Genomic DNA, 72,089 nt, shown 5'->3' with positions numbered 1-72,089 from the left:
AGGCTTCATCAGATGTCTCTGGGACAGCAGGTGACTTCGGGAGGTGGCCGGTGGAGGAGCGCTGCATATGCTCAGTGACCACCCCGCCTGCTTCTCAGGGGGGCCGGCAAGTTCTTCAGACAAAGTCAGCAACGGAGCGGACTGGACCGGTGTTGGCAGAGATTGCCGTGGCAACACCCGACTGCTCCAAAACTGTAGGCGGTTGCGGTTTGTTGTGGTGCGGCCGGTGGTCCATCGGTACGGCTGTAGGCCTAGCTGGTTGTGTTGAGGGCACTACTAGTGGACGAGCTACAGGTAGTACTTGCCTGTGTGAGACTGTGATGGTGGTGCTCGAGGAGGTCGGGTTGACGAGGGGCTACGAGGCTGGGCTGTGTATTCTGAAAAGGGGTACTGGGTAACCCGGAGAGGACAGGTGGCGGGCGCTCTGACGCTGGTTGCTGTCGCCGTACGGCAGACTGGACCGTCTGTGGTCGCTTTTGGACAGTTTCTTTTGACAGAGTAGTTACCGCGGACTGGACCATTACAGTCGACAGGACAGTTGATGTAGACTGGATAGTGCCTGGTAATTGAGGAGATGCTGTCAGTGTAATGTTGATGGAGACTCTGCCACTGGCATTACCAGTGACTGCCGTTCTGCTCCAGGGGCTTGGTCCTCCCTGCACTGCCCCTGCTAACCCCTCTGGTCCTGGGCTGGGATGGGCTGAGAGCCTGGGGGGCCTCCGGATCTCCCCTGGAGGAGGGCCGGGCCCTGCGGTAGTCTGGGTGGTGGGAGGTTTGGGTGTAACGGTTGACCAGGGCCCTGGACGGCTCCAGGAGGGACCAGGGCTACAGAGAGAGAGGGAGATTGAGAGGACGGAGAAAGGTGGAGGGGATAGTGGAAAGAGGGAGACGTGGAGAGAGACAGAGAAAGAACAAAAGACAGAGAGAATAACAGTGGAGAGATTAGAGATATTAGAGTTTGTTTCTCTTCCCAATACTTTTAATACATTGTAATAACGTGTGATTAAGCAGGTCTATTCCACCTCTGCCTGGTAATTTGAGAGGTTGTCTGACGGACCAGTGTCGGGCTTCCTCCTCCTGTTCAGCAGTATGTACCAGGGAGTAATCACTCAGAATAGTCTGCCTCCTGGGGGGATGGGCACAATGGCAACAACAACAGTTTGAGTGCAAAGAAGTGGATGGACAGTTTAATAGGGTCAACAAAAACTCAGACGATGGCTGTGAGGTCAATATGTATGCTTAAATACACAAGTGATCCTAGGGAGCGTAGTGTGAAGGTTTTTATTTTCTCTGGGGGTTGAAGGTTTTTCTTTCTGGGGTCTACAACAACAGGTTGAGTATAGAGGTAGGTTAATTGGCAAGACCGCACACACAGATCTGGGACTCAGGCCAGAAGCCCAGTCTTACCCAGTCCACCTCCTGTTTGATCAGCACAAAGGCCATCTGTGGGTTGCCCTCCTCATCATAGGCCCCATGGTGCAGCCCTGTCCCCTGGTCCTCTGAGCGCAGGTGCTGCTCCCCAGCCCGCGGCAAAGCTTGCACTGTCAGAACTGGAAATACCAAATTAGCAGAGACAGTGGTTAGGAGATAGGCAACCCAGAAATTTAGAGTTTAAGATTACAAACCAGCTGATGACATGACAGAACAACATCCCGTGTGCTGCAACGTGCTTAGCATTATTAAGGTTATCAGTAATTTGAATTCATAATATAGGCTACACCTCTCAAACATGTTATGTTTAATATTGTAGTCTATACAAACTGTGAGTCTTCATATGTTCAGCTAAATAGCTAGCTATCAGAATGTGTGATCACTTTAACGTAGCTTAGCTAGCTTGTCCAGGGGTGTATTCATTCCACCGATTCTGTTGCAAAACGTTTCTTAAAAGGGAGCAAACGAAACGGGAGGGACCTACCTGAATTTGTACAATAGAAACTCATTTTAAACTCAAAATGAAAACTGTTTGGTGGAACGAATAAAACCGTTTTCTACTCACCACATTGAACGCCAATGTCACGTTTGCCGATATGTGGGGTTGTTTGACTAGAACCAGTCTCCGCGGTTTGGCTTTCACTTTCACCAGTCGATTTCTTCGCATTTTCAGGGGATCGAAGACCCGATTTGAGGTCCTCGTTCTCTTCTTTTATTCTGGATATTTCAGCTCGCAGTTCCTCAATAGCTGTTTCGAAAAAGTGTCGCTGTCTCAATGACTGCTGTCTTCAGCACCTTCTCCATAACAGAGGCGAACTGGGTTTGAAAACCGCCTTTCGCCATGTTAGCGGCGGCCATCTTCAACTCTCGACACACACATAAAAATGTATTCTTCTTCTATGGTAAATTAGTGATCGCACAATTTATTGTGCATCCCTGCCACCTACTGTGCGGGATGGAAACAGGATTCCCAAAAAGCGTAACAAACTACTAAACATAAAAAATTATAATAAAGATGTGAAACCTTAAGCCAAAAAAACTTTCCTGCAGCAGCCACAATAATGTCCAGTTTCTTAGACTTCTCTGAGACTTTAGGGTACGGTTTATAACTGGCAATGAAGCCACAAAATCAACCTTTTTAACACAGTATCTTTTGACTGGCAGCAAACATTTACTATGTGCTGTGGGGCATCCACTACCATATCTCCACTAGCATCAGTTGTTCTCAATTATTTTAATCGCCTTCTGTACAGGAGATTCGATTGATTGCTCTAACTTTTGCCACCTCAACTCCTCACCCTTACCACAATTGCAACACCGTCGCCCTTTTACACACCGTTGAAACATGGCCAAATCCTTTACAATTCGTAGACTGCAGTGGTTTGGGCACGAAAGCTCTTACAGCGCATCTTACATAACCAAGCTTCACATGTGTAGGTGTAGGTGCTCTTTATCAAAAAACAACAGACCGACAGACTTTATAATTTTTCTCTATTCACCCAGCAGGTCAGATGCTGGGCACCAACCACACCAGGAATTCTATTCAGCCTGAACATCTGTCGTCATCGCTGAGATGACTCCTTTGGGGGGTGGTCTACTCCGAAGGTTAAAGCACAAAATGTATGTTGTCCGGGATTCATTTGAGGCCCACTGCAAGCGCCTTCTGTACTTCATAAATACAGTTAGTCAAAAAAAGACCACTCCTGGTCACTCTGACAGACTCCACTTTTCCCAGCGCACAGGCCTACTTCACCATTTTTTAACACCAAACGGGTCTCCCACATATGCATCCTTACTCAACACACACATCTCAACAAGAAGCTAGTTACCACAGCCACACTCAGAAACCCCGCCTATTTCTACTATTTATCTTATTAACATTTTATTTTAAACCTAACCTTAACCCTAACCTCAACCACACTGCTTACATTATGCCTAACCTAACCTTAAATTAACAAAAACTAATTTTTTGTTTTATGAATTTCCAATTCTGTTAACTAGTGAAAACCGAAGCCATTTTGATCAATCCTGTTCATTATATTCGAAATAATATTATAGTTACCACAGCCACAAAGTCAGAAGGCCCGCCTACTCAAACCCACCAATCAGATGGGGGTGATGACGCGTATTCTGGTTGCGGGAAAACGACTATTTTCGAAATAGAAAATCTAGTTCAAGTTTGAGGACCAAATAATAACTAAATACATTCGGGAACAAGAATCGGCAACATTTGCTACTCTCATCTAAAATGAGCTAGCTAGCTAGCATAAGGGATTCCATTCCATGCACAGAGGAGTTATTCTATTTGATAGAGCAACGTTGTTAGTTTCATTCTTATAGCAAAATATCATATCTTGACCTTCAACAGATGCACAGACCTTTGGCAGGGGGAAAAAAACTCAGTTGGGAGTATAAAAGTCTCCCATTCAATGGTGTTCCGTTTCAAGATGTGTCCACAAAAGACGTCTGAATGGCACCAGGTGAAAGAGACAGACAAACTAAAGCCAAAGAGAAATTGCTGCGAAATGGCAGTAAGTTCAAAGACAGATCATTGTAATTTATACTATACACTTTTACAACATGCATTTCATTTTAATAATGTTGAATTACTAACTAGCAATGGAATGTTCCTCAATAAAATTGAAGATGGGACTTTAAACGGGTGTCCTAACTCTGTGGTCGCTAAAGATCCAATGGTACTTATTGCAAGGGTACGTCATGATGAGTACCATTGTAGGTGTAATGTGTTTATCAAACTTATTCTTATAGACCATGTATGTAAAGTGTATGAATAATGTATATTTAACAAAAATATCTGTAAAAAAACTCAAATAAAAACCGAATGTAAAGTAGTTAATTTTGTCCTCCGAAGAGGGAGGTGGATGGGCCAATAAAATAAATAAAATTACAAGTATGTAGGTTAGGATGGTGAGTTTCCCTTAAACTGTAAAAGAGCTTTGTGTGTCTAGAAAAGTGCTATGTAAGCCCAATCAATTATTATTATAATTAAATGTTTTACCATCTTCGGTAGCTTGAAGACCATGCCTTTCTCAAAAGATGTAAACCGGTAACAAAATATCAAAAAAAGGTGGACTGCAAGGCTGTGATACGTAAATAAAGAAATTACATAGTAAGTGCCTATGAGCCAAATACAGTAACAGGGTTAAAGTGTTCATCTTAAAACTGCCATAAATCTGCCAATTTCAAACATTTACATTTATTGAGCATTTCGGTGAAACTGTGTACGTTTTACTTGTGGATTACGTGGGGCTAAAAAAAGATGTGTCCATTTGTTTGTCTACATGCCATTTTAAAAACAATGCAGATAATGCAGTAACCCTATTTTGGTTAAAAACACGCCACTATGAGTTAGGCGAACGTTATGAGCTTGCTTGCAAACTGAGCTTGAATAAGATATCCAATTACCACGTTGCAGTTAGAAAGGTTGGTTTTATTATAGCTAATAAATAACAAAATCATTGATGGATCGATAGTGATGACACAGGCCGGTTCGCATGTGTCATCACACTCCTCATCTGATTGGTCGAGTAGGCGGGCCTTCTGACTTCGTGGCTGTGGTAACTAGTGACAACCAAAAGTATTCATCCTCCTTGGCTTTTTCCTACTTTGTTGTATTACAACCTGTAATTTAAATGGACTTTTATTGGATTTCATGTAATGGACATACACAAAATAGTCCATATTGGTGAAGTGAAATGAAAACATAACTTGTTTCAAAAAAATTCTAAAAAAATAAATAACGGAAAAGTGGTGCATGCATATGTATTCACCCCTTTGCTATGAAGCCCCTAAATAAGATCTGGTACAACCAATTACCTTCAGAAGTCACATAATTAGTTAGATTGCACACAGGTGGACTTTATTTAAGTGTCACATGATCTCAGTATATATACACCTGTCTGAAAAGCCCCAGAGTCGCAACACCAAGGGGCACCACCAGCAAGCGGCACCATGAAGACCAAGGAGCGCCCAAACAGGTCAGGGACAAAGTTGTGGTGAAGTACAGATCGGGGTTGGGCTATAAAAAAATATCAGAAACTTTGAACATCCCACGGAGCACCATTAAATCCATTATTAAAAAATGGAAAGAATATGGCATCACAACAAACCTGCCAAGAGAGGGCCGCCCACCAAAACTTACGGACCAGGCATGGAGGGCATTAATCAGAGAGGCAACAAAGAGACCAAAGATAACCCTGAAAGAGCTGCAAAGCTCCACAGCGGAGATTGGAGTATCTGTCCATAGGACCACATTAAACAGTACACTCCACAGAGCTGGGCTTTACAGAAGAGTGGCCAGAAAAAAGCCATCGCTTAAAGTAAAAAAGAAGCAAACATGTTTAGTGTTCGCTAAAAAGGCATGTGGGAGACTCAAACATATGGAAGAAGGTACTGGTCAGATGTGACTAAAATTGAGCTTTTTGGCCATCAAGGAAATCACCATGTCTGGCGCAAAACCCAACACCTCTCATCACCCCGAGAACACCATCCCCATACTGAAGCATGGTGGTGGCAGCATCATGCTGTGGGGATGTTTTTCATCGGCAGGGACTGGGAAACTGGTCAGAATTGAAGGAATGATGGATGGCGCTAAATACAGGGAAATTCTTGCCTTTTCATCTTCCAGAGATTTGAGACTGGGATGGAGGTTCACCTTCCAGCAGGACGATGACCCCTAAGCATACTTCTAAAGCAACACTGAGTGGTTTAAGGGGAAACATTTAAATGTCTTGAATGGCCTAATCAAAGCCCAGACCTCAATCCAATTGAGAATCTGTGATATGACTTAAAGATTGCTGTACACCAGCGGAACCCATCCAACTTGAAGGAGCTGGAGCAGTTTTGCCTTGAAGAATGTGCAAAAATCCCAGTGGCTAGATGTGCCAAGCTTATAGAAAGATACCTCTGTAGTCCTCTGTAGCTCAGCTGGTAGAGCACGGCGCTTGTAACGCCAAGGTAGTGGGTTCGATCCCCGGACCACCCATACACAAAAATGTTGCCCACGATGTAAGTCGCTTGGATAAAAGGTCTGCTAAATGGCATATTATATTATTATACCCCAAGAAACTTGTAGCTGTAATTGCTGCAAAAGGTGACTCTACAAAGTATTGACTTTGGGGGGTTGAATAGTTATGCACGCCAAGTTGTTTTTTTGTCTTATTTCCTGTTTGTTTCTCAAAAAAATTATTTAGCATCTTCAAAGTGGTAGGCATGTTGTGTAAATCAAATGATACAACCCCCAAACAAATCCATTTGAATTCCAGGTTGTAAGGCAACAAAATAGAAAAAATGCCAAGGGGGGTGAATACCGCAAGCCACTGTATGTCACGGTTGTGCTGTATGGATTGGTGGCCCTGTGAGATCAACGTGCATGGTGAGGAAATGTTTCAGAAAGGTGTTTGCTAGTTAAATCAAATGTTTTTTGTAAAATCTAATCAAATTGTATTCCTCACATGCATGGTAAACAACAGGTGTAGCCTACAGTCACTTGCATTCTTACGGGCCCTTCCCAACAACACAGAGAGAAAGAAAATAGAGAAATAATAGAAAAGTAAAACATGTAATAATAAAAGTAATAATAGATACACAATGAGTAACGATAACTTGGCTATAAACAGGGGGTACCATTCCAGTACCAAGTTGATGTGCAGGTATATGAAGTAGTTGAGGCAGATATGTACAGGAATAAAGTGATTTAACAGGACAGAAAATAAAACAGTAGCAGCGTATGTGATGAGTCAAAGTTAGTGCAAAAAGGGTCAATGCAGATAGTCTGGGTAGCTATTTGGTTAACTTAACTATAACACTTTTATGGCTTGGGGGGTAGAAGCTGATGCATCGGTACAGCTTGCCATGCTGTAGCAGAAAGTACAGTCTAAATGACTTGGGTGGCTGGAGCCTTTAACAATGTTTAGGGCCTTCCTTGACACTGCCTGGTATGATGTATTGATGGCAGGGAACCGCCCCAGTGACATACTGGGAAGTACACACTACCCGCTGTAGCGCTTTGTGGTTGGATGTCAAGCAGTTGCCATACCAAGTGGCGATGCTGCCAGTCAAGGTGCTCTCAATGGTGCAGCTGTGAGAACGTCCTGAGGGGGAAGAGATGTTGTCATGCGCTCTTCACGACTGTGTTGGTGTGTGTGGACCATGAAACATCCTTAGTGATGTGGACACCGAAGAACTTGAAGCTCTCGACACGGTCAACTACAGCCCCGTCGATGTGGATGGGGGCATGCTCGGCCCTCCATTTCCTGTAGTCCACGATCAGCTCCTTTGTCTTGCTGAGATGTTGTTTTATGGGACCACACTGCCAGGTCTCTGACCTCCTCCCTATACGCTGTCTCCTCCCGTCGTAGAGTCGGGTCTGCGGCCACACAGCCGTGGGTGAACAGGAGTACAGGGACTACGCACGCACCCCCTGAGGAGCCCCCTTGTTGTAGGTCAGTGTGGTAGATGTTGTTGCCTATCCTCACCACCTGGGGCGCCCCGCCAGGAACTCCAGGATCCAGTTTCAGAGGGAGGTTTTCAGTCCCAGGGTCCCTAATTTAGGTGATGACCTTGGAGGGCACTATGGTGTTGAACGCTGAACTGTAGTCACTGAACAGCATTCTCACATAGGTGTTCCTCTTGTCCAGGTGGGACAGGGCAGTGTGGAGTGCAATAGAGATTGCGTCATCTGTGGATCTGTTGGGGCGGTATGCAAATTGGAGTGGGTCCAGGGTGTCTGGGATGATGGTGTTGATGTGAGCCATGGCAGGCCTTTCAAAGCAGTTCATGGCTACAGATGCGTGCATACGGGGCAATAGTCATTTATACAGGTTACCTTGGCGTTCTAGTACAAGTGAAACCCTTTGTTTGCGCCAAATCCTACAGAAGTGTGGGAGAGAGAATTATTACTTCACCTCATCTAAGGTAAAAAAGATAGTTGTAAGCTATAAAAATTGTTAAAAACCTTTTTACCAATGGAATTAAGGAATTATATATTAACTGAATATGTGGGGGAGCAAAATATTTATTGTACAAAAAGACCAACCATAAAATTATGGCAATTCAGGTAACATTTTCCATTCAGGTAACATAAGATATTATATACAGGAATAACATGTATGGTTACAGTATGGTGAGTGACTGGGGGAGAAGGCAAGCTGGATGAACAGAAAATATTACACTTACAAAGGTTGGCTTTAGTCTGACTACCCAGCCACATGACTCCGGCCAAAAGACACGCCACTAACCTTTCTTCTGGAGCGATTGATAGAGGCCGTCAGCTAGGTTGGCATGATCATTATGACGGACAATTCAGATAGTCCATCATGTAAGGAATACATTCTCATTCATCACATGGTTAGATTTCCAACAGTTCATATTTTCAATGTCCTTATTAAAAACAAAATTAAAAATATTCTAATAAAATGTGATATATATACACTGAATATATATATTTTTAACAGATTCAGTCCACTTAGATCCGGCCTGTGTTTGCGTGGTGTGACTTCAAATGGTCCAACTGTTTGAAGCGGAGTCCACAGACAGCACAGCAGTGCGGTCTCTCCCCAGTGTGGATGCGCTGGTGCACCTTCAAATTGTCCGCCCGAGCAAAGCTCTTGTCACACATAGTGCAGCGGTGGGGTTTCTCCTGCGTGTGAATGCGCCTGATGCAGCTTGAGGTTCCAGAGCCGACTGAACTTGTTGCCGCAGATGGAGCAGCAGTAAGGCTTGTCTGTCGCCTGGCTGCACTTGTGCCTCTTCGGGTCGGAGAAGGAGGTAAGCCCTTGCCACAGTGGCTGCAGAGGTGGAGTCCCTCGGCCTGGTGGACCTTGAGGTTGCATGCCTGGGTGAAGGTCTTACCGCACTGGGTGCGGGAGTATGGATGCCCAGACCCTGACCCTGCACTCAACCCTCTTCCCGTTTCGTGTTTCTGCTTGTGGGATTGATTGCAGGCGTGACGCCTCCCCCCTCCTCCTCCTCCTTTTACCTGCTCTTGTGAACGATCTCTGAAGTTTAGAGTGTCCAAAGTCGTCAGCGGCGCCATCAGGCTCTCTGTGTTGTTGTTGTGTTCTGAGCTTCCAGAGTGGATGGAGGTTAGCACCCTGTGGCCGGCTCTGCTACCCGCCTCCTGGCATACCGTGTTTGGGGTACAAGACACTGGAGTCCTGCAGGTACCCTCCTCGTTGATCAACAGGCAGTTCAGGGTCTCCCTACCTCCGGGTGGGAGGATGGCGTGCGATCCTACCTGCTCCCTCCGGCCCCGGTGTGGGTCAGTCATGTGGGAGTGATGGTGATGGTCTACCCCCTCAGACCCCCCCAGGTTCACCTGGTAGTGACCCACAGCTCCATAGCTCAGCGCCCCCAGACGAGTCGGAGAACCAGGAAGCCTATCCAGCCCTTCTATGTCTAGAAGATGGCCGCCACCACCACCACCGTCGCAACCAGACTTCTCAAAGCCGCCCCAGTTCCTTCATGCTGTAACAAGGGCGGTAGAGAGGGCTGGTGGGGTCCCCGGGTCTCCCTCTGGGCCCGGAGGTTTAGGCCCTGGTCTAGAACAGACCCCCAGTCATCCTGGCACTGCTGCAGCTTTTGCTCACTGAAACTCTTCCTGGGCCCCAAGACGTCCGAACTGGCCGGCCCCTGAAGAACACAGGAGACATGAGGTGTTAGAAGCATTTGCATTAGAGGCATTGGCAATAGTTCTCATCATCATAGAAATGGTCTGTTATGTTTGTTGTAAACTCCTGAACTCACCGTCCAGGCAGACACCCCATCTCTCCCGTAGCTCAGTGTTGTGGAGAGCCTCCTCTTTCAGCAGGCTATCCAGCTTCTGATCTCCGACCTCTGTGGACTGGAAGAGGAAATTAATGAGTTGATTCTGACTAAATGATGGATAAACTGACAGTGAATGAATAGAGCAGACATGACGGTCTCCTATTCCTCCTGACAGACAATCAGTTCTAATCTGTTCTGGACAATATAGTTCTAAACTAACTTTCTGTAACACAGGTGTTTAGTCAGTCCCTTACCTACCTCAGAGGTTCTCCTAGGACTGGTGGACTCTGCCTCCTTCACATCATGGAAGGCTGTTTCCCCGGCCACGCTCCCACAGCTGCTCCACTCCTCCCCGGTACCTTCTCCTGCTTCAGGCCACACCCCCTCTCCGCATCTAGCCACAGGTAAACAAAGAGAAGATTTTATTTGGAGTAAAAGAAAAAAGGGCCAAGATTGAAACGACAGACTGAGCAGATCACAGTCGAAAAATGGCATCAGGTACAGACCTCACGTCTCCTGAATACAAACCCATTCAAATTACCTATAAATGTAATTGGTCTTTCGAGAACCTTGAGCCGGTTAGCAGTATTGAGCGCTTAGTGGCCAGACCAGGGAAGTACCGCGTGAGCCAGACCAGGTGAAATACCGCGAAGTTGCAACGGGTGAAGTACCGCTCTGAAGTTGAGCCAACCAGGGGAAATACCGCCTCCAGACAGGGTGAAGCCGCCTGAAGTTGAGCCAGACCAGGAGAAGTACGCTCTGAAGCACCAGGGAAGTACCGCTCGAAGTTGAGCCACCAGGGTGAAATCCGCCCTGAAGTTGAGCCAGACCAGGGTGAAGTACCGCTCTGAAGTTGAGCCAGACCAGGGAGAAGTACCGAATTGCAACAGGTGAAGTACCGCTCTGAAGTTGGGCCAAACCAGGAAGAAGTACCTGTGGCGACAGGTGTGGTACACACTTCCAGTGGTTGCCATGGGAGTCCTTTTAGAGATGATTTTGGACCAGTAGGAGCGAGATTTTTACAAAAAGTGGATTCCTGCTTTTTGGCCAACCCGTGTGTTGTTTCAGGTTGGGTAAAGGACAAACTGGGAGCGGTTACATCTGTGAAAGTTTTGAGAAGTGGAATTGTTTTGAGTTTTTGTGCATCCTCCACCCAAAGGCAGGGGACGCTGCGCATCACACGTCTCGGGGCTCAACTTGTGTCACACTTTACTCTCCGGAGCAGGGCACCGCTCAAAGGAGTGATCAGTGGGGTCGCGTTGAGTGTAGAGGTGGATCAGATGAAAAGGAATACTCCTAGTGTTTGTGACGCCGGCCGTTTGGTGAGTCGTAGACCCGGTGGCAATGGCGAGACTGATAATACCCTGTCTGTCTTGTTGAGCTTTGAAACAGAGTTTCTACCTGATAAGGTCAGGTTAGGTTATATTTTATATTCTGTGAGGGCCTATGTTCCGAACACACTACGGTGCTTTAAGTGTCAAGGATCTGGACATGTTGCAGCAGTGTGTAGAAGGGAGATGCCACGATGTGGAAGTGTGCAGGAGGGTATAGCCAGAGTACAGAAAGGACAGAGAAAGCACTGTGTTAACTGTGGGGGGGGGGCATGCAGCTGGGGATCCCAAGTGCCCTGTAAGAGAGAGACAGGTTGAGATTGCCAGAGTTCGAGTGGGGCAGAATGTTTCCTATACTGAGGCAGTGAAGAGAGTAGAGGATAGCCCAAGGGTTAGTGATTCGACTGGGAGCCCCCCAGTGAGTAAGCTTGAAGAGAGAGATCCAGAGAGGATGAGTTTTAGTACGGTGGAATTTCTTGCATTTATAGCCATGATGATCAACTGACGTGTACATTTTAGTCATTTAGCAGACGCTCTTATCCAGAGCGATTTACAGTTAGTGAGTGCATACATTTTCATACTGCCCCCCCGTGGGAAACGAACCCACAACCCTGGCGTTGCAAGCACCATGCTCTACCAACTGAGCTACACAGGGCCCAAGGTGTAGGATCTTTTAGGGCCAAAGTAGTGGGATTGGTGGTGGGTTTCTGGAGATGGTGTATAGGTTAGATTTAACGTAAGATATTCCCCTTCCTCTTGTCCCTTGTTTTGTGATCAAAATGTGCTGCGAAAGGCAGTAATCTAGTCTGCCGGAAAAACACACGAAGAAGATGAAAAGGAACAGAAAGCAACATTGTTCATTATGCAGTCTCCTCGCATCAGTGCAGATGAAGGAAATAAATCATCTTATTCAAATGCCACCACCAATTCAACTGTCTGATCAGTGATCACCAAAGTATGGAAGGACAGTTACAGCAGCCCCACTAGAGAGTTATTCCTTCATATATACACTGAGTGTACAAAACATTAGGAACACCTGATCCTTCCATGACCAGGTGAAATTTTCCATACGCACAAAAAGCTTATTTCTCTCAAATTTTGTGCACAACTTTGTTTACATCCCTGTTAGTGAGCATATATTTTTTGCCAAGATAATCCATCCAACTGACAGGTGTGGCATATCAAGAAGCTGATTAAACAGTATGATCATTACACAGGTGCACCTTGTGTTGGGGACAATAAAAGGCCAGTCTAAAATGTGCAGTTTTGTCACACAACACAATGCCACAGATGTCTCAAGTTTTGAGGGAGTGTGCAATTGAAATTCTGACTGCAGGAATGTCCACCAGAGCTATTGCCAGATAATGTTATGTTCATTTCTCTACCATAAGCCACCTTCAATGTTGTTTTAGAGAATGTGGCAGTAAGTCCAACCGGCCTCACAACCGCAGACCATGTGTCACCACGCTAGCCCAGGACCTCCGCATCCGGCTTCTTCACCTGCAGAATCATCTGAGACCAGCCACCCTGACAGCTGATGAAACTGTGGGTTTGCACAACCGAAGGATTTCTGCACAAACTGTCAGAAACTGTCTCAGGGAAGCTCATCTGCGTGCTCGCGGTGGGGTTATGGTATGGGCAGGCATAAGCTACGGATAACGAACACAATTGCATTTTATCGATGGCAATTTGAATGCACAGAGATACTGTGACGAGATCCTGAGGCCCATTGTTGTGCCATTCATCTGCCGCCATCACCTCATGTTACAGCATGATAATGAACAGCCCCATGTCGCAAGGATCTGTACACAATTACTGGAAGCTGAAAATGTCCCAGTTCTTCCATGGCCTGCATACTCACCATGCATGTCACCCATTGAGCATGTTTGAGATGCTCTGGATCGACGTGTACAACAGTGTTCCTGTTCCTGCCAATATCCAGCAAATTCGCGCACAGCCATTGAAGAGGAGTGGGACAACATTCCACAGGCAACAATCAACAGCCTGATCAACTTTATGAGAAGGTGGTGTGTCGCACTGCATGAGGTAAATGGTGGTCACACCAGATACTGACTGGTTTTCTGATCCACGCCCCTACCATTTTTTAAATGGTATCTGTGACCAAAAGATGCATATCTGTATTCCCGGTCATTTGAAATACATAGATTAGGGCCTAATGAATTTATTTAAATTGACTGATTTCCTTATATGAACTGTAACTCAGTAAAATCTTTGAAATTGTTACATGTTGCGTTTATATTTTGTTCAGTGTAGATATATTGTCTTTAGAGGTCTCTCTCTCTCCTCACCTGTCTGTGAGGTTCCAGAGCTTCTCTCCTCGGCTTCCTCGCCAGCTCTCCCACAGTCCGCACATTTCCCCCTCCGGTCTCCCTTGCCGTCCCTCTCCCTGCGTCTGTTCTCCGACCACTGCAGACGCTTCTTCAGCGACTCGACCTGCTCCCGGCTGCGGGACACCTCCTCCAGGAAACTATCCTCTACCAGCCTGGTGATCTCATATATGGCTGACTTTAGGACCGTCTCCATGACTCCCGAGAGCTGGGCCTGGAAGGTTACGATGGCTTCGGACATCATGGCAAACTGTCTGAGTAGCTAGCTACAGTTAAGAGTTCGTAAAGTTTACCTACTTTTTTTCAGGTGGGTCAGTGTTACGATCCAGTCTATCAAAAGGATAGAAAGCTAGCTAATTAGCTAACGTTAGCAGCAAAGATACTAGTAACTAAACCTCTTTTGTCTCTATCAATAACTGTCCTATTGCAATTTTTAATCATTTTGAGATATAAGCTGTAGCATTTACTGTATATGAGGCTATTCGAACAAATATAAATACCAGGGTATTGAGAGAAATTAAGGATATGGTAGTTGGCTTGTTACTTAGCTAGCCAGGCAACACAAAGAAAATCCACAAAAACTTCCCGTAAACAAACCAACGGGTCGGGTAGTGGGACAATCTACATTGGAAAGCTCCTCACTGGAGTCTTCGATGAGGTTTAACGGCGGTTGGCATCCAATAAATGTTGCATTACCGCCACCTACTAGACTGGAGTATAACTCCCTTATACTTTGCTTTTAAAAAATACAACAAATACCCTACCATCTAACACTACACTCACAATTTGTTTTTTATATATATATAATAATAACTACAATACTCCACTATTTAAAATAATGTATTCCTACTTCAGGCCAACAGCCTGAAAGGATGGGACACCACCACTTAACACACCCTGTAACTCTTCTGATGTCAAGTCTCGCGACACCCAAATACCTCTCTGCAGCTGCCACCACAACCTCTATTTTCTGCAACTTACGTTCCATCCCTGCAGTACAGTTGATAACCATTGCTATGAATGCTAAAATCCAATCTTACTAAAACATACAGTTGAAGTCGGAAGTTTACATACACTTAGGTTGGAGTCATTAAAACTTGTTTTTCAACCACTCCACATATTTCTTGTTAACAAACTATAGTTTTGGCAAGTCTAACCGACTTGACACATGTAAATGTTCCAACAATTGTTTACAGACAGATTATTTCACTTATAATTCACTGTATCACAATTCCAGTGGGTCAGAAGTTTACATACACTAAGTTGACTGTGCCTTTAAACAGCTTGGAAAATTCCAGAAAATGATGTCATGGCTTTAGAAGCTAATTGACATCATTTGAGTCAATTGGAGGTGTACCTGTGGATGTATTTCAAGGCCTACCTTCAAACTCAGTGCCTCTTTGCTGACATCATGGGAAAATCAAAAGAAATCAGCCAAGACCTCAGAAAATAATTGTAGACCTCCACAAGTCTGGTTCATCCTGGGAGCAATTTCCAAATGCCTGAAGTTACCACTTCATCTGTTCAAACAATAGTATGCAAGTATAAACACCATGGGACCAAGTAGCCGCATATCGCTCAGGAAGGAGACACGTTTCTGTCTCCTAGAGATGAACGTACTTTGGTGCAAATCAATCCCAGAACAACAGCAAAGGACCTTGTGAAGATGCTGGAGGAAACAGGTACAAAATGATCTATATCCACAGTAAAATGACTCCTATATCGACAACCTGAAAGGCTGCTCAGCAAGGAAAAAGCCACTACTCCAAAACTGCCATAAAAAAGACTTTTTGGAGAAATGTCCCCTGGTCTGATAAAACAAAAATAGAACTGTTTGGCCAAGGGGGTGGCTTGCAAGCTGAAGAACACCATCCCAACTGTGAAGCACAGTGGTGGCAGTATCATGCTGTGGGGGTGCTTTGCTGCAGGAGGGACTGGTGCACTTCACAAAATACATGGCATCATGAGGAAGGAAAATTATGTCGATATATTGAAGCAACATCTCAAGACATCAGTCAGGAAGTTATAGCTTGGTCGCAAATGGGTCTTCCAAATGGACAATGACCCCAAGCATACTTCCAAAGTTGTGGCAAAATGGCTTAAGGACAACAAAGTCAAGGTATTGGAGTGGCCATCACAAAGCCCTGACCTCAACCCTATAGAAAATGTGTGGGCAGAACTGAAAAAGCGTGTGCGAGCAAGGAGGCCTACAAATCTGACTCAGTTACACCAGCTCTGTCAGGAGGAACGGCCAAAATTCACCCAACTTATTGTGGGAAGCTTGTGGAAGGCTACCCAAAACGTTTGACCCAAGTTAAACAATTTAAAGGTAATGCTACCAAATACTAATTGACTGTATGTAAACTTCGACCCACTGGGAATGTGATGAAATAAATAAAAGCTGAAATCAATCATTCTCTCTACTATTATTCGGACATTTCACAATCTTAAAATAAAGTGGTGATCCTAACTGACCTAAGATAGGGAATGTTTACTAGGATTAAATGTCAGGAATTGTGAACAACTGAGTTTAAATGTATTTGGCTAAGGTGTATGTAAACTTCCGACTTCAACTGTATATCACTTGTTGGTTTATCCCTCTGTACTGGTACAGATCTACTACTCACACCATTCCTCTCCAGGATCCCTCCCCTTGACCCATCTTCCTCTATTGTATTCCCTGCCTCAGCATATGACAACTTCTGCACTACTCTAACCCTGGAAACCTCAACCTGCCTCTCTCGCACCGGACATTTCGGATCCCCAGCCCCATGGGCACCCCTACAATTAACACATATGCTCCACACTTTCCCCCAATGCTACACATTCCTTTGTCTCATGCCCTTCTGCACACTTCTCACACCTAGGAACCTCCCTCCTACACACTGCTGCCACATGCCCATAAGCATGTATGTGGATTATGTGAAATGGGAACTGGAAAAATGGGAGGTAAATCATGACGTCAGTGATCTTCAGGTTGGAGCTCTAGAAAGAGGACCGAGTTGAATTCCGAGTTGGATGACCGTTCAAATCGATTTTTCCCATTTATATTTTCGTCATTTAGCAGACGCCCTATCCAGAGCGATTTTACAGTTAGTGAGTGCGTACATTTTTCATACTGGCCCCCGTGGGAACCGAACCCACAATCCTGGCGCTGTAAGCGCCATGCTCTACCAACTGAGCTACAGGAGGCCAGTCGGAGCTCGCTTATTTCGAGTTCCCAGTTGTTTTGAACGCGACAATAGTCCACGCACTTTGAAAAATGTATTAATTTCTACACTATCACTGTAATGTAGTGCATGTAACGAAAAAGCTAGATCGATCTTCAGTAAATGAACAGGAAATCTACACGGAAGCAGTTTACCTGGCTAACACTCAGTGCGTCACACAAAGCACTGTGCGCAGAGTTCCATTGCCTTTGTACACAAAAACACCCATTGAATTATTCAAATAATCGTTGCTGAGGACGATTTTTCCCCCAATCACTCACAGACGAAGCATTGGCAGTGTTCGAGAGGATCAAAACAGCAATTTATCATGGCTAAATTGACTGAATGATCTACAAATAATAATTAGTCTGTATTTATGATGCAAGGTGATATGTAGATCAGTCAGCCTGCAGTCGTTTTTATGCTCGCGCTGCTCCCTCGGCGCACTGGAGTGCTAGTGCGCATGTGATGTTGGTCCGTATAAACCGGATGCAACCCGCCAACCCGGATATAAACGGTCAATGAATCGGCGTATGCGAACGTGGGTAGATTACCTCAAACAACGGTCAGACATCTTTGGACGCAGTCTCCAGTTAATATTATACCGCAGCGTTCCATAGCGGAAAGAGGAGCCGTGATGTCACTGACATAGGCCGCCAATTCTGATCAATCCTGTACATTAAATTGGAAATAATAATCGAAAGTGTGGGTTGAAGCTGGTTGCCGCCAACATGTCGAAAGACTGTTTCAAACCCAGTTCGCCTTTGTTATGGAGAGTGTATTGAAGAATGCAGTCACTGAGACAACGAAACTTTTCGAAACAACTATTGAGGAACTGCGAGCCGAAATATCCAGAATAAAAAGAAGAGAACGAGTACCTCAAATCGAGGCTTCTATCCCCGAAAAACGAAGAGATCGACTGGTGAAAGTGAAAGCGAAAGCCAAACCGCAGAGCCCAGACCGAGTCAAAGAACCACACTTATCGGCAAACGTGACATTGGCGTTCAGTGTCGGTGAGTAGAAAACAGGGGTGTATTCATTCCGCCAAACAATTGCAGATGGTTTTGCAACAAACGAGTTTCTATTGGACAAATTCAGGTAGGTCCCTCCCCTGTTTGCTTCCGAAACATTTTGCAACAGAATCGGCGGAATGAAAACACTCCTGGACTAGCTAGCTAAAATACGTTCAGATGATCACACATCCTGATAGCCTAGCTATTTAGCTGAGTATGAAGGCTCAAAGCTGAGAATATTTTCCAAAACTGCTTCATGTATACGTTTTAATTTGTCTAGAATTTGTATTTAATTTGGAACGTAAAACTAATTCAGAATGCGCGGCCCCACTCTACTCAGGCGAACTAGCTTCCTGGAGAACTCAACATGTCAAGTGTATGTTACAAGCAGAAAAGGAAACAAAATTATATTTATAAAGACGGAGAAGCGGCTTACATGTAGCCCAGTCAGTGTATGGAGAAATTGGAGGCGGAGCTAGCCAAACACTACAGAGGATGTGGAATACTTACATTTACATTTTAGCTACGCAAACGTAGAAAAAAAAAAAATTTTAACTCCCCCCGGCGGCACGCCAGCCCAGAGCTACACCCGCCCCATTCCCTCCGGGCTGGGCCACACCGCCCCCGGCCGGTGCGCCGCAGAACAACCAGGAAAGCCCGCGCTCCCGCCGAGTTGTTATTTGCCTGGATACTTGGCGAGAAGCAACAGGGGAGGTGGGACTCCGAGTCGATAATAAGGAATTCCCCTCAACCACGCCCAAAAATAGATGGGGGAAACCAACTTAATTTCCTATTGACCACTGCTGTGTTCTTCAATGTACATGTAGCCAGGTCAAACATCCCGACCATACAATTGATAATGGGCGGCAGGTAGCCTATTGGTTAAGAGCGCTGGGCCAGGAACCGAAAGGTAGTTGGTTCGAACGCCGAACCGGCAAAGTGGTAAAAATCTACCTTCTGCCATTGAGCAAGGGCGCCGCTGACGTGGATGTCGATTTGCCTGCCCCTGCAGCTCTCTGATTCAATGGGGTTGGGGTTAAATGCCGAAGACACATTTCGGTTGGAAAGCATTCTGTTGCGCAACAGACTAGATACCCCCCTTCTGATTCCCTTTCATTTTCTCAATGCTCCCACATAGGGAAATAGAGCTTGCGAGAAAGCCCTGTGGCGTCAGCCTATTCGCCAAGTAGGCTTAACGTAGCTATGTGTGTGTGTGGAAAACATTTAATCAAAGGTGAGACATTTAACTTGTTTAGTACTGTCCGTGTGTAACTCCATTCGCTAATTCTAGCTGTATAGTCCGTTTTTGTGTTGTTGGACTTGGCAAGTTTATTCAAAGATTTTTATAACTTACCCAAGACAGACCTGAGCCTGTCATTTCCAATGGGAGCAAATTAATCATGGTGGGCAGAACAAGCGAGGAGGAGTGCAGAGCCAATCACCAGCTAGTGAGATCCTATAGAGGTGTCATAGTACCCATAAAACCTAGCGGTCAAATAGGGAAATGGTTCCAATCATTTTCCACCATTCATTTTTCCCATAGGAGATTCCATAAAAACTTAAACTAAAGGCTGTGTTTTGTGTAGGCTTACCCTGCCGTGACGTTTTGATAACTATCAGGCCTAGCTTGCTATTATGAAAATCGAATAAAAAAATACAAATAATGTTTTCAATTGGACTTTTGCTTTCAACAGCAGCTCAAACAAAACATGTAACGATGAACTATAGCCATTGAATTACTATGTCAATATACCATGCATTATAGGGAAATAATACAAGCTCTAGAACGCCCTTCAAGCCAATCAGAAATGAGTATTCAACAATGCCATGGTATAAAAGAAATAAGAATGTATGACAGGCAGACAGTCGAACAACGTTTCTGGTTAGGAAGAAATACTTAAGCCTAATTTTTATTTATCCGTTTATAATTTCTGAAATTTGATAGGCCCATGTTTCATATATAAATAAATGTTCCATATGCACAAAAAGTGTGTATTTCTCTCATTTTGTGCACAAATTTGTTTACATCTCTGTTAGTGAGCATTTCTCATTTGCCAAGATAATCCACCCACCTGGCAGGTGTGGCATATCAAGAAACTGATTAAACAGCATGATCATTACACAGGTGCACTTTGTGCTGGGGACAATAAAAGGCCACTCTAAAATGTGCAGTTTTACCCGACCTCAACCCAATTGAGATGGTTTGGGATGAGTTGGATCGCAGAGTGAAGGAAAAGCAGCGAACAAGTGCTCAGCATATGTGGGAACTCCTTCAAGACTGTTGAAAAAGCATTCCAGGTGAAGCTGGTTGAGAGAATGCCAAGTGTGCAAAGCTGTTATCAAGGCAAAGGGTGGCTTTTTTTGAAGAGTCTCAAATATAAAGTATATTTTGACTAGTTTAACACTTTTTTTTTGGTTACTACATGATTCCATGTGTTATTTCATAGTTTGATGTCTTCACTATTATTCTACAATGTTGAAAATAGTAAAAATTCAGAAAAACCCTTGAATGAGTAGGTGTCCAAACTTTTGACTGGTACTGTATATTTCTAAACTACTGGACAGATATGCATGCCACTTTCACCTAGTAGTAGTAGTAGACACATTAGGCTTATGATTATGGGCTGAGATTTCTAGCTAACAGTTCTAGGATTTTCGCCAAAGGTCTATAGACTACAATATTACACAGAAGAATATGTGGTTTTGAGAGGCGTAGTCTATAGCTATGGTGTTTTGGGTTTCCATACTAACCACTTCTCCCCTGATCTGGTATTCCAGTTTGACCGCACGCGCTGCCTTGGGCTGGGGTGCAGCAACAGCGCGAGGAGAACCAGGGAAAGGAGCTGCACCGTGGGGCCCACGACGAGGAGGGAAACCCACAGACGCCCTTAGCACGAAAACAGGAAGTGGACTGCAAGACCGTGCCCACCTACCCTGAGTCCCGATCTGTTTGGGTCAGTGCAACCTCGGATCGCTGGGACGCCCCTACCCTAAACCCCCTACCAAACCATGTAAAATGTCAACTTCAATGAGGTAGGGACGCCCTAAGGAACCTGGATAGCACGGACCGATTTTTGAGCTGTCTTGCCAACTCATCCACCTCTCTATACTCAACCTATTGTTGTTGACCCAAGAGAGAAGAAAACCTGTACACTGCAGTTAAGCTAGCATGCTTTTTTATTTATTTAAACTAAGTACATCGGCCGAACAGCCTTCGTACAGCGCTTTGTTGACCCTATTAACCTGTCCATCCACTTTTTATACTCAAACTGTTGTTGTGGCTGCCTTTTTCCACCACCCAGACCACTCAAGCCGCAGCGGCCCTCCTCCAGGGAGATCCAGACACCCAGGAGGCCCCCAGGCTCTCAGCCCATCCCAGCCCAGGAGGGTTACCAGGGGCAGTGCAGGGCAGGACCAGGCCCCTGGAGCAGAACAGCAGTCACTGGTAACACCAGCAGCAGAGTCTCCATCAACATTACACCTGACAGCATCTCCTCAATCACCAGCCACTATCCAGTCTACATCAACTGTCCTGTCGACTGTAATGGTCCAGTCCACGGTAACTACCTGTCAAAAGAAACTGTCCAAATGACCACAGCGTCCAGTCTACCGTAACGGCGACAGCAGCAGCGCCAGAGCGCCCGCCACCTGTCCTCTCCGGGTTACCCAGTACCCTCTTCAGGATACACAGCCCAGCCTCGCACCCCCTCGTCCAACCCGACCTCCCCGAGCACCACCATCACAGTCTCACAAGACGCACTACCTGTAGCTCGGCCCAATAGTAGTGCCCTCAACACAACCAGCTAGGCCTACAGCCGTACTCCGATGACCACCGGCCGCACCACCAACACAACCGCCACGGTTTTGGAGCAGTCGGGTGTTGGCACGGCAACATCGCTAACACCACCGGTCCAGTCCCCTCCGTTCCGACTGAGTTGACAGAACCTTCCGGCACCCCTGAAAAGCAGGCGCCATTGGTCACTGAGCATGTGCAACGCCCTCCACCGTGCCACCTCCAAGTCACCTGCTGTCCCAGAGACGCCTGATGAAGCCTCTGCACAGCCGCCAGCCCCTGCCGTAACCACACCCTCACCCTTGGCCCTGTCAAATGTCTAAGACACAGTTTTTAGCTCAGTTGTCAGTAGTACCCCTAGTGACGCAACCCCCGCGAGGGTGGAGGAAGATGAGGAGGGGGAGAGGCTTTCCCCTCCCCGCCATTCTACGGAAGCTGCGATAACCAGGTCTGTCGCCACGGAGACAACTCCCGCCAAAGAGACTAAGGAGGAGATTGTTGTCCAGGCAGGCGGCCGCCAAAGTCAAGTCCACGTGAAGCGATCTCTGGTCTCCGCCGCTAAGGCCCCGCTCCCAGGACAGCGCGACATTCCCGTGGTTGCTAAGAAACCCAGAGGAGATAGAACCGCCCTCTAGACCACGACTACTCAAAGGTGATGCAGAACGGAGGAGAAAAGTCCAGTGAATCACACGTTGACCAGATGTAGTAGAGGACACCACTAACGGTGTGACGGCTGACGACAAGTCTACTGGGACAAGGAAGTAGTAACCAAGTCATCAGTGAGGAAGAGGGAGGAGCTAACACTGATGTGACCTCCCCGACTAGACAGTCACCTATTGGTGGAGGAGGAGGCGTGTCCAAATCCAAGAAGAGAAACACGACCTGGGTGCAGGCTCAGAGACTATTGGCCCTAGCCCAGGCTAAGAGAGTAGGTCAGAGGTCACCAAGACCTCCCCAGAGAGGTCTGAGGTCAGGAGCTAAGAGGTCTGGTGACACAGTTTCTGCCTTCCAACCCACAGCGCCGCTGTCATACAGCCCCCAGCCCTCACGCCACCGCCACCTCCAGCCCACGCCGCACCAGTCCTCGCCAGGCTACAAGGGCGGACACAAACCCCTCTCCTGCCACCGCCCTCACTCACAGCCTCACCAGTTCAAAGTTACTTCCACCACCTCTCGCCGCGAAGACCTCGCTCAGGGGCCGGCGGCTTTAAATTTGAAACGGTCTCCCTCCAACCCTCAACCTATCCCCTTCATTGTCAAAGTCAGCCCTCGCTCCGGATTCAAGAAGTCCCCCAGTGCATGCTGACGCTAAAGCAGGGGCGCCGATACCGCCAATCACAACCGATGTGGCCACCGCCGGGACCGTCCAGCACCAACAGTCTCCCCAGTCTCCACGGAAACGCCTCGCCAAGAACCAGTGTGCAGACTGCGGTCGTGTCCTGAGCAGCGGCGCTCTTTAGAGAGCCACGCCTCCCCCACACGGGAAGCGCCTTCGCCTGCTCCGCCTGCGGCAAGGACTTCCCCAACCTCAAGGGCCTCAACCGCCACGCCCGCGGCCCACGGGCGACCAGCGGGGCCACCAGTGTCCGCAGTGTGACAAGACCTTCGCCTACCGCTTCGGCCTGACCAAGCACGAGCAGGTGGTCCACAGCGGCGCGCGGCCCGTCCGCCTGCCCGAACCTGTGACAAACGCTTGATCACCCGGGCGTGACCTGGAGACGCATATCCGCGCTCACACTGGAGAGAAACCATTTGCCTGTTCCTCTGTGTGAAGCGGTTCAAGAGGCGTGTGGAGCTGAATGTTCACCTGATGTGGCACAACGGGGAGAAGAGACACTGGTGCTCATACTGCGGGAAGGGATTTCTGGATTACAATAATCTGAAGAGCCACAAACTGGTCCACACAGGGGAGAAGCCCCACACCTGCTCTGAGGGTGGCAAGTGCTTCAAACAGACTGGCCATCTGAAGAAACACCTGAAGACCATACACAAACACAGATAGGGAGGGGACGAGTTTAAATGGCACCCTATTCCCTATATAGTGCACTACTTTGGACCAGATAGTGTCAGGCCCTTGTAAAGTAGTACACTATCCAGTGAGGGAAAAAAAGTATTTGATCCCCTGCTGATTTTGTACATTTGCCCACTGACAAAGACATGATCAGTCTATAATTTTAATGGTAGGTTTATTTGAACAGTGAGAGACAGAATAACAACAAAAAAATCCAGAAAAACGCATGTCAAAAATGTTATAAATTGATTTGCATTTTAATGAGGGAAATAAGTATTTGACCCCTCTGCAAACCACGACTTAGTGGCAAAAACCCTTGTTGGCAATCACAGAGGTCAGACGCTTTTGTAGTTGGCCACCAGGTTTGCACACATCTCAGGAGGGATTTTGTCCCACTCTCTTGCAGATCTTCTCCAAGTCATTAAGGTTTCGAGCCTGACGCTTTGGCAACCGAACCTTCAGCTACCTCCACAGATTTTCTATGGGGATTAAGGTCTGGAGACTGGCTAGGGCCACTCCAGGACCTTAATGTGCTTCTTCTGAGCCACTCCTTTGTTGCTGTGTGTTTTGGGCCATTGTCATGCTGGAATACCCATCCACAACCCATTTTCAATGCCCTAGCTGAGGGAAGGAGGTTCTCACCAAGATTTGACGGCACATGGCCCCGCCCATTGTCCATTTGATGCGGTGAAGTTGTCCTGTCCTAGCAGAAAAAACACCCCCAAAGCATAATGTTTCCACCTCCATGTTTGACGGTGGGGGATGGTGTTCTTGGGGTCATAGGCAGCATTCCTCCTCCTCCAAACACGGCGAGCTGAGCTGATGCCAAAGAGCTCGATTTTGGTCTCATCTGACCACAACACTTTCACCCAGTTCTCCTCTGAATCATTCAGATGTTCATTGGCAAACTTCAGACATGCCTTATATGTGCTTTCTTGAGCAGGGGGGACCTTGCGGGCGCTGCAGGATTTCAGTCCTTCACGCGTAGTGTGTTACCAATTGTTTTCTTGGTGACTATGGTCCCAGCTGCCTTGAGATCATTGGACAAGATCCTCCCGTGTAGTTCTGGGGCTATTCCTCACCGCTCTCATGATCATTGCAACTCCACGAGGTGAGATCTTGCATGGAGCCCCAGGCCAAGGGAGATTAACAGTTATTTGGTGTTTCTTCCATTTGCGAATAATCTCACCAACTGTTGTCACCTTCTCACCAAGCTGCTTGGCGATGGTCTTGTAGCCCATTCCAGCCTTGTGTAGGTTACAATCTTGTCCCTGACATCCTTGGAGAGCTCTTTGGTCTTGGCCATGGTGGGAGAGTTTGGAATCTATCTGATTGATTGCTTGTGGATAGGTGTCTTTATACAGGGAACAAGCTGAGATTAGTAACACTCCCTTTAAGAGTGTGCTCCTAATCTCAGCTCGTTACCTGTATAAAAGACACCTGGGAGCCAGAAATCTTTCTGATTGGAGATGGGGTCAAATACTTATTTCCCTCATTAAAATGCAAATCAATTTAACATTTTTGACATGCTTTTTCTGGGATTTTGTTGTTGTTATTCTGTCTCTCACTGTTCAAATAAACCTACCATTAAAAATTATAGACTGATAAAACATTTTGTCAGTGGACAAATGTACAAAATCAGCAGGGGATCAAATCCTTATTTCTCACTGTATAGGGAATAGGGTGTATAGAAATAACTATTCCCTTATATCGGCTTTCTATTTGCTGTGAATCAAAACCCAGCCATGTTAGTTTTATCAAGCAGGGATCCCAATCTATTCTCACAGTGCTTTGGAAGGACTTGTTATTTTATGTATTGATTACAAGAGTCAAAGCTTTTGTTGTCTAAACATTTGGGGCTGATTTTGTTGTGTGGAAGAATCATGCTGCAAGAGAATGACGCCGCTAAGTGTAAAAATGTTTTTACAAGTTGTTGACTTGAATTGAGTTGGTTATTTGTATTTAAAACATCAATTCTGGTTATTCGGCATTTGTTATTCATTAGGAAAGTTATAACCTAAACAAGTTTGAATGTAGGTGTACTGTGTTTACGCTCACGCCATGGTTTTTATGTTGCGTTTTGAACTACACTGAACAAAAAATATAAACTCAACATGTATAGTGTTGGTCCCATGTTTCATGAGCTGAAATAAAATAACCAGAAATGTTCCATACGCACAAAAAGCGCATTTCTCATATATTGTGAACAAATTTGTTTACATCCCTGTTAGTGAACATTTCTCCTTTGCCAAGATAATCCATCAACCTGACAGGTGTGGCATATCAAGAAGCTGATTAAATGTGGAGTTTTGTCAAACAGAGTGCCCCATGGTGGGGTTACGGTATGGGCAGGCATAGGCTACAGACAACGAACACATTTGCATTTTATCTAAGGAAATTTGAATGCACAAAAATACCATGAGATCCTGAGGACCATTGTGAGGCCCATTTTTTTTAAGGTATCTGTGACCAACAGATGCATATCTGTATTCCCAGTTGTGAAATCCATATACTAGGGCTTAATTAATTTATATAACTTACCTGATATCTTCATATGAACTAACTCAGTAAAATCAATGAAATTGTTGTTTATTTTTGTTCGGTATAGATGCATTAAAAATGTTTTTATTTTTTATGTAAAAATCTGCGCTTGGACTTGAATGACCCTCCAGGTCGTAATTAGAAGTAGAAAACGCTGAAAAAATATTGTTACCCAAGGTGTGACGTTTACCTTCACCTTTTCAACCAAAAACATGACAAAAAAATCAAATTCTTTACAGAAAAGTCTATCAATTAGGATAATGTAGCTAGTTTGACAATATTGTCAATGTTAAGCAAGCTAACTTTTATTAGCAACGTTAACTAGCTAAATGTTTATTGGTTGAAGAATTGTTCGGACTTCAAAAGCACTTGAACACAATCATGGCAGACTTACGATATCCCATAAGCACATGAATGCCCCATATTCAAATGTTTGTTAGGTTGGCATGGTCATTATGACAGACAATTCATAGACAGTCTATAATTTAAGACATACATTCTTATTCAACACAGGGTTAGATTTCCAACAGTTCATATTTTCAATGTCCTTATTAATAAACAATTGATCACCCAAAAAAATAAATGTTCTCAATGTCAAATTAAAAACTAAACAAAAAATAGTTGTTTTCTAGACCACCACCAGTCCACGAGATTCGGCCTGTGTTTGTGCTGGTGTGACTTCAGATGGTTCAGTTGTTTGAAGCGGAGTCCACACACAGCACAGCAGTACGGTCTCTCCCCAGTGTGGGTGCGCTTGTGCACCTTCAAAATGTCTGCCCGTGTGAAGCTCTTGTCACACATGGTGCAGCGGTGGGGGTTTCTCCTGCGCGTGAATGCGCTGATGCAGCTTGAGGTTCCAGAGCCGACTGAACTTGTTCCCGCAGAGGGAGCAGCAGTAGGGCTTGTCTGTCGTCTGGCTGCATTTGTGCCTCTTCAGGTCGGAGAAGGAGGTGAAGCCCTTGCCGCAATTCTGCAGAGGTGGAGTCCCCGGCATGGTGGACCTTGGAGGTTGCAGGCCTGGGTGAAGGTCTTACCGCACTGCGCCGGGAGCACAGACGCCCTGGCCCTAAACCCGACCATCTCCCAGTTTTGTGTTTCTCCTTGTGGGCCTTAGGGAACCAGAGTCTGGGAAGGTCATTGTGCATTGATTGCAGGCGTGACGCTCCCCCTCCTCCGGTTACCTGCTCTTGTGAACGATCTCTCAGGTTTAGAGAGTGTCCAAAGTCATCAGCGGCACCAACAGGCTCTCTGTTTTGTTGTTGTGGGGCTGAGCTTCCAGAGTGGATGGAGGTTAGACCCCTTTGGCCAGCTCTGCTACCCATGTCCGGAACACCGTGTTCAGGGTACCCCTCCTCGTTGATCAACAGGCAGTTCAGGTCCCACCTCCAGATGGGGGGACCGGTGCTGGACCCCACCCGCCCCCTCATGCTCTGATGGGGGCCGGTCATGTGGGAGCAATGGTGATGGTCTCCCCTCAGACCCCCACCAGGTTCACCTGCCAGTGACCCGCAGCTCCGCAGCTCAGCGCCCCAGACGAGACGAGGAACCAGGAAGCCTATCCAGCCCTTCCATGTCTAGAATATGGTCGCCACCACCACCACCGCCGAACCAGACTTCTCAAAGCCCCCCGTTCCTCCATGCTTAACGAGGGCGGTAGAGAGGGTCAGTGGGGTCCCCTGGGCTCCCCGGGACCCGGTGTTCAGGCCCCTGGTCTAGACCGGATCCCCAGTCATCCGGCACCGCTGCAGCTCCTGCTCACTGAAACTCTTACTGGGCCCCGAGACGTCCAAAACCATCGGCCCCTGAAGAACACAGGAGCCATGAGGTATTAGAAGCATTAGCAATAGAGGCATTGGTAATAGTAGAAACTGTAGTAGAGTAACTAATGCTAAATGTGAACTTAAAGTTTCAAGTTGGATTTGTTATGATACCAATGACAACATATTAGAAGCTACTTTCCTTTTTCATTCTCATCATCATAAAGATGGTCTGTTATGTTTGTTGTAAACTCTCAACTCACCGTCCAGGCAGCCGGCCCATCTCTCCCGTAGTTCAGTGTTGGGGAGAGCCTCCTTTTCAGCAGGCTGTCCTGCTTCTGACCTCTGACCTCTGTGGGACTGCCAGAGGAAATTAATGAGTCGATTCAGACTAAATGATGGATAAACTGACAGTGAATGAATAGAGTGGACATGACGGTCCCCTACTCCTCCTGACAGACAATAAGTTCTAATCTGTTCTACACAATAAATTTTTATCTGAAGGTTCTGTAACACTGGTGTTTAGTCCATCCCCAGCTACCTCAGAGGTACTCCTAGGGCTGGTGGCCTCGGCCTCCTCCAGATCATGCGAGGCTGCTTCCTCTGCCACGGCCCCACAGCTGCTCCACTCCTCCCCTGGAACCTTCTCTGCTTCAGGCCAAGCTCCCTCTCTGCATCTGGCCACAGGTAAACAAAGAGAAAAATGTATCTTAAGGAAAGGTGAAAGCTGAATTGTGAATAATGTAGTCTCCTCGTATCAGTGCAGATGAAGGAAATAAAGCATCTTACCACCAATTCAACTGATCAGTGTTCACCAAAATCTGGAAGGTACACATTACAGCAGCCGCACTTCAGAGTGATTCCTCCATTCGAAAGTATTCAGATCCCTTGACTTTTTCCCACATTTTGCTACGTTACAGCTTTATTCTAAAATAGATTACATCTACACACAACACCCCATAATGACAAAGCAACATCAGGTTTAGAAATGTTTGCAAATGTATTGAAAATAAAAAACTAAAATATCACATTTATAAGTATTCAGACCCTGTACTAAGTACTTTGTTGAAGCACCTTTGGCAGCGATTTCAGCCTAGAGTATTCTTGGGTATGATGCTGCAAGCTTGGTACACCTGTATTTGGGGAGTTTCCCCCATTCTTCTCTACAGATCCCTCAAGTCTGTCAGGTGTGATGGGGAGCGCCGATGCACAGCTATTTTCAGGTCTCTTCGGAGATGTTAGATCGGGTTCAAGTCCGGGCTCTGGCTGGGCCACTCAAGGACATTCAGAGACTTGTCCGGAAGCCACTCCTGCGTTGTCTTGGCTGTGTGCTACGGTCATTGTTCTGTTGGAAGGTGAACCTTCGCCCCAGTCTGAGGTCCTGATCACAGGTTTTCATCAAGGATTCTGTACTTGGCTCCGTTCATCTTTCCCCCGTGACTAGTTCCAGTCCCTGCCGCTGAAAACCATCCCCACAGCATGATATGCCACCACCATGCTTCACCGTAGGGATGGTGCCAGGCTTCCTCCAGACGTGACGCACGGCATTCACTCCAAAGAGTTCAATCTTGGTTTCACTCAGACCAGAGAATCTTGTTTCTCATGGTCAGAGTCCTTTAGGTGCCTTTTGGCAAACTCCAAGCGGGCTGTAATGTGCCTTTTACTGAGAAGTGGCTTCTGTCTGGCCACTACCATAAAGGCCTGATTGGTGGAGTGCTGCAGAGATGGTTGTCCTTCTTGAAGGTTTTCCCATCTTCACAGAGGAACTGGAGCTCTGTCAGAGTGACCATCGGGTTCTTGGTCACCTCCCTGACCAAGCCCTTCTCCCCCGATTGCTCAGTTTGGCCAGGCGGCCAGCTCTAGGAAGAGTCTTGGTGGTTCTAAACTTCTTCCATTTAAGAATGATGGAGGCCACTGTGTTCATGGGGACCTTCAATGCTGCAGAAATATTTTTGGTTCCCTTCCCCAGATCTGTGCCTCGACACACCCTGTCTCGGAGCTCTACAAACAATTCCTTCAACCTCATGGCTAGTTTTTTGCTCTGACATGCACTGTCAACTGTGGGACCTTACATAGACAGGTGTGTGCCTTTCCAAATCATGTCCAATTAATTTAATTTACCACAGGTGGACTCCAATCAAGTTGTAGAAACATCAAGGATGATCAATGGAAACAGGATGCACCGGAGCTCAATTTAGAGTCTCATAGCAAAGGGTCTGAATACTTACACTACCAGTCAAAAATGTGGACACACCTACTCATTCAAGGGTTTTTCAAATTTTTAAAACTATTTTCTACATTGTAGAATAATAGTGAAGACATCAAAACTATGAAATAACACATATGGAATAATGTAGTAACCAAAGGTGTTAAACAAATCAATATATATTTTATATTTGAGATTCTTCAAATAGCCACCCTTTGCCTTGATGACAGCTTTGCACACTCTTGGCATTCTCTCAACCAGCTTCATGGAGGTAGTCACCTGGAATGCATTTCAATTAACAGGTGTGCCTGTTAATTGTTCTTGTGGAATGTCTTTCCTTCTTAATGCGTTTGAGCCAATCAGTTGTGTTGTGACAAGGTAGGGGGGGTGTACAGAAGATAGCCCTATTTGGTAAATGACCAAATCCATATTATGTCAAGAACAGTTCAAATAAGCAAAGAGAAACGACAGTTCATCATTACTTTAAGACATGAAGGTCAGTCAATGCTGAACATTTCAAGAACTTTGAAAGTTTCTTCAATGCAGTCGCAAAAACCATCAAGCGCTATGATAATAATAAATAATATGCCATTTAGCAGACGCTTTTATCCAAAGCGACTTAGTCATGCGTGCATACATTTATTTTTTTGTGTATGGGTGGTCCCGGGGATCGAACCCACTAACTTGCGTACAAGCGCCGTGCTCTACCAGCTGAGCTACAGAGGACCATGATGAAAAATTGGCCCTCATGAGGACCGCCACAGGAATGGAAGACCCAGAGTTACCTCTGCTGCAGAGGATAAGTTCATTAGAGTTACCAGCCTCAGAAATTGCAGCCCAAATAAAATAGCCTCACAGAGTTCAAGTAACAGACACATCTCAGCATCAACTGTTCAGAGGGGACTGTGTGAATCAGGCCTTCATGGTCAAATTGCTGCAAAGAAACCACTACTAAAGGACACCAATAAGAAGAAGAGACCTGCTTGAGCCAAGAAACACGAGCAATGGACATGAGAGAGAGAGAGCGAGAGAGACCCAGAACGTGAGCAGAGCAACAGGCCCAACACTATTATACCCGCCCAATCACCATCCTGCGACCTAAGAGTCAGATGCTCAACATTCTCTTCTCACACCTACTGTGATGGTCCGGGCCTAAACCACACAAAAACAACACTAGACACTATGGAACACAAAGCTTGTACTATCTCATCCTGGAATATACAGTTGAAGTCGGAAGTTTACATACACTTAGGTTGGAGTCATTAAAACCTGTTTTTCAACCACTGAACAAATTTCTTGTTAACAAACTATAGTTTTGGCAAGTCGATTGGGACATTTACTTTGTGCATGACACAAGTCATTTTTCCAACAAATGTTTACAGAGATTATTTCACTTATAATTCACTGTATCACAATTCCAGTGGGTCAGAAGTTTACAATACACTAAGTTGACTGTGCCTTTAAACAGCTTGGAAATTTCCAGAAAATGATGTCATAGCTTTAGAAGCATCTGATAGGCTAATTGACATCATTTGAGTCAATTGGAGGTGTACCTGTGGATGTATTTCAAGGCCTACCTTCAAACTCAGTGCCTCTGCTTGACATCATGAAAATAAATCAGCCAAGACCTCAGAAAAGATTTGTATACCTCCACAAGTCTGGTTCATCCTTGGGAGCAATTTCCAAACACCTGAAGGTACTACGTTCATCTGTACAAACAATAGTACGCAAGTATAAACACCATGGGACCACGAAGCCGTCATACCGCTCAGGAAGGAGACACGTTCTGTCTCCTAGAGACAACAGCAAAGGACCTTGTGAAGATGCTGGAGGAAACAGGTACAAATGTATCTATATCCACAGTAAAACGAGTCCTATATCGACATAATCTGAAAGGCCGCTCAGTTCGGAAGAAGACACTGCTCCAAAACCGCCATAAAAAGGCCAGACTACGGTTTGCAACTGCACATGGGGACAAAAATCTTTCTTTTTGGAGAAATGTTCCCTGGTCTGATGAAACAAAAATAGAACTGTTTGGCCATAATGACCATTGTTATGTTTGGAGGAAAAAGGGGGATGCTTGCAAGCTGAAGAACACTATCCAACCGTGAAGCACGGGGTGGCAGCATCATGCTGTGGGGGGTGCTTTGCTGCAGGAGGGACTGGTGCACTTCACAAAATAGATGGCATCATGAGGAAGGAAAATTATGTGGATATATTGAAGCAACATCTCAAGACATCAGTCAGGAAGTTAAAGCCTGGTCGCAAATGGGTCTTCCAAATGGACAATGACCCCAAGTATACTTCCAAAGTTGTGGCAAAATGGCTTAAGGACAACAAAGTTAAGGTATTGGAGTGGCCATCACAAAGCCCTGACCTCAATCCTATAGAACATTAGTGGGCAGAAATGAAAAAGCGCGTGCGAGCAAGGAGGCCTACAAACCTGACTCAGTTACACCAGCTCTGTCAGGAGGAATGGGCCAAAATTCACCCAACTTATTGTGGGAAGCTTGTGGAAGGCTACCGAAACGCTTGACCCAAGTTAAACAATTTATAGGCAATGCTACCAAATACTAATTGAGTGTATGTAAACTTCTGACCCACTGGGAATGTGATGAAAGAAATAAAAGCTGAAATAAATCCCTCTCTACTATTATTCTGACATTTCACATTCTTAAAATAAAGTGGGTGATCCTAGCTGACCTAAGACAGGGACTTTTACTAGGATTAAATGTCAGGAATTGTGAAAAACTGAGTTTAAATGTATTTGGCTAAGGTGTATGTAAACTTCCGACTTCAACTGTACAAGGTCTGAGGTCATCTGCCTTTGGCCTAAAGAGCAGGAACCCAGACTTCCTCAAAGAAATTGGAAATACAGACTAGGGGGTATGCTAATTTGGTATAGAGCAGACCTAACTCACTCTATTAAATTAGTCAAAACAGGAATATTTTTACATCTGGCTAGAAATGAATAAGGAAATTATTTCAGAGAAAGATGTACTCATGTATGCTACCTATATCCCCCCAATAGAATCCCCATACTTTAACAATGACAGCTTCTCCATCCTAGAAGGGGGAGACCAACAATTTCCAGGCCCAGGGACATGTAATAGTGGGACCTAAATGCCTGAACTGGACAAGAACCCACACAGGGGGATAAACACCTACCTGGAGGTGACAGAGATCCATTTCAGGCCCAGGCCCATTTCCAGACCCAGTGATTCCTAGGTTGTTGATGTAAAGAATATTTGTTGGTCCATGGTGGGTAATGAGGAGCAAACAGACACTGCACTTGGACACATTTATGAAATTGCTTATTCCAGTTACTAAAAAGCATGCACCCAATAAGAAAATGACTGTAAAAACTGTTAAATCCCCGTGGATTGATGAGGAATTGAAAAATTGTATGGTTGAGAGGGATGAGGCAAAAAGGAATGGCAAATAAGTCTGGCTGCACAACCAATTGGCAAACGATTGCAAATTGAGAAATCATGTGATTAAACTGAATAAAAAAAGAAACAACACAAGGATTAATGACAAAGAATGATAGTAAAAAAGCTTTGGAGCATCTTAAATGAACATTTGGGAAAGAAGGCAAACTCAGCTCCATCATTTATTGAATCAGATGTCTCATTCATCACAAAACCAACTGATATTGCCAACTACTTTAATAATTGTTTAATTGGCAAGATTAGCAAACTTAGGCATGACATGCCAGCAACAATTGCTGACACTACAACATCCAAGTATATCTGACCAAATTATGAAAGATAAGCATTGTAATTTTGAATTCCTTAAAGAAATTGACAACAAACTTTCAGCATGCTTATAGAGAAGGACATTCAACAAGCACAGCACTTACACAAATGACTGATGATTGGCTGAGAGAAATTGATGATACAAATATTGTGGGGGCTGTTTTGTTAGACTTCAGTGCGGCTTTTGACATTACCAATCATAGTCTGCTGCTGGAAAAACTTGTTATGGCTTTACACCCCCTGCTATAATGTGGATAAAGAGTTACTTGTCTAACAGAACACAGAGGGTGTTCTTTAATGGAAGCCTCTCAAACATAATCCAGGTAGAATCAGGAATTCCCCAGGGCAGCTGTCTAAGCCCCTTGCTTTTTTTCATCTTTACTAACGCTTTGAGTAAAGCCAGTGTGTCTATGTATGTGGATGACTCAACACTGTACACATCAGCTACTACAGCAACTGAAATAACTGCAACACTTAACAAAGAGTTGCAGTTAGTTTCAGAATGGGTGGCAAGGAATAAATTAATCCTGAATATTTCCAAAACTAAAAGCATTGTATTTGGGTCAAATCATTCACTAAACCCTAAACCTCAACTACATCTCGTAATGAATAATGTGGAAATTGAGCAAGTTGAGGAGACTAAACTGCTTGGAGTAACCCTGGATTGTAGACTGTCATGGTCAAAGCATATTGTAGCTAAGATGGGGAGAAGTACAGTGGGGAAAAAAAGTATTTAGTCAGCCACCAATTGCGCAAGTTCTCCCACTTAAAAAGATGAGAGAGGCCTGTAATTTTCATCATAGGTACACGTCAACTATGAAAGACAAATTGAGAAAAAGAAATCCAGAAAATCACATTGTAGGATTTTTAATGAATTTATTTGTAAATTATGGTGGAAAATAAGTATTTGGTCACCTACAAACAAGCAATATTTCTGCCTCTCACAGACCTGTAACTTCTTCTTTAAGAGGCTCCTCTGTCCTCCACTCGTTACCTGTATTAATGGCACCTGTTTGAACTTGTTATCAGTATAAAAGACACCTGTCCACAACCTCAAACAGTCACACTCCAAACTCCACTATGGCCAAGACCAAAGAGCTGTCAAAGGACACCAGAAACAAAATTGTAGACCTGCACCAGGCTGGGAAGACTGAATCCGCAATAGGTAAGCAGCTTGGTTTGAAGAAATCAACTGTGGGAGCAATTATTAGAAATGGAAGACACACAAGACCACTGATAATCTCCCTTGATCTGGGGCTCCACGCAAGATCTCACCCCGTGGGGTCAAAATGATCACAAGAACGGTGAGCAAAAATCCCAGAACCACACGGGGGGACCTAGTGAATGACCTGCAGAGAGCTGGGACCAAAGTAACAAAGCCTACCATCAGTAACACACTACGCCGCCAGGGACTCAAATCCTGCAGTGCCAGATGTGTCCCCCTGCTTAAGCCAGTACATGTCCAGGCCCGTCTGAAGTTTGCTAGAGTGCATTTGGATGATCCAGAAGAGGATTGGGAGAATGTCATATGGTCAGATGAAACCAAAATATAACTTTTTGGTAAAAACTCAACTCGTCGTGTTTGGAGGACAAAGAATGCTGAGTTGCATCCAAAGAACACCATACCTACTGTGAAGCATGGGGGTGGAAACATCATGCTTTGGGGCTGTTTTTTCTGCAAAGGGACCAGGACGACTGATCCGTGTAAAGGAAAGAATGAATGGGGCCATGTATCATGAGATTTTTGAGTGAAAACCTCCTTCCATCAGCAAGGGCATTGAAGATGAAATGTGGCTGTGTCTTTCAGCATGACAATGTTCACAAACACACCGCTCGGCAACGAAGGAGTGGCTTTGTAAGAAGCATTTCAAGGTCCTGGAGTGGCTCTAGCCAGTCTCCAGATCTCAACCCCATAGAAAATCTTTGGAGGGAGTTGAAAGTCCGTGTTGCCCAGCGACAGCCCCAAAAACATCACTGCTCTAGAGGAGATCTGCATGGAGGAATGGGCCAAAATACCAGCAACAGTGTGTGAAAACCTTGGAAGACTTATAGAAAACGTTTGACCTGTGTCATTGCCAACAAAGGGTATATAACAAAGTATTGAGAAACTTTTGTTATTGACCAAATACTTATTTTCCACCATAATTTGCAAATAAATTCATTGAAAATCCTACAATGTGATTTTCTGAATTTTTTCTCCTCATTTTGTCTGTCATAGTTGATGTGTACCTATGATGAAAATTACAGGCCTCATCTTTTTACGTGGGAGAACTTGCACAATTGGTGGCTGACTAAATACTTTTTTTTCCCCACTGTATGTCCATAATTAGCGCTGCTCTGCCTTCTTAACAGCACTATCAACAAGGCAGGTCCTACAGGCCCTAGTTTTGTGGCACCTAGACTACTGTAGTGTGGTCAGGTGCCACAAAGAGGGACTTGAGAAAATTGCAGTTGGCTCAGAACAGGGCAGCACGGCTGGCCCTTAAAAATGCACTGAGAGCTAACATTAATGACATGCATGTCAGTCTCATGGCTCAGAGTGGAAGAGAGATTGACTTCATCACTGCTTGTTTTTGTAAGAGGTGTTGACAAGCTGAATGTACCGAGCTGTCTGTTTAAACTACTATCACACAGCTCGGAAACTCATGCATACCCCACAAGACATGCCACCAGAGGTCTCTTCACAGTCCCCAAGTCCAGAACAGACTACGGGAGGCGCAGAGTACTACATAGAGCCATGACTACAAGGAACTATATTCCACATCAGGTAACTGATGCAAGCAGTAGAATCAGATGTAAAAAATTATGGAACAACGGGGACTGTGAAGAGACACATGCATACGCACACATTGTGATATTGTTGTATGGTGGTATTAAACATTTTGTATTGTAGATAGGTAGTGGTGTAATAATGTCATATGATGTACTTTTATATTTTGTTTTATATGTAATGTAAGTGCTTTAATATGTTTGGATCCCAGGAAGAGTAGCTGCTGCTAATGGGGATCCCTAATAAATACAAATACTAGCCTGTGGTGACCTGTATGCCAAAACTGGACAAGAACCTGACACCCTAGGCACACAGGGGGACAAACACCTAACTGGAGGTGACAGCATTCCCCTCCCCCATATGCCCCCTAGACACAACTACGACAACATAACCAACAAAAACGGGTCACAACTCCTGCAGCTCTGTCGGACGCTGGGTATGTACATAGTCAATGGTAGGCTTCCAGGGGACTCCTACGGCAGGTACACATATAGCTCATGTCTTGGCAGTAGTAATGTAGACTACTTTATCACTGACCTCAAACCAGAGTCTCTTATTGCGTTCACAGTCAATACACTGATACCCCTATCAGATCACAGCAAAATCACACTACTTGAACAGAGCTATGCTCAATCATGAGGCATCAAAGCCAAAGGAACTGAATAAGACATGCTATTGATGGAAGGAAAGTAGTGTGGAAATCTACCCAAACACTATATTTTCTTTTTATTTTATTTTATTTGGCAACATCAAAAACAATCCCTTCTAAACAATTTCCTGGACAAAATGTTTCACTGTAATAGTGAAGGTGTAAACTTGGCAGTAGAAAACCTAAACAGTATATTTGACCTCTCAGCTTCCCTATCAAATCAAAAAATATCAAGCAGACAACCTTAGAAAATTTACAACAATGACAAATGGTTTGATGAAGAACGCAAAAACCTAAAAGAAATTGAGAAAGCTATCCACCCAAAAACATAGAGACCCAGAAAACCTGAGCCTATGCCTTCACTATGGTGAATCACTAAAACAATACAGAAATGCACTACGGAAAAAGAAAGAACAGCAAGTCAGAAATCAGCTCAATGTAATTGAAGAATCCCGAGAAGAATAGCTGTGCCACTAGAGATCCTGGTTCGAATCCAGGCTCTGTCGTAGCCGGCCGCGACCGGGAGACCCATGGGGCGGCGCACAATTGGCCCAGCGTCGTCCAGGGTAGGGGAGGGAATGGCCGGCAGGGACGTAGCTCAGTTGGTAGAGCATTGCGTTTGCAATGCCAGGGTTGTGGGTTCGATTCCCACGGGGGCCAGTATAAAAAAATTATAATAATAAAAATAAAAATAAACAATTTATGCAAAAATAATCCATAGAATCTAACCACTTCTGGGAAAATTGGAAAACTAAACAAACAACAACACGAAGAGTTATCTATCCAAAACGGAGATGTATGGATCAACCACTTCTCCAATCTTTTTGGCCCTATCACAAAGAACAAACAGCAAAAACATATACATGATCAAATAAAAATATTAGAATCAACTATTATAGACTACTAGAACCCTCTGGATTCTCAAATTACGTTGAATGAACTACAGGACAAATTACAAACCCTCCAACCCAAAAAGGCCTGTGGGGTTGATGGTCTGTAAAATATACAGACCACAAATTCCAATTGGCTATTCTTAAACTCTTTACCATCATCCTCTGCTCTGGCATATTCCCCAATATTTGGAACCAAGGACTGATCACCCCAATCCACAAAAGTGGAGACAAATTTGACCCCAATAACTACCGTGGGATATGCGTCAACAGCAACCTTGGGAAAATCCTCTGCATTATCATTAACAGCAGACTCGTACATTTCCTCAGCGAAAAAAATGTACTGAGCAAATGTCAAATTGTCTTTTTCCCAAATTACCGTACGACCGACCACATATTCACCCTGCACACCCTAATTGACAAACAAACAAACAACCCAAAACCAAGGCAAAGGCTTCTCATGCTTTCTTGATTTCAAAAAAGCTTGACTCAATTTGGCATGAGGGTCTGCTATACAAATTGATGGAAAGTGGGGTTGGGGGAAAAACATACGACATTATAAAATCCATGTACACAAACAACAAGTGTGCGGTTAAAATTGGCAAAAAACACATTTCTTTCCACAGGGCCCGGGGGTGAGACAGGGATGCAGCTTAAGCCCCACCTCTTAAACATATATATATATATATACGAATTGGCGAGGGCACTAGAACAGTCTGCAGCACCCGGCCTCACCCCTACTAGAATCTGAAGTCAAATATCTACTGTTTGCGGATGATCTGGTGCTTCTGTCCCCAACCAAGGAGGGCCTACAGCAGCACCTAGATCTTCTGCACAGATTCTGTCAGACCTGGGCCCTGACAGTAAATCTCAGTAAGACAAAAATAATGGTGTTCCAAAAAGGTCCAGTTGCCAGGACCACAAATCCAAATTCCATCTAGACACCGTTGCCCTAGTGCACACAAAAAACTATACATACCTCGGGCCTAAACATCAGCGCCACAGGTAACTTCCACAAATCTGTGAACGATCTGAGAGACAAGGCAAGAAGGGCCTTCTATGCCATCAAAAGGAACATAAAATTAGACATACCAATAAAGATCTGGCAAAAAAGATTTGAATCAGTTATAGAACCCATTGCCCTTTATGGTTGTGAGAAGAATTCACAAAATGGGACAAACACCAAATTGAGACTCTGCAAGCAGAATTCTGCAAAAATATCCTCAGTGTACAACGTAAAACACCAAATAATGCATGCAAAGCAGAATTAGGCCGATACCCGCTAATTATCAAAATCCAGAAAAGAGCTGTTAAATTCTACAACCACCTAAAAGGAAGCGATTCCCAAACCTTCCTTAACAAAGCCATCGCCTACAGAGAAATGAACCTGGAGAAGAGTCCAACACAGACCCCACAGAGCCCCAGGACAACAACAACACAATTAGACCCAACCAAACCATGAGAAAAAAAAAAAGATAATTACTCTACATATTGGAAAGAATGTACAAAAAAACTGAGCAAACTAGAAAGGTATTTGGCCCTAAACAGAGAGTACAGCGTGGCAGAATACCTCACCACTGTGACTGACCCAAAATGAAGGAAATCTTTGACTATGTACAGACTCAGTGAGCATAGCCTTGCACACAGAATGAGGTGGAAACTGAGCTGCACTTCCTAACTTCCTGCCAAATGTATGACCATATTGGAGACACATATTTCCCTCAGATTACACAGACCCACAAAGAATTCGAAAACAAATCCAATTTTGATCAACTCCCATATCTACAGTGGGGAGAACAAGTATTTGATACACTGCCGAATTTGCAGGTTTTCCTACTTACAAAGCATGTAGAGGTCTGTAATTTTTATCATAGGTACACTTCAACTGTGAGAGACGGAATCTAAAACAAAAATCCAGAAAATCACATTGTATGATTTTTAAGTAATTAATTTGCATTTTATTGCATGACATAAGTATTTGATACATCAGAAAAGCAGAACTTAATATTTGGTACAGAAACCTTTGTTTGCAATTACAGAGATCATATGTTTCCTGTAAGTCTTGACCAGGTTTGCACACACTGCAGCAGGGATTTTGGGCCACTCCTCCATACAGACCTTCTCCAGATCCTTCAGGTTTCGGGGCTGTCGCTGGGCAATACGGACTTTCAGCTCCCTCCAAAGATGTTCTATTGGGTTCAGGTCTGGACACTGGCTAGGCCACTCCAGGACCTTGAGATGCTTCTTACGGAGCCACTCCTTAGTTGCCCTGGCTGTGTGTTTCGGGTCGTTGTCATGCTGGAAGACCCAGCCACGACCCATCTTCAATGCTCTTACTGAGGGAAGGAGGTTGTTGGCCAAGATCTTGCGATACATGGCCCCATCCATCCTCCCCTCAATACGGTGCAGTCGTCCTGTCCCCTTTGCAGAAAAGCATCCCCAAAGAATGATGTTTCCACCTCCATGCTTCACGGTTGGAATGGTGTTCTTGGGGTTGTACTCATCCTTCTTCTTCCTCCAAACACGGCGAGTGGAGTTTAGACCAAAAGCTCTATTTTTGTCTCATCAGACCACATTACCTTCTCCCATTCCTCCCTCCTGGATCATCCAGATGGTCATTGGCAAACTTCAGACGGGCCTGGACATGCGCTGGCTTGAGCAGGGGGAACTTGCGTGCGCTGCAGGAATTTAATCCATGACGGCGTAGTGTGTTACTAATGGTTTTCTTTGAAACTGTGGTCCCAGCTCTTTCAGGTCATTGACCAGGTCCTGCCGTGTAGGTCTGGGCTGATCCCTCACCTTCCTCATGATCATTGATGCCCCACGAGGTGAGATCTTGCATGGAGCCCCAGACCGAGGCTGATTGACCGTCATCTTGAACTTCTTCCATTTTCTATTAATTGCGCCAACAGTTGTTGCCTTCTCACCAAGCTGCTTGCCTATTGTCCTGTAGCCCATCCCAGCCTTGTGCAGGTCTACAATTGTATCCCTGATGTCCTTACACAGCTCTCTGGTCTTGGCCATTGTGGAGAGGTTGGAGTCTGTTTGATTGAGTGTGTGGACAGGTGTCTTTTTATACAGGTAACGAGTTCAAACAGGTGCAGTTAATACAGGTAATGAGTGGAGAACAGGAGGGCTTCTTAAAGAAAAACTAACAGGTCTGTGAGAGCCGGAATTCTTACTGGTTGGTAGGTGATCAAATACTTATGTCATGCAATAAAATGCAAATTAATTACTTAAAAATCATACAATGTGATTTTCTGGATTTTTGTTTTAGATTCCGTCTCTCATGGTTGAAGTGTACCTATGATAAAAATTACAGACCTCTACATGCTTTGTAAGTAGGAAAACCTGCAAAATCGGCAGTGTATCAAATACTTGTTCTCCCCACTGTATTGGGTGAAATACCACAGTGTGCAATCACAGCAGCAAGATTTGTGACCTGTTGCCACAAGAAAAGGGCAACCAGTGAATAACAAACACCATTGTAAATACAACCTATATTTATGTTTATTTATTTCCCCTTTTGTACTTTAACTATTTGCACATCATTACAATACTGTATATAGACATATGGCACTTGAAATGTCTTTATTATTTTGGAACTTTTGTGAGTAATGTTTACTGTTCATTTTTTATTATCAATTTCACTTGCTTTGGCAATGTAAATACATGTTTCCCATGCCAATAAAGCCCCTTAAATTGAAAGTGAATTGAGAGAGAGTGACTGTCATTAGATGTATCTCTCTATACTAAGCAAAAAGGCAGTACCTGCTCATTTGGTCGAAAATGAGTTAGTGTCATTTTTGCTACATTAAATACATGCTTAATCATGTGGACAAGTATCCTGCCTCTATTGTATTGTGTTTTGGAGAAAATGGGGGTCATGTTAGCAGTAACTGCATAAGGTTACTGTGAAACCAAGGTAAATAAAAGCCATTTTTCTCAGTTCCATGCTATGAGCAGTTACTGCCTTTTTGTTTGGTAGGGCAGTATACCTGTCTGTGAGGTTCCAGAGTTTCTCTCCTCGGCAGCTCTTCCACAGTCCGCACACTTCGCTGTCCGGCCTCCGTCTCTGTCCCTCTCCCTGCGTCTGTTCTCTGACCACTGCAGCCGCTTCTTCAGCGACTCAACCTGCTCCCGGCTCCGGGACACCTCCTTCAGGAAGCTATCCTCCACCAGCCTTGTGATCTCGTACATGGCAGTCTTGAATACCGTCTCCATGACTCCGGAGAGCTGAGACTGGAAGGTTACGGTGGCTTCGGACATCATGGCAAACTGTCTATGTGTAACTAGCTACAGTTAAGAGTTCGTAACGTGTAGCTACTTTTGTACAGGCGAATCAGTCCTGCGATCGAGTCTAGTAAAATGATAGTAAGCTAACGTTAGCAGCAAAGATACTGCCAACTAAACCTTGTGTCTGTGTTAGCAGGCTAGCAAAGCTAGCTACTATTGGAAGTTGTTGTCTGACTCAGTGACTGCCCTAGTAATATATTTTTTTTGTAGCATTTCGTGATATAAGATGTAGCAGTTACTGTATATGAGGCTATTCTAATAAATATAAAAACATATATAAATACCAGCGTTAATGAGAGATGATAGTTGGCTTGCTAGCTAGTTACAGAGCCAACACCAAAACATAAGACTTCCGGAAACAAACCTACGGATCGGGTAGTGGGACATTCTAAATTGGAACGATCCTTATCGTACTGAAGAGAAAAGACGACCTTTCTTTGAACAAAACCTTTGTAAGTTTACTGTAAATAAGATTCGAAATATAATTCGGCTATTATAATAACATTCAGATACAGATAATTACCGTAGTAGGCTATTTATTGTGTAAACGATTTACAGGAAATCTACACGGAAGCGATTTATCCCGCCACACACTCAGCCTTATGCGGGCCCAGGTCTAAGGTAGTGGCGTGGACTAGATAGGGAATAGCGTGTCCAAAACTAGGTTTCTATCCAATTGGCGACAGAAAGTTAGGTTATATCAGTTATCCTGTTAGAGCTTTTGTGCAGAATCCACCGCGCTGTTTCAGGTGCAACGTTTATGGTCATGTTGCAGCAGTGCCCTTACGAAAAAAGATTGCAGTCAGAGTGCAGTATAACTGCAGTATGCGGCAAATACTGCGTCCAAAATAACAGTTTTTTTTTACTACAGGTTTTTTTTATGTTAGTATTGCCTTGTAGCTTAAGCTTTATGCTGAATCCATTAATTAAATACACTTGCATTTAGAATTCCATTCTCAGACCGTTCTTCATTGCCTATTACTGTAACTCAACCATAGTCTTGTGTATATTTTAATTATCTTTATGGAGTCAGATAAACATTTTAATAGGCTAACTGCTTAGTCTCCTTATGAGTCGCATGTGATGTATATATAATATACTGTATATTCACATATCAAATATTACTGCCCACTAGTGCTCCCTCTCTCTTCGCTGTGAATTCAAAACCCAGCAGTGTTAGTTTTAATGACGCAGGGATCCCAATCTATTCTCACAGTGATTGGGAAGGACTTGTTCTTTTATGTTTTTATGTATTGATTGATAACACATATCAAAGATTTTGTTGATTGAAAGAAAATGCCACGAAATAAAATTTTGATTTTGAATTGAGACTTGAATTAACAGTTGATTAATTGTTTTTAAAACATAAATTCTGGTTATTTATCATTTGTTATTCATTAGGAAAGTTAGAAGCCTAAAAAACAAGTTCAAATTGAGGTGTACTGAGTTCACGTCTCACGTCATGGTTTTTATGTTCTGCAGGTTTGAACTAGTTGCTTTAAAGACTGGGAATTTTCACTTGAATAACCCTCTAAGTCATAATTAAGAGTGGGAAACCAAAAACAAAAAATGTTGTTACCCGAGTTGCATGTTTCACCACTGACCCTTCACCCTTTCAACCAAAAGATGAGAACAAATAAATGTTTGACAATTACAAATGTATCAATTTGGAAAAAATGTAAACACAACATGCAACAATTTCAAAGATTTTACTGAGTTACAGTTCATATGAGGAAATCAGTCAATTGAAATAACTTCATTAGGCCCTAATCTATGGATGTCACATGACTGGGAATACAGATATATATATATATTTTTTTATGGGCCTCACAATGGGCCTCAGGATCTTGTCACCGTATTTTTGTGCATTCAAATTGCCATCGATAAAATGCAATTGTGTTCGTTGTTTGTAGCTTATGCCTGCCCATACCATAACCCCACCGCCACCATGGGGCACTCTGTTCACAATGTTGACATCAGCAAACTGCTAGCCCACACAATGCCATACACATGGTCTTTGGCTGTCAGGCCAGTTGGATGTTCTGCTAAATTCTCTAAAACACATTAGATGTGGCTTATGGTAGAAAAATGAACATTAACTTCTCAGGCAACAGCTCTGGTGGACATTCCTGCAGTCAGCATGCCAATTTCACACTCCCTCAAAACTTGAGACATCTGTGGCATTGTGTTGTGTGACAAAACTGCACATTTTAGAGTGGCCCTTTATTGTCCCCAGCACAAGGTGCACCTGTGTAATGATCATGCCGTTTAATCAGCTTCTTCATATGCCACACCTCACAGGTGGATGGATTACCTTGGAAAAGGAGAAATGATCACTAACAAGGATGTAAACAAATGTTAAAGTCAGCTTTTTGTGCATATGGAACATTTCTGGGATCTTTCATTTCAGCTCATGAAACATGGGACCAACACTTTACATGTTGGGTTTATATATTTTTTTCAGTATAGGTAGTTTGACCATATTGTCAATGTTAAGCAAGCTAGCTTGTAACATGCTTTACCAAGAAAGCACAATGTGAAATGAAATTAAACGTTGCCCCAAAATAAATGAAATGATGAAAATAATGTGTTGCTGAATGTACTTAGTCTTGGCCATGTTATTACACTGTGTTGGGATTATAAAGGCCTATTATGCAGTCGGCCTTTAAGGTTGCAGATATGGGTGTGGTCGGGAGGCATGTCCAACCCACAGGTGCCATCTTGAATTGACTGCAAGCCCATTGTGAGAGAGAGCAAGCATTGTTTGCTGTGTGCTAAGAGGGATTTTTAGGCCTCTTTTTCTATCACAGTCCACTGCTTTGGTGAAAATTAGAACCGGAATAACACTAGTGTGGTGATAAGGAAACAAAACACTATAGCAAAGTTAACTTCCTAAACAAACATCATTATGTTGTCATCCAGAGTCACATTTATTTATCTTCCAGGCTATATCACACAGTATTTTACATACAGCAGGTTTTTAAAGGACCAAAGAGTTAAGTCTGCTTCGTGTTTTCATTTTTGGCATGGAAAAAATATCACGATACTGGTGTTGTCCTGGCCCTAGTGAAAATATCTAGGGGGGATTCCTTTGGTTTACAAACATTTATTTGGACTTGCACTTCCATTTAAGGACTCACACTCTCAACCAAAGGTTTTGGTAGGATTAAGGTTTTGAACTGAGACTGTTGGCTCTGACAGGACTATATTCACTTGTTGTTGATTGGTTAATTATTATTTTGTTGTTTATGCTGAACCATCCTATCAACATGTCACAAGCTAATTTTATTATTAGCAATGTTAACTAGCAATCAAGCAAGCTAAAATCTTATTGGTTGATGAATTGGTCAGACTTCAAAAAGCACTTGAACACAATCATGGTAGGTTGGCATGATCATTATGAAAGACAATTCATAGACCGTCCATGTATGGCGTAAATTCTTATTCAACACACAGATTTCCAACCGTTCATATTTTCATCATAAAAGAAAGGAGGATAAAGGCAATCTGAATATAATTAACTAAAATATATTTATTTGTATGACATGTTCAATGGAAACAAAGATTACAAACTCTGACGCGTTTCGGCTGCATGGCCTTCATCAGGGAGTACAAAGATATGATAATACAATGTCCTCTTTTTGAACAGCATTTTCCAATCAACCAATCAATATGAAGAGGGAGTGGTTACAGAATTCATTAGACAACACATAGTAGGAAATACTATACACATTAAAAAGTGAAATATTGTAGATATGTTATAAAAATACAGATCAAGGCTAGAAGCATCAGAACCCCTAGAAAAGTAGTTCTGACATTGAATATGACTGGGCAAAGTGTTAAGAATAGGAGAGACGTCTCTTTTATAGTACACTAGATCACAGCAAACATGTCCTTATTAATAAACAACTGATCACAAGAAATGTTCTCAATGTCAAATAAAATAATAATAAACCTAGCTATCCTAAGATGAATGCACTAATTGTAAGTCACTCTGTTTTTAGAGTGTCTGCTATATGACAAAAAAAATGTAGCAATAAAAAAATCAGTCCAGGAGTTCCGGCCTGTGTTTGCGCTGGTGTGACTTCAGATGGGCCAGTCTTTTTGAAGCTGAGTCCACACACAGCACAGCAGTACGGTCTCTCCCCAGTGTGGGTGCGCAGGTGCACTTTCAAAATGTCTGCCCGCGTGAATCTCTTGTCACACATAGTGCAGCGGTGGGGTTTCTCCTGCGTGTGAATACGCTGATGCACCTTCAGGTTCCAGAGCCGACTGAACTTGTTCCCACAGATGGAGCAGCAGTAGGGCTTGTCTGTCATCTGGCTGCACTTGTGCCTCTTCAGGTCGGAGAAGGAGGTGAAGCCCTTGCCACAGTGGCTGCAGAGGTGGAGTCCCTTGGCCTGGTGGACCCGCTGGTGGACCTTGAGGTTGCAGGCCTGGGTGAAGGTTTTACCACACTGGGTGCAGGAGTACGGAGGCCCAGACCCAGACCCTGTACTCGACCCTCTCTCTGTTTTGTGTGTTTGCTTGTGGGCCTTGAGGGAGCCAGAGTCTGGGAAGGTCATGGTGCACTGATTGCAGGCGTGACGTCTCCCCCCTCCTCCCACTCTTCCTGTTAACTGCTCTTGTGAACGATCTCTGAGGTTTAGAGAGTGTCCAAAGTCGTCGTTGTGGGCTGAGCTTCCAGAGTGGATGGAGGTTATCCCCTGTGGTCAGCTCTGTTACCCGCCTCTGGGACACCATGTTCGGGGTACAAGACACTGGAGTCCTGCAGGTACCCCTCCTCGTTGATCAACAGGCAGTTCAGGTCTCCCACCTCCAGATGGGGGACCGCGTTGGCAACCCTAACCGCTCCCTCCGGCTCCGATGGGGGCCAGTCATGTGGGAGCGATGGTGATGGTCTCCCCCCTCAGACCCCCCCAGGTTCACCTGGTAGTGACCCACTGCTCCATAGCTCAGCGCCCCCAGACGAGACGGAGAACCAGGAAGACTATCCAGCCCTTCCAAGTCTAGACGATGGCCTCCACCACCATCACTGCCGTAACCAGACTTCTCAAAGCCGCCCCCCAGTTCCTCCATGCTGTAACGAGGGCGGTAGAGAGGGTCAGTGGGGTCCCCTGGGTCTCCCTCTGGGCCCGGTGGTTCAGGCCCTGGTCTAGACCGGATGCCCAGTCATCCTGGCACTGCTGCAGCTCCTGCTCACTGAAACTCTTACTGGGCCCCGAGACGTCCGAACCATCGGCCCCTGAAAACACAGGGGACATGAGGCATTAGAAGCATTCATATTTAAGACATTACAATTACTAGAAACTTTAGTAGAGTAACTGTAATGCTAAACGTGTACTTACAGTTTCCAGATGACTTGCCATGTGTAATAATGAATACATTTGGAATGACACAGCATACTATAAGTTATTCTTCTTATCATTCTCATAAACCTAAAGGTAGGCTATTAAAGGTAGGCTATTGTCTGTGTTATGTTTGTTGTAAACTCCTCAACTCACCATCCAGGCAGAACTCCCATTTCTCCTGTAGCTCAGTGTTGTGGAGAGGCTCCTCTTTCAGCAGGCTGTCCAGCTTCTGACCTCCGACCTCTGTGGACTGCCAGAGCAAATTAATGAGTCGATTCTGACGAAACTGATGGATAAACTTACAGTAACTGAATAGAGCAGACATGATGGTTCTCTATTCAGAACTCTCCCTCAGGGACCCTAAGACATCTCACAACTTTGTCATAGCCCTGAACTAGCATACCTGATTCAAGTAGTGAAGGGCTTGATGATTCGTTGACAAGTTGAATCAGGTGAGCTAGTTCTGGAACAGTTCAAATATGAGGAGAGGTTTGAAAGAGGCTGCCCTATTCTTAGTGACAGACTATCTGTTCTAATATGTTCTTTAAAAATATATTTATAACTGAACGTCTCTGTAACACTGCACCCTCCACAGGTGTTTAGTCCCTTAGATACCTCAGATGTTCTCCTAGGACTGGTGGCCTCTGCCTCCTTCACATCATGGAAGGCTGTTTCCCCGGCCACACACCCACAGCTGGTCCACTCCTCCCCTGCTACTTTCTCCTGCTTCAGGCCACGCCCCGTCTCCGCACCTGGCCACAGGTAAACATTTACATTTACATTTACATTTTAGTCATTTAGCAGACGCTCTTATCCATAGCGACTTACAGTTAGTGAGTGCATACATTATATTTTTCATACTGGCCCCCCGTGGGAATTGAACCCACAACCCTGGCTTTGCAAACACCATGCTCTACCAACTGAGCTACATCCCTGCCGGCCATTCCCTCCCTACCCTGGACGACGCTGGGCCAATTGTGCGCCGCCCCATGGGTCTCCCGGTCACGGCCGGCTACGACAGAGCCTGGATTCGAACCAGGATCTCTAGTGGCACAGCTAGCACTGCAATGCAGTGCCTTAGACCACTGTGCCACTCGGGACCTAAAATAACATTTTAATAATAACATTTTATTTGGAGTAAAAGAAAAGGCTAAAGTAACATTGTGGATGATGGAGTATCCTCACATCAGTGCAGATGAAGGAAAGGAAGCATCTTATTAATATGACACCACCATGACTTCAACTCTTTTCTTAAACCAATACTCATTGATCACCAACGTATGGAAGGTATACATTACAGCACTCCCACTTCAGAGTGATTCCATATTATATATATATACATACATATATATACAAGCACACAAAGTCTTGAGAATTAAACAAATATTAATTTTCACAAAGTATGCTGCCTCAGTTTTTATGATGGCAATTTGCATTTACTCCAGAATGTTATTAAGAGTGATCAGATGAATTGCAATTCATTGCAAAGTCCCTCTTTGCCATGAAAATGAACTTAATCCCAAAAACATTTCCACTGCATTTCAGCCCTGCCACAAAGGACCAGCTGACATCATGTCAGTGATTTTCTCGTTAAAACAGGTGAGAGTGTTGACGAGGACACGGCTGGAGATCACTGTCATGCTGATTGAGTTAGAATAACAGACTGGAAGCTTTTAAAGGAGGGTGGTGCTTGAAATCATTGTTCTTCCTCTGTTAAGCATGGTTAACTGCAAGGAAACACGTGCCGTCCATCATTGCTTTGCACAAAAAGGGCTTCACAGGCAAGGATATTGCTGCTAGTAAGATTGCACCTAAATCAACCATTTATCGGATCATCAAGAACTTCAAGGAGAGAGGTTCAATTGTTGTGAAGAATGCTTCAGGGCGCCCAAGAAAGTCCAGCAAGTGCCAGGACCGTCTCCTAAAGTTGATTCAGCTACGGGATCGGGGCACCACCAGTGCAGAGCTTGCTCAGGAATGGCAGCAGACAGGTGTGAGTGCATCTGCACGCACAGTGAGGCGAAGACTTTTGGAGGATGGCCTGGTGTCAAGAAGGGCAGCGAGGAAGCCACTTCTCTCCAGGAAAAACATCAGGGACAGACTGATATTCTGCAACAGGTACAGGGATTGGACTGCTGTGGACTGGGGTAAAGTCATTTTCTCTGATGAATCCCCTTTCCGAATGTTTGGGGCATCCGGAAAAAAGCTTGTCCGGAGAAGACAAGGTGAGCGCTACCATCAGTCCTGTGTCATGCCAACAGTAAAGCATCCTGAGACCATTCATGTGTGGGGTTGCTTCTCAGCCAAGGGGAGTGGGCTCACTCACAATTTTGCCTAAGAACACAGCCATGAATAAAGAATGGTACCAACACATTCTCAGAGAGCAACTTCTCCCAACCATCCAAGAACCTTTTGGTGACAAACAATGCCTTTTCCAGCATGATGGAGCACCTTGCCATAAGGCGAAAGTGATAACTAAGTGGCTCTGGGAACAAAACATCGAAATTTTGGGTCCATGGCCAGGAAACTCCCCCAGACCTTAATCCCATTGAGAATTTATGGTCGATCCTCAAGAGGCGGGTGGACAAACAAAAACCCACAAATTCGGACAAACTCCAAGCATTGATTGTGCAAGAATGGGCTGCCATCAGTCAGGATGTGGCCCAGAAGTTAATTGACAGCATGCCAGGGCGGATTGCAGAGGTCTTGAAAAAGAAGGGTCAACACTGCAAATATTGACTCTTTGCATAAACTTAATGTAATTGTCAATAAAAGCCTTTGACACTTATGGAATGCTTGTAATTATACTTCAGTATACCATGGTAACATCTGACAAAAATATCTAAAAACACTGAAGCAGCAAACTTTGTGAAGACCAAAACGTGTGTCATTCTCAAAACTTTTGACCACGACTGTATGTATATACACTGCTCAAAAAAATAAAGGGAACACTAAAATAACACATCCTAGATCTGAATGAATGAAATAATCTTATTAAATACTTTTTCTTTACATAGTTGAATGTGCTGACAACAAAATCACACAAAAATGATAAATGGAAATCAAATGTATCAACCCATGGAGGTCTGGATTTGGAGTCACACTCAAAATTATAGTGGAAAACCACATTACAGGCTGATCCAACTTTGATGTAATGTCCTTAAAACAAGTCAAAATGAGGCTCAGTAGTGTGTGTGGCCTCCACGTGCCTGTATGACCTCCCCTACAACGCCTGGGCATGCTCCTGGTAAGGTGGCGGATGGTCTCCCGAGGGATCTCCTCCCAGACCTGGACTAAAGCATCCGCCAACTCCTGGACAGTCTGTGGTGCAACGTGGCGTTGGTGGATGGAGTGAGACATGATGTCCCAGATGTGCTCAATTGGATTCAGGTCTGGGGAACGTGCGGGCCAGTCCATAGCATCAATGCCTTCCTCTTGCAGGAACTGCTGACACACTCCAGCCACATGAGGTCTAGCATTGTCTTGCATTAGGAGGAACCCAGGGGCCAACCGCACCAGCATATGGTCTCACAAGGGGTCTGAGGATCTCATCTCGGTACCTAATGGCAGTCAGGCTACCTCTGGCGAGCACATGGAGGGCTGTGCGGCCCCCAAAGAAATGCTACCCCACACCATGACTGACCCACCGCCAAACCGGTCATGCTGGAGGATGTTGCAGGCAGCTCCAGACTCTGTCACGTCTGTCACGTGCTCAGTGTGAACCTGCTTTCATCTGTGAAGAGCGCGATTGGCGAATTTGCCAATCTTGGTGTTCTCTGGCAAATGCCAACGTCCTGCACGGTGTTGGGCTGTAAGCACAACCCCCCACCTGTGGACGTCGGGCCCTCATACCACCCTCATGGAGTCTGTTTCTGACCGTTTGAGCAGACACATGCACATTTGTGGCCTGCTGGAGATCATTTTGCAGGGCACTGGCAGTGCTCCTCCTGCTCCTCCTTGCACAAAGGCGGAGGTAGCAGTCCTGCTGCTGGGTTGTTGCCCTCCTACGGCCTCCTCCACGTCTCCTGATGTACTGGCCTGTCTCCTGGTAGCGCCTCCATGCTCTGGACACTAAGCTGACAGACACAGCAAACCGTCTTGCCACAGCTCGCATTGATGTGCCATCCTGGATGAGCTGCACTACCTGAGCCACTTGTGTGGGTTGTAGACTCTGTCTCATGCTACCACTAGAGTGAAAGCACCGCCAGCATTCAAAAGTGACCAAAACATCAGCCAGGAAGCATAGGAACTGAGAAGTGGTCTGTGGTCACCACCTGCAAAACCAGTCCTTTATTGGGGGTGTCTTGCTAATTGCCTATAACTTCCACCTGTTGTCTATTCCATTTGCACAACAGCATGTGAAATGTATTGTCAATCAGTGTTGCTTCCTAAGTGGACAGTTTGATTTCACAGAAGTGTGATTGACTTGGAGTTACATTGTGTTGTTTAAGTGTTCCCTTTATTTTTTTGAGCAGTGTATATACACACACACTACCGTTCAAAAGTTTGGGGTCACTTAGAAATGTCCTTGTTTTCCATGAAAACATACATGAAATGAGTTTGAATAGGAAATATAGCAATATGAATAGGAAATGTAGTCATTGACAAGGTTAGAAATAATGATTTCTAATTGAAATAATAATTGTGTCCTTCAAACTTTGCTTTCAGTCAAAGAATCCTCCATTTGCAGCAATTACAGCCTTGCAGACCTTTGGCATTCTAGTTGTCAATTTGTTGAGGTAATCTGAAGAGATTTCACCCCATGCTTCCTGAAGCACCTCCCACAAGTTGGATTGGCTTGATGGGCACTTCTTACGTACCATACGGTCAAGCTGCTCCCACAACAGCTCAATAGGGTTGAGATCCGGTGACTGTGCTGGCCACTCCATTATAGACAGAATACCAGCTGACTGCTTCTTCCCTAAATAGTTCTTGCATAGTTTGGAGCTGTGCTTTGGGTCATTGTCCTGTTGTAGGAGGAAATTGGCTCCAATTAAGAGCCGTCCACAGGGTATGGCATGGCGTTGCAAAATGGAGTGATAGCCTTCCTTCTTCAAGATCCCTTTTACCCTGTACAAATCTCCCAATTTACCACCACCAAAGCACCCCCAGACCATCACATTGCCTCCACCATGCTTGACAGATGGCATCAAGCACTCCTCCAGCATCTTTTCATTTGGTCTGCGTCTCACAAATGTTCTTTGTGATCCGAACACCTCAAACTTTGATTTGTCTGTCCATAACACTTTTTTCCAATCTTCCTCTGTCCAGTGTCTGTGTTCTTTTGCCCATCTTAATATTTTATTTTTATTGGCCAGTCAGAAATATAGCTTTTTCTTTGCACCTCTGCCTAGAAGGTCAGCATCCCGGAGTGGCCTCTTCACTGTTGACATTGAGACTGGTGTTTTGCGGGTACTATTTAATGAAGCTGCCAGTTGAGGACCTGTGAGGCGTCTGTTTCTCAAACTAGACACTAATGTATTTGTCCTCTTGCTCAGTTGTGCACCGGGGCCTCCCACTCCTCTTTCTATTCTGGTTAGAGCCAGTTTGCGCTGTTATGTGAAGGGAGTAGTACACAGCGTTGTACGAGATCTTCAGTTTCTTGGCAATTTCTCGCCTTCATTTCTCAGAACAAGAATAGACTGATGTGTTTCAGAAGAAAGTTATTTGTTTCTGACCATTTTGAGCCTGTAATCAAACCCACAATTGCTGATGCTCCAGATACTCAACTAGTCTCAAGAAGGCCAGTTTTATTGCTTCTTTAAATCAGCACAACAGTTTTCAGCTGTGCTAACATAATTGCAAAAGGGTTTTCTAATGATCAATTAGACTTTTCAAATGATAAACTTGGATTAGAAAACACAACGTGCCATTGGAACACAGGACTGATGGTTGTTGATAATGGGCCTTTGTACACCTATGTAGATATTCCATTAATAATCAGCCGTTTCCAGCTACAATAGCCATTTACAACATTAACAATGTCTACACTGTATTTCTGATCAATTTGATGTTATTTTTATGGACATAAAAAAATTGATTTTCTTTCGAAATCAAGGACATTTCTAAGTGACCCCAAACTTTTGAACGGTAGTATATATATACTACCGTTCAAAAGTTTTAGGACACCTACTCAGTCAACAGTTTTTCTTTATTTTCTAAATTGTAGAATAACAGTAAAGACATCAAAACTATGAAATAACAAATGGAATCATGTAGTAACCAAAAAAAGTGTTAAAGAAATCAAAATATATTTTATATTTGAGATTCTTCAAATAGCCACCCTTTGCCTTGATGACAGCTTTGCACACTCTTGGCATTAGCTCAACCAGCTTCACCTGGAATGCTTTTCCAACAGTCTTGAAGGAGTTCCCACATAAGCTGAGTACTTGTTGGCTGCTTTTCCTTCACTCTGCGGTCGACTCATCCCAAACCAATTAAATTTGCTTGAGGTCGGGGGATTGTGAATGCCAGGTCATCTAATGCAGCACTCCATCACTCTCCTTCTTGGTCAAATAGCCCTTACACAGCCTGGAGGTGTGTTGGGTCATTGTCCTGTTGAAAAAACAAATCATAGTCCCACAAAGCCCAAACCAGATGGGATGGCGTATCACTGCAGAATGCTGTTGTAGCCATGCTGGTTAAGTGTGCCTTGAATTCTAAATAAATCAAAGACAGTGTCACCAGCAAAGCACCCCCACACCATAACACCTCCTACTCCATGTTTTACGGTGGGAACTACACATGCGGAGATCATCCGTTCACCCACACCGCATCTCACAAAGACACAGCGGTTGGAACCAAAACTCTCCAATTTCGACTCCAGACCAAAGGACACATTTCCAGCAGTCTAATGTCTATTGCTCGTGTTTCTTGGCCCAAGCAAGTCTCTTCTTATTAATGGTGTCCTTTATTAGTGGTTTCTTTGCAGCAATTCGACCATGAAGGCCTGATTCACACAGTCTCCTCTGAACAGTTGATGTTGAGATGTGTCTGTTACTTGAACTCTGTGAAGCATTTATTTTGCTGCAATTTCTGAGGCTGGTAACTCTAATGAACTTATCCTCTGCAGCAGAGGATCTTCAATTCTTGTGGCGGTCCTCTAGAGAGCCAATTTCGTCATAGTACTTTTTGCGACTGCACTTTAAGAAACTTTCAAAGTTATTTTAATGTTCAGTATTAACTGACCTTCATGTCTTAAAGCAGGGTTCTTCAATTCCGGTCCTGGAGGGCCGAAACACCTCTGTTTTTCATCCTCTCCTTCTAATCAGGGGCTAATTCAGACCTGGGACACCAGGTGAGTGCAATTAACTACCAGGTAGAAATAAAAAACAGAAGTGTTTCGGCCCTCCAGGACCGGAATTGAAGAACCCTGTCTTAAAGTAATGATGGACTGTCATTTCTCTTTGATTATTTGAGCTGTTCTTGCCATAATATGGACTTGGTCTTTTACCAAATAGGGCTATCTTCTGTATACCCCCACCCACCTTGTCACAACACAACTGATTGGCTCAAACGCATTAAGGAAAGAAATTCCACAATTTAACTTTTAAGAAGGCACACCTGTTCATTGAAATGTATTCCAGATACACACGGGACACTGTTGAGCATGAAAAACCCAGCAGCGTTGCAGTTCTTGACACACTCAAACCGGTGCGCCTGGCACCTACTACTATACCCCTACTACTATACCCTATTCACCCTCTGAATGGCACACATACACAATCCATGTCTCAATGCTTTAAAATCCTTATTTAACCTGTCTCACCCCCTTCATCTACACTGATTAAAGTGGATTTAACAAGTGACATTAATTAGGGGTAATAGATTTCACCTGGTTTGTCTGTCATGGAAAGAGCAGGTGTTCCTAATGTTTTGTAAACTCAGTGTAGATATGTGTTTAGATGTCTCTCTCCTCACCCGTCTGTGAGATTCCAGAGCTTGCCTCCTCGGCTTCCTCGTCAGCTCTTCCATAGTCCCCACAATTTCCCCTCTGGCCTCCCTCTCTGTCCCTCTCCCTGCGTCTGTTCTCTGACCACTGCAACCGCTTCTTCAGTGACTCGATCTGCTCCCGGCTCCGGGACACCTCCTTCAGGAAGCTATCCTCCACCAGCCTGGTGATCTCGTACATGGCAGCCTTGAATACCGTCTCCATGACTCCAGAGAGCTTAGACTGGAAGGTTACGATGGCTTCAGACATGAAGGCAAACTATATATGTGTATCTAGCTACAGTTAAGAGTTCGTAACGTTTAGCTACTTTTGTTCAGGTGGGTCAGTGTTACGATCCAGTTCAGCAAAAGGCTAGGAGGACGCTAGCTAACGTTAGCAGGCTAGCAAAGCTAGCTACTGTTGGAAGTTGTCGCTCTCAATGACGGTCCTAATAACAATAGTAATAATTTCAAGATATAATATGTAGCATTTACTGTATGAGGTTATTCGAATAAATACAATAGGTATTGAGAGAACGCAAGCTTATGGCAGTTAGATAGTTACAGAGCCAACACTAAAGTCACAGATAGTACAATGAGACAGATATTTCACCGGATGTACAAACGTGAAGCATCCGCTTAGCAGTTCACTCACTACTAAATATGGTAGTGAGAGGAAGCCCACTGGCCGGCAGTGGGAGAAGATGGAACGAGATGGATTTTGGCCGACAATCTGCAAATTTTCTCATAGATGAAACATTTGATCTCAATAAAGTTTTCTCTAACCAAAAAATAAAATCTGTTATGATCAGAGTGGACTACGTTTTGTAGACTTTACCCTTTGCGAAAGATTAAAAAATCGCGTTGTTTAGAAGGAGCGCCAAGGCGAATTAAGTTATTGCACACGCGCACTTCAGGGAAGGCGTTGCCTATCGGAAATATGCAGATTAATGTTCGAACGCGCCAATAGGATCTCGCTAACTCGTGTTTGGCTCTGCCCACCTCCTTGCTGCTTGTTCTGCCAACTATGACTCATTTGTTCCCATTGGAAACAACAGCCTGTGGTCTATATTGGTTTAGTAATAAAAAATCTTTGCTAAAGTCTTCACAAAACAATAGCACAAAAACAAACCCATGGATCTGATAGTGGGACAATATACATGGGAACGCTCCTTTCTAGAGAGAAAATATATTTATTTGAACAAAAACTTTGCATTTTCTCACGTTTACTGTAAATAAGGTTAAAAAATATAATTGGCTATTTTAATAAAATTGTGTAAATTATTTACAGGAAATCTAGACTGAATCGATTTATCCAAACCACCACCACACAAAGCACCGTGTGCCGAGTCCATAGAGGAAGAAGCCATGTTCTGATCAATCTTGTACATTATATTCGAAATAATAATCGAATGCACATGTATATGAGTGTTGGTTGAAGATGGCTGCCGCCAACATGTTGAAAGACGGTTTTCAAATCCAGTTCGCCTCTGTTATGGAGAGTGTATTGAAGACTGCAGTCACTGAGACAACGAAACTTTACGAAACAACTATTGAGGAACTGCGAGCCGAAATATGCAGAATAAAAGAAGATAACGAGTACCTCAAATCAAGGATTCGATCCCCTGAAAATGCGAAGAAATCGACGGGTGAAAGTGAAAGCCAAACCGCAGAGCCCAGACCGAGCCAAAGAACAACACGTATCGGCAAATGTGACATTGGCGTTCAATGCGGTGAGTTGAAACGTTAGCTAGCTATCTATCTATCTATCTATCTACGTTCAAATGACTCATCCATGATCACACAACATGATAACTAGCTAGCTGAGCATGAAGGCTCAAAGTTAATAATAATTTCCAAAACTGCTTCATGTAGTTACATTTAATTTGTATAGACTACAATATTAGACAGAACATATGGTTTTGAGAGGTGTAGTCTGTTATTATGCATTCATAAATGACTGAAAAGAGATCCTTGATAACCTAGGGATTGATATGTCACCCAAAATGATAGGTATAGAATCCATAGAACGGGCTTGGAACCTCGAACCCTGGCAATTTGACTGGATTCTATTTATTTGGTTGCAACATAGGATGTTGAAATGTTCTGTCACATCAGTTGGTTTCTAATCTTTAACTAAGCATTATTTTGTGCTTATATCTTAACTACCACTCTCTCCTGATCTGTTATTTCCAGTTCTGACAGCGCATGCTTTGCCTCAGGCTGGGGAGCAGCACCAGCGCGAGGAGAACCAGGGGATGGAGCTGCATCGTGGGGCCTACGACGAGGAGGGCAACCCACAGATGGCCTTTGTACTGATCAAACAGGAGGTGGATTGGGTAAGACAGGCTTCTAGCCTGAGTCCCCACCTAGTCTGAGTCCCAGATCTGTTTGTGCTGTCTTTTCAATTTATCCACCTCTCTATTGTTGTCGACCCCAGAGAAAAGAAAAACCTTCACACTGTGCTTGCTAGTATCACTTGTTTATTTAAACTTACTTACATCGGCCTCACAGCCTTTGTCAGAGTTTTTGTTGACCCTGAGCTGTTGTGGTTGCCTTCCCCCGAGGAGGCAGACTATTCTGATGACTACTCCCCTGGGTACATACTGCTGAAGCAGGAGGGGGGAGAGCCCCCGACACTGGTCCGTAGACAACCTCTCAGAGAGTTACCAGGAAGAGGTAGGAACTAGGGAGACCTGCTTCTGAATCACACGTTATTACAATGTATTAAAGAGTATTGGGATGAGAAACAAACTCTAATATCTCTAATAATCTCTCCACTGTTATTATTTTGTTCTTTCTCTGTCTCTCTCCACGTCTCCCTCTTTCCACTATCCCCTCCACCTTTCTCCGTCCTGTCAATCTCCCTCCCTATGTAGCCCTGGTCCCTCCTGGAGCCGTCAGGGCCCTGGTCAACCGTTACACCCAGGAAAGGCCTCCCACCACCCAGCCTACCTCAGGAGCCGCAGTGGCCCTCCTCCAGGGAGATCCAGACACCCAGGAGGCCGCCCAGGCTCTCAGCCCATCCCAGCCCAGGACCAGAAGGGTTACCAGGGGCAGTGCAGGCCAGGACCAGGCCCCTGGAACAGAACAGCAGTCACTGGTAAAACCAGTGGCAGAGTCTCCATCAACATTACACCTGACAGCATCTTCTCAATCACCAGCCACTATCCAGTCTACATCAACTGTCCTGTCGACTGTAATGGTCCAGTCCACGGTAACTACTCTGTCAAAAGAAACTGTCCAAACGACCACAGCGGTCCAGTCTACCGTAACGGCGACAGCAGCAGCGTCAGAGCGCCCGCCACCTGTCCTCTCCGGGTTACCCAGTACCCCTCTTCAGGATACACAGCCCAGCCTCGTACCCCCTCGTCCACCCCGACCTCCTCGAGCACCACCATCACAGTCTCACACAGACGTACTACCTGTAGCTCGTCCAATAGTAGTGCCCTCAACACAACCAGCTAGGCCTACAGCCGTACCCGATGGACCACCGGCCGCACCACCAACACAACCGCAACCGCCTACAGTTTTGGAGAAGTCGGGTGTTGCCACGGCAACTCTGCCAACACCGGTCCAGTCCGCTCCGTTGCTGACTTTGTCTGAAGAACTTGCCGGCCCCCCTGAGAAGCAGGTGTCGTTGGTCACTGAGCATGTGCAACGCTCCTCCACCGTGCCACCTCCGAAGTCACCTGCTGTCCCAGAGACATCTGATGAAGCCTCTGTACAGCCGTCAGCCCCTGCTGTAACCACACCCTCACCCTCTGGCCCCTGTCAAATGTCTAAGACACAGTTTATAGCTCAGTTGTCAGTAGTACCCCTAGTACGCACCCCGCCGAGGGTGGAGGAAGACGAGGAGGGGGAGGGGCCTTCCCCCCTCCCTGCCATGTCTACGGAAGCTGTGATGACCAGGTCTGTCGCTACGGAGACGACCCCCGCCGGCGAGAAAAAGGAGGAGATTGTTGTCCAGGTAGGCGGCGGCCGAAAGTCAAGTCCTCGTGAAGCGATCCTCTCTGGTCTCCGCCTTTGCTTAAGGTCCCGCCCCCAGGACAGTACCCCATCTCCCGTGGTTGCTAAGAAACTCAGAGGAGATAGAACCGCCCCTCTAGACCACGACTACTCAAAGGTGATGCAGAACGGAGGAGAAAAGTCCAGTGAATCACACGTTGACCAGGATGTAGTAGAGGACACCACTAACGGTGTGACGGCTGACGACAAGTCTACTGGACAAGGAAGTAGTGACCAAATCATCATTGAGGAAGAGGGAGGAGCTAACACTGATGTGACCTCCCCGACTAGACAGTCACCTATTGGTGGAGGTGTTGGAGGAGGCTTGTCCAAATCCAAGAAGAGAAACATGACCTGGGTGCAGGCTCAGAGAGGTTTGGCGCTAGCCCAGGCTAAGAGGAGTAGGTCAAAGGTCACCAAGGCCTCACAACGTGGTCTTAAGTCAGAGCTTAGAGGTCTAGTCACACAGACACCATTTCTGCCTTCCACCCCACAGCGCCGCCGGTCGTACAGCCCTAGCCCTCACACTGCCTCCACCTCCAGCCCACGCTGCACCAGCCCTCACGGTGCCCCCAGCCCACGCCGCACCAGCCCACGCCAGGCTACGGGGGCGAACGTGAACCCTTCTCCTGCCACCTCCCCTCACCCACAGCCTCACCCGTTCAAGGACACTTCCACCACCCCTCGCCGTGGAAGACCTCGTTTGGTGGCTGCGGCAACATTACATTTGAAACGGTCTCCCTCCACCCCTCAACCTGTCCCGTTCACTGGCAGCATTCGCTCTGGCTTCAAAAAGTCCCCTCAGAGCCCACTGATGTTCCAGCAGGCGCGGTGGTACCGCCAATCACAACCGATGTGGTCGCCACCGTACCAGCTCCAACAGTCTCCACGGAAACGCCTGGCCAAGAACCAGTGCGCAGACTGCGGTCGTGTCCTGAGCAGCGCAGCTGCTTTAGAGAGCCATGCATCCCTCCACACGGGGAAGCGCCCGTTCGTCTGCTCCGCCTGCGGCAAGGACTTCCCCAACCTCAAGGGCCTCAACCGCCACGCCCGCGTCCACGGCAACCAGCGGGGCCACCAGTGTCCGCAGTGCAGCAAGACCTTCGTCTACCGCTTTGGCCTGACCAAGCACAAGCAGATGGTCCACAGCGGCGTGCGCCCGTTCGCCTGCCCGATCTGTGGCAAACGCTTTGCCATTCGGCGCGACATGGAGACGCATCTCCGCGTTCACACTGGAGAGAAACCCTTTGCCTGCTCCCTCTGTGTGAAGCGGTTCAAGAGGCGTGTGGAGCTGAATGTTCACCTGAGGTGGCACAACGGGGAGAAGAGACACTGGTGCTCATACTGCGGGAAGGGATTTCTGGATTACAATAATCTGAAGAGGCACAAACTGGTCCACACCGGGGAGAAACCCTACACCTGCTCCGAGTGTGGCAAGCACTTCAAACAGACTGGCCATCTGAAGAAACACTTGAAGACCATACACAAAGACATATAAAGAGGGCAGTGGAGGGGACGAGTCTTAAATGGCACCCTATTCGCTATATAGTGCACTATGCTGGCTCTGGTCCAAAGCAGTGCATTAAATGTGAATAGGGTGTCATAGTTGGGAATAGTGCACTCTTTCTCCATTTGTGAATTCAAAACCCAGCCATATAGGTTTTGATGGGATATTGTGTGTAGTTGGGTGAGGAAAAAAATACATTTAATCCTTTTTTAATTTGGGCTTGAATTCTGAAAGTGATTTGGAAGGACTTGTTCTTTTATGTTTTTATGTATTGATTGATTAAGTGTCAACGCTTTGGTTGTGTAAACATTTGGGCTTGCTTTTGTTTGGAAGGTTCATGCTGTGAGAGAATGACGTAGTGTAAAAAAAAGAAAAGAGAAATGTTGAATTTACATTTATTGTATTTAAAACAAAATCTGATTATTTGTCAATTTGTTAATTTAGTTTATTATGAAATTGAAAAGCCGAAAAGCAAGGTTATATTAGTTTTATCGTGGTCACGCACATTATGGTTTTATGTTCAACAGGTTTGAACTAGTTTCAATGTGTTTTATGTTAATGTTATCTGTGCTTTCATTGCACTTTTGATCAATGATGTTCCTCATGGTTGGGCGGCAGGTGACTTAGTGGTTAAGAGCGTTGTGCCAGTAACCGGAAGGTCGCTGGTTCTAATCCCCGAGCCGACTAGGTGAAAAATCTGTCGCAAGCAAGGCACTTAACCCTAATTGCACCTGTAAGTCGCTCTGGAGAAGAGCGTCTGCTAAATCACTAAAATGTAAATTTATAGAATAAAAATGGATTGGGCTGATAGATTTAGGCCTAACCCTAAAAGATAGCTTTAAGTTTATTCTAGGTTTTAACCTATTCAGTGCTGTTGAATGTTTAAAACAAGACATTACTTGTTTTAATAATTTTTCAGTGCTATTAGATATGCTTGGGAGGGTGCATTGTTTCAGCTTCCAGGCACATGTTGGGCCCAACACTATCAGTCATTTTAAAGTTTAAACCATTTAGGATGGGCTTTCTATGACATTGAAATATCAGATTTGCTAGATACATTGAAAATAAATCTGTCTCATCTCTCTGGGTCAGTTTGCAAGAACCAATCAAAGTTAATATTTTGCTTTGGCTATTGTGATTCTATGTGGGAAATGTATTATTTATCATATCAACTAATGGCAGTAGGACATCTACAGTGTTTTCAGAAAGTATTCATACCCCTTGACTTATTCCATGTTTTGTTGTGTTAAAGCCTGAATTCAAAATTGATTTTAAAGAAATTATTCACCATCTACACACAATACCCCATAATGACAAATTAATGAAATGTTTTTAGATAGTTTGGCAATTTTTGTGAAAATGAAATACATAAATATCTCATTTACATAAGTATTCACACCCCTGAGTCAATACATTATTATAATCACCTTTAGCAGTGATTACAGCTGTGAGTCTTTCTGGGTAAGTCTCTAAGAGCTTTGCACATCTGGATTGTACAACATTTGCCCATTTATTCTTTTCAAAATTCTTCAAGCTCTGGTTGTTGGTTGTTGATCATTGCTAGACAGACGTTTTCAAGTCTTACCATACATTTGCATGCCGATTTAAGTCAAGACTGTAACTAGGCCACTCTGCAACATTCAATGTCGTCTTGCTTACCAACTCCAGTGTGTTTTAGGTTATTGTCCTGCTGAAAGGTGAATTTGTCTCCCAGTGTGTCACGAGAATTTCTATCTCTAATTAATCAAACTTAATGCTTTGAATAATTCCCAGAGGGTGTAAGGCTCTGGTTTAATCATGAATTAAACAAATGTCCACAACCGGCAAGAATGATCTGTATGTTTAATCATTGAGAGCTCTGCGGCCAAAAAACACATATACAGCTTTTATACCCCTTGACACACAAAGGCACTTTGCTCCTCCCACCTTTAGGAGGCCTTTAACCAGTTTCTCAGTCCCCTTCACCCTGGAATGTTTGTCTCAGCAGTTTCTAACTCAACCCCTCTGTTAGTGGGTTCATAATGATAACCCTAACACAGTTCACACAGTCATCATCAGTATTGGGGTTAACAATTTTAGTCATAATCATAATTCATCAGTCCACCCTTTGACTACATTTTTACAAGCATGACCAATCTGATCTTCATACGTCAGAACTAATAAACATTTCATCCAATTGCGGTCTTTCAGGGTCAAAGTCCTCGTCATCCACCAAGCCTGGAGGATCGTTTTTCCCACTCCCCTGGTCAGAGTCCGGGGAGTCGGTCCATCTCTCATCATTGTTGAGATACTGCATTTCACCAACGCCTTACTCACCAATCCTCGGACACAGGGAACAAGACAATAACCACATAATACAAGAATACCCATACAAATGCTGACCACCCCTAAGATGGTGGCTGCTATGGTTTTCCATTTACCAAACATTTCATCAAACCACCCTATCCTCGATGTACTAATTTCTGAGTTCTCAGCTCATTCTTCACTTAGAGCAGTTAATTCTGCAAGAGCTCTGGTGACCGTCCCATCCGGTGTGGTGTTGTTAGGGATAAATGTGCAACAATGGCTTATCATTCTATAGACACCGCCCCTTTCTGCCTGATCTAGAGCCAACCTCTTTTCCTAAGTCATGAGTGAGATGGCGGATAATTGTTCAGAGATCCCTTTTACTGCATCACTAGTCTGGCCAATAAATTGTTGTTGGTCGTAATAGATATAATTAATCCAATCCACAATTTTGTTTATTGTCACCCACCAAAAGAACGTGGTAGTAAACCCTTCCCCTAATTCATTCATAGCTTGGTATCCATCCGATACCCCCCTTGGTATCCCAATCGCATCCATCTAAATAGGGCTATTCTCCTTCTTGTTAAAACTCCTCCTACGTCTGTTTAACCCTTTCCTTGGTTCCTGGTGACTAATTCTAACTAGCTGAATCAGTAGAACCAGGGTGCACGTATCTAGCCACCCTTTTGGTATTCTCTGCCTTATACTGCCTTTACTGGCACACGCCCACCACCCATCGGTTACAGGGGCTGTAAGGTTCAGAATTATCTCCTGTGCTTCTGAACTTAAGTCAATCACATTACTACTATCTCCAATTGATAATTGGTGTTGTCTTTGTTTCTCTTTACCACCCATCTGGATGTTCAGTCCCACCCGGTCTCATATCCCCGTCCCCAAGTGTGTTTAAACACTTGAGTCTAGGAACAATCCGCTGTGGGGGCCGAACACGAATATAATGGGATTTTATAATCCCAAGTTGCTTATTGACATGTACCCCACCCGTTGGCTACGTCCCTAACCTTTATTTTGAATCCTACAGTCTGCCCTTCTCTGACTCCCATTTTGTAGGCCACTCGTCCTTGACGGTCAGTATGTCGGGTCGCTTCTCTTCTCTTTTACTTCTTAACAATGGTAAGGGCATAGCGTAATTGGTGGTGGATCTTGACATATCAAGACCATTGCCGAGACTATGATGCAGCTCAAGTCACCCCTATTCCCAAAAACCGCCAACCCTCTCCTGTCCTCAGTCTTTCTGCTTGGTATTACCCAATACTCACACCCTGAGAACACACTACAGTGATGATAGGTCGGGGTAGGAGATCTTCGTTAACAGAGGTGATCCCCAGACCCTATTGGTCTAGTTCTTCTCTCTAACTCTGCGTGTGTTCAGTGGTGCTTGTATGTGTTCTTACCTTTTTGCAGTGGGTAACGTGGACCCAGGTTGCTCTTTCTGCTATTCTAATGGCAAAGGCAGTGACCAATATAACCTGATAGGGCCCTTCCCAACAGGCCTGCTTCCAGTCTTTCTTCTTTAGGGACTGGATGCTCACCAGTCACCTGGTTAAATAGAGTGGGTCCCCTTCTCCTTTAGTTCACCTGTGGGGCACAAAACCTCTGACATACCGGTGTGGTTAATAAACTACCTTCTCACGTGTTCTGCTAGGGTGCTCTTAATTTCTATTTCTGCCTTCTCTGGTCCTCCTAACTCTGGCATTCTCTATGGTCTACCAAATCCCTTCTCCAATGGCAATAACCCTTCTTCATCTGGAGTTCTCCTGATCGTCATTAATACTATCGGTAGACCTTGTACCCCATTTCTTCCTGCTCTCCTGTGTGTTTTCCTTAACCCCTCTCTAATCATACCGTTCACATCAGTATTCTCTTTCTAGACTGTATCTAAAAAAATGTTTTTTTTTAATATTTTGTCCTCTCCTTCGTATATTTACTATTTAATCCTACCACTACCATCTTCCCCCCTCTAGACACATGTCACTGCCCATGTGTCAATATTACCACCTACCTAAACAATCACTTAGGTAATATTGGTAATTTATCATCCAATTGCCATCCCTTATTTATTTTTGAGACTGTCCCTTGCTTCTTTATTGCTCCTCCCACTTCCTTTGTCTCTTATGGCGGCTAAATTCGACTTTCATTAAGTTCAGAATCAATAGTAATCCAATCAATCAATCCCTTATCTTGTAAAAACAATCATGTTTAGTTCAAACTCTGTTCTACCCCGGCTCTCCCGGGCTTGACCTGAAGACTGATGGTTGGACATGACAGGTCCATACTTAAATCTTTCAAACCCCCCTTCATGCTGTAATCAATCAAGAAGATAGCAAAGGAGAGACAAAGGTTTTAGCCTGAACTCTGCTCAACCCTGGCAGCTTTTTCCTCTCTGCTTGAGGAGAGAAGCAAAAGGCTCCCTTCTGCTTTCATTCACTGATAACGTAGGACAGCCATGGATTCCCACTTCACTTACACACTGAAATAACCTAACTAAGTCTTCCGCCTAGCAACAAAGAATTCAAACTCTATGTTCGTGATTAACCCAGTTAATCTAATAGTCCACTAAACAATCTCCCTCATCACCATCTTTAAATCACGACCAATGTCATATATCCCTCTTTACTCTCTACCATTTGGGTAAAATCCCTGTTATATGTAGGAAAAGCTAAGACTGTTTGGGAAGTGAGCAACTTTTTTATCTTCATAAATTGTTCCTCCTCCTCAGAGTTCCAAATGATTTTACCATGGGCTGCCATTGCCTTCCCATAGATAAGATCACTTAATTTACCAGTATGCATTTGTTTCTTGTTTAACGGTTTTGGTACTTCAAGTATAGAAGAACACTTCACAACTCTTTCTGTATTTCGTCTCTGCATTTATTCCTTAACTCATCCTTCTTCATCTATTTCTGGACAGCTAGTCCCTATCTTAAATTCTCCTATCCAGCTTCCTATTATTACTATCTTCCTGATCTTATTACTAAATCAATGATCTAGGTAATAGCTGTTTCGCATTAGATTGTGCCTTCCTCTGATTACTGCAGCTCATTGCATTAATTTAGTTTCAAATACTAAGTTGTTGTTTATTAAAACATAATAAAAATGAAATTTAAATGACAACCTTTGATAATATCTCAACTTACTTCTATCCCGTAAAAGTAATCCAAGATTAGTACAATTGACTAGCAACAGGTATCCCTCATTCAGGGAAAGCTCTCTCTCTCTTCTGCTATTTTATGGTTCAACATAAATGTTACTTATCCCAAGTGTTCATTAAGTCCTCATGACATCTATTCTCATAAGAAATCATGTATACCCCAAACTCAGTCAAAAACCCAGAAAAACTCCATAAAATTCACTGTGTGTGCTCCTTTAAGACCCATCACCTACGAACTGTTGAAAACCCCCTAAATTCAACATAACAACCCTTTATAAACATCATACTAGGTGTGTTGTTTTTTATTTGAAAAACCCAATTGAAAAACAACAACCAAAAATAGCCAGGCCCCACTTAATTTGGTAGCTCACTTTTACGACCTAAATACTGCCTAACTTCACTACTGCTCCCCCTAGCCCTGGGCAACATTCCAATGAGATAAGCTAATCTCTTTCTCCTGGTTATACATTTTGTTAACCTTCAATTACCATCAGTAATCTAAAGATGGTAAGTACACACAAAACATGATACAGATATCCCCAGTCCTAACTCATCAATAATCGTTTGTATCAATCTAATTCCTCATAACTAATCTCACAATGATTATTGAACCCCTAAATCTGCTCTATGTGATCTCATCTCAAATGATCCATTATCAATTATTTTACCAACACCATAGGAAAATCTGTCTCCCCTTCTATTGTTCCTTTCGCTCCTGTAAATGTCATATCTCATTCATTAGCCAATACAATCACATACTCCGTGTAAGTAAGACATTATATTTTATCCCAGGCATTCACTTAACATAATGCTATAGGAGACTTCCATCAATCCTGGAAGACACTATATAATACCACGTTTCATTAAGTTCACTACACCTTCTAATATAACCCTATAACCCCTTTCTATTAATTGAATCATCGCAACCTGTTGCATTGATGTTTTTAAAATATAAACCTATTTTTTAACAACTTCATACTTATAACCAATGTTTATTCAATCCAACATCCTAATAGTAAAAACGATATCCCATTGTTCACATAACGAAACCAAATTATCGTTTTAGAATTCACCACTTATTTTCATACACCACTGGTGTTACCCAACCTATACAATAAAGTAATAACCATTAGACTTTGTCAAAGAAATGCTTTTCATTCAACTATTAAAACTTCTGCTCGATCTAGTCAAGCAAGTACAACTATTTTACCCGGGAACTAGAACCATCAATTATTTTCCCTTGTCCTCAACTTACATAATTTTCACAGCTGTATCGCAAATTCTGTTCGCTATTCAATTTCTTTAACTGTTCTCTCTGATTAGGTCCTAATTAATAAAACAAATACTTGCTACGTTGATAAGCATACATTTAATCATATTCCTATCATTTGAACTATGTACTGTCTCTCCCCCCTCCCCCCTGCTCCTTCCTACACAACGGGGGAGGCGCGGGGACCTGATTCCTATCATTTGAATTTCTTACGAAATCATGTCATTAGTACTTGTAACATATTTTCATAGACCTTTCTAGAATACTTCTAAAGCTATCTAATTCAACTTTTCACATTTCTCAATCCACGTAGTAATCTAGGTCCATAGCCCCAATGCGAAAGCTTTACCCACTGTCTCTACCTGGGTTCGAACCAGGGACCCTCTACATACATTGCCAGTCACTCCACAAAATCTGCGATCTTTTCAAAGCAACTACTTCCAGTTCATAGAGCAAGTGACGTCACCAAATGAAAACCGCACTAGCTCTCACCTCATTCAGCAACACAAAAACTATCTCTCCCTGCACCTATTCCTGTTGAATAAGTGAGTCTTTCTATTTAACCCAAACCATGCTACAAATCTTCCATTCAACATCACCAAACCAAATACTCAGTAGTATCCGGTTTCCACCCATACCAGCCGTTGAATTCACTCATACATACAGATTTCACCTTATGCCATTGAAATGCCCAATAAACCATAATAGTTCAATGGAACCCTCTATTGGCTCTCTACTATATTATACATTACTTCTATAACCACATTAGTTATGGTCCGATTACCCATTAAACCTTATCACATAATCAAACAACGGCACAACCTTAAACTCATATGGGGCGGCAGGTAGCTTAGTGGCTAAGAGCACCGTGCCAGCAACCGAGAGGTCGCCGGTTCCAATTCCCGAGCCGACCAGGCGAAAAATCTGTCGGTACCCTTGAGCAAGGCACTTAACCCCAATTGCTCCTTTAAGTCGCTCTGCATAAGAGCATCTGCTAAATGACTAAAAATGTAAATGTAAATATTCTCTACTTTCTCACCCATGACGTACGTCTACGTTTGTGTGAGAAAGTTCATACGTATATATCGTTAGAAATGTATAGTTACCTCTCATATAATCGCTACGTGGTGTTTTTAGCCAATTCTTAATCGACACAAATCACTTCTTCAAACATTTTACCCGTGGAACCAAAAAATAGACTGTCATTCCCCGGACACTGCCCTTTCCTTTATCTATGCAGTCGCGATGGTTATGACCTGTTTTGTTACAGTATTTACACGGGGCCTCACACTCTCTTGACTTTATTTTCTCTCTGCATAACTATTTTGTTTTCTTTTCTGTCCTTTCTCTCTCTTTTGAGCCTCCAAAAGCCATACTCTCGCTGTCTCTAGCCCCTCCCCCTCGCTGTTTCTTCAAATCCGTTCCACAGTTTTCATGCATCTGTCTAATCATAGCCTCTAATTTCTCTACATCGAGATGCCCAATAAATCCATACCTCTTCTCCCAAATGGATCCATAATACATATTTCTTTGATCCCTTCCTAACATATATCTTTCATCCCCCGTTAATTCTCGGACCTCTTTAGAATATTTATTTTCCATAGTAGAAAAATAAGAAATCCCCCCGTTTAGTAATAATTCAATCAAGAAATATTTTCTTTGGGACTTATTATTTGGTGTGACTTTTGAGCAAATGTTATGATCTACTTTTGTTATCAACCATTTAAATTATTCAACCCGTAACCCAGAGTTTTTTAAAGATTCCAGTTTCATGAAACGGATGGGAAGGGACCTATTTTAGTCCCTTCCTTGAAACAATTATCACGTATTTCGATGGATCATTAGATCTCACACGTATACAACCTTATACGATTTTTTGCTAACACTATCCGTAACCCAGAGTTCGTAACTGCTCCAGTTTGATGAAATAGACAGAGTTAGAGCAAATCCCCAGTTGTTTATTACTCTCAACTTGTTTAATGTATCTATCTCACACGACGATAATTATCTCCCTTCCTGTTTATATTGTAAACACTGTACCCCGTACAATCTCAATATTAACTAGTTTATTTTGGTAATGGCCATTTACCTTGAGTCATTTCAGACCCCCTTCCTTCCTTTTAATTCTCTTATGAGATTTTGGTAACTATTCTCTGCCCTTCACAATAATTCAAATCATTTAACCAAATCCATTAATAAAAATAACTGACCTCATCCTTGCAGTTGGGATTTAAATGCTTTTTCAGATCTCGTCAACGTCTTTATCGTTCATAAGGTTAATCACCGGCCTGTTTATAACCTTAACGTCAAAGGCCAGGTCTATTCTATACGGATGCTATCATCCGCCCGTGCACGGTTTTCGGTGTCCTCAGAACGATAAAGACGTATTTTGAGATCCGGCTCGAAGGACCATTTGTCACGAGAATTTCTATCTCTAATTAATCAAACTTAATGCTTTGAATAATTCCCAGAGGGTGTAAGGCTCTGGTTTATTCATGAATTAAACAAATGTCCACAACCGGCAAGAATGATCTGTATGTTTAATCATGGAGAGCTCTGCCGCCAAAAAATACATATACAGCTTTTATACCCCTTGACACACAAAGGCACTTTGCTCCGCCCACCTTTAGGAGGCCTTTAACCAGTTTCTCAGTCCCCTTCACCCTGGAATGTTTCTCAGCAGTTTCTAACTCAACCCCTCTGTTAGTGGGTTCATAATGATAACCCTAACACAGTTCACACAGTCATCATCAGTATTGGGGTTAACAATTTTAGTCATAATCATAATTCCTCTATCACAGTGTCTATTGAAAAGCAGACAACCAGGTAGTCCCTCTAGGATTTTGCCTTTGCTTAGCTCTATTCCATTTATTTTTTATTGTAAATAACTCCCTAGTCCTTGCCAGTGACAAGCATACCCATAACATGATGCAGCCACCGCCATGCTTGAAAATATGTAGAGTGGTACTCAGTGATGAGTTGATTCGGATTTGCCCCAAACATAGGGCTTTGTATTCAGGACATAAAGTTCATTTTCTGCCGTTTTACTTTGGTGCCTTATTGGAGAAAAAAAAATTATTTGCAGGTTTCCTTCTTTTCACTCTGTCATTTAGGTTAGTATTGTGGAATAACTACAATGTTGTTGATCCATCCTCAGATTTCTCCTATCACAGCCGTTAAACTTTGTAACTGTTTTAAAGTCACCATTGGCCTGAGCGGTTTCCTTCCTCTCTGGCAACTGAGTTAGGAAGGACGCCTGTATCTTTGTAGTGACTGTGTGTATTAATACACCATCCAAAGTGTAATTAATAACTTCACCATGCTCAAAGGGATATTCAATGTCAGCTTTTTATATTTTTTATTTACCTATCTACCAATAGGTGCCCTTCTTGGTGAGGCATTGGAAAACCTCCCTGGTATTTATAGTTGAATCTCTATTTGAAATGCACTGCTCGACTGAGGGACCTTAAATATCATTGTATGTGTGGGGTACAGTGATTAGGTAGTCATTCAAAAATCATGTTAAACACTCCATGCAATTTATGTGACTTGTTAAGCACATTTTTACTTCTGAACTTATTTAGGCTTGCCATAACAAAGGGGTTAAATACTTTATTGACACAAGACATTTCAGCTTTTCAGTTTTTATTAATTTGTAAACATTTCTAAAAACAATTTCACATTATGGGGTATTGTGTGTAGATGTTTGAGAAAAAATCAATTTTGAATTTAGGTTGTAACACTAAATGTGGAAAGAGTCAAGGGGTATGAATACTTTCT

At 44.1% G+C, this 72,089-nt stretch overlaps 3 protein-coding genes and 1 pseudogene across 3 annotated transcripts; 1 reads left to right on the top strand and 3 right to left on the bottom strand.

Annotated features, from left to right (window-relative positions):
- Positions 1-27,070: 27,070 nt before the first annotated feature.
- Positions 27,071-43,481, bottom strand: LOC121560671 (annotated as a pseudogene).
- A 902-nt stretch (positions 43,482-44,383) lies between these two features.
- Positions 44,384-47,355, bottom strand: LOC123486508 (zinc finger protein 239-like). Its single transcript, XM_045217827.1, has 2 exons — positions 46,928-47,355; positions 44,384-44,402 (listed from the first exon to the last, which is right to left on the bottom strand). Exons 1-2 carry the CDS (start codon positions 47,353-47,355, stop codon positions 44,384-44,386), a joined length of 447 nt encoding a protein of 148 aa, XP_045073762.1.
- Positions 47,356-47,620: 265 nt separating this feature from the next.
- Positions 47,621-56,746, bottom strand: LOC121560336. Its single transcript, XM_041873347.2, has 4 exons — positions 56,062-56,746; positions 48,757-48,893; positions 48,295-48,391; positions 47,621-48,035 (listed from the first exon to the last, which is right to left on the bottom strand). The coding sequence occupies exons 1-4, from the start codon at positions 56,339-56,341 to the stop codon at positions 47,800-47,802; spliced, it is 750 nt and encodes a 249-aa protein (XP_041729281.2). The 5' UTR covers positions 56,342-56,746; the 3' UTR covers positions 47,621-47,799.
- Positions 56,747-57,089: 343 nt separating this feature from the next.
- On the top strand, positions 57,090-62,281 carry LOC123486505. Its single transcript, XM_045217825.1, has 4 exons — positions 57,090-57,803; positions 58,267-58,409; positions 58,638-58,749; positions 58,950-62,281. The coding sequence occupies exons 1-4, from the start codon at positions 57,512-57,514 to the stop codon at positions 61,574-61,576; spliced, it is 3,174 nt and encodes a 1,057-aa protein (XP_045073760.1). The 5' UTR covers positions 57,090-57,511; the 3' UTR covers positions 61,577-62,281.
- The last annotated feature ends 9,808 nt before the right edge of the window (positions 62,282-72,089 follow it).

This window comes from Coregonus clupeaformis, unplaced genomic scaffold (assembly GCF_020615455.1).
Source record: "Coregonus clupeaformis isolate EN_2021a unplaced genomic scaffold, ASM2061545v1 scaf1245, whole genome shotgun sequence".
NCBI lineage: Eukaryota > Metazoa > Chordata > Actinopteri > Salmoniformes > Salmonidae > Coregonus > Coregonus clupeaformis.
The sequence above is the reverse complement of the archived record's forward strand: the minus strand, read 5'-3'. Positions and strand labels throughout refer to the sequence as shown.

Bases quoted from the DNA above. Each gene is read 5' to 3' on its own strand.
- LOC121560336 (XM_041873347.2), bottom strand. From the start codon at position 56,341: ATGTCTGAAGCCATCGTAACCTTCCAGTCTAAGCTCTCTGGAGTCATG. The intron at 48,392-48,756 runs GTATCTAAGGGA...TTGCTCTGGCAG, and splicing joins GTCCTAGGAGAACATCTGAG to TCCACAGAGGTCGGAGGTCA. The intron at 48,036-48,294 runs GTGAGTTGAGGA...CTGTGTTTTCAG, and splicing joins ATGGGAGTTCTGCCTGGATG to GGGCCGATGGTTCGGACGTC.
- LOC123486505 (XM_045217825.1), top strand. From the start codon at position 57,512: ATGGCTGCCGCCAACATGTTGAAAGACGGTTTTCAAATCCAGTTCGCC. The intron at 57,804-58,266 runs GTGAGTTGAAAC...TGTTATTTCCAG, and splicing joins TGACATTGGCGTTCAATGCG to TTCTGACAGCGCATGCTTTG. The intron at 58,750-58,949 runs GTAGGAACTAGG...CTCCCTATGTAG, and splicing joins CAGAGAGTTACCAGGAAGAG to CCCTGGTCCCTCCTGGAGCC.
- LOC123486508 (XM_045217827.1), bottom strand. From the start codon at position 47,355: ATGACCTTCCCAGACTCTGGCTCCCTCAAGGCCCACAAGCAAACACAC.